This window comes from Schistocerca americana, chromosome 5, assembly GCF_021461395.2.
Source record: "Schistocerca americana isolate TAMUIC-IGC-003095 chromosome 5, iqSchAmer2.1, whole genome shotgun sequence".
Taxonomy (NCBI): domain Eukaryota; kingdom Metazoa; phylum Arthropoda; class Insecta; order Orthoptera; family Acrididae; genus Schistocerca; species Schistocerca americana.
Window position 1 is genome coordinate 108,994,973 of NC_060123.1, and position 72,089 is coordinate 109,067,061.

Consider the following 72,089-nt stretch of genomic DNA (forward strand, 5'->3'; position numbering starts at 1 on the left):
TACCTCACTCCCTTCTCAAACACTGAGTCCCTCTCATGCCCCTGGAGGTGTCTGTTTTATGTATAAGCTCTAAATAGGCTTTCACTCCCTGTATCTTAACCCTTCTGAATTCATAATTTCAAAGACAGTTTTGGAGTCAACATTTTCAAAACTCTGCTCCAAACCTATACATGGTGTATACGTATATTTGCCTTCTGCCAATCTAGCTTCTAACATATGTCGTAGGTTGACTATAGCCTCGCGAGTTCCTACATTTCTCAGGAATCAGAACTGATCTTCCCTGAGATTGAATTGTAACAGTTTTTTCCAGTTTTCTGTGAAGTATTCGTATCAGTATTTCGTAACCATGACTTACTGAACTGGAAGTTCGGTAATATCTACATATGTGTGTACCTACCTCTTTAAAATTGGAATTATTATATTATAATCGAAGGCAGAGAGTATGTCCCCTGCCTCATACATATTGCACACCAAAAGGAAGAGTTTTGCTATCGCTTACCCTCCATAGGCTGTGTTCTGAAGGGGTGATGTCTACTCGCGGGATCTTGATTCAACTTAGGTCTGTCACTGCTCTATCAAATTCTTCTGTCAGTATCATATCTCCCATCACGTCTTTCTCTATGAACTCTTTCTATAATAATGTCTTCAAGCGCCTCTCCCTTGTATAGAATCTCTCTACATTCCTTCCAACATTTAGCTTTCTCTTCTTTGCTCAGGACTTCTAACATACCAGCCTCATTCTGCATAAGCCTTTTCTGTTGCTCTCGGTAGATGGATGGGCTCCAAAACTGACTGAAATATTTTATTTCTACTAATTCTCCCTTCCAGTATTGTGACCGAGACCAGAGGTAGATTTAAAACACTTTAATTACACCCTTGGTGTAAGTTATTCATTGATGTGGCCAGTTTAGGGTCCCATATATAGTTAGAATTAAAGAAATTACTATGTTACCTAATACACTAGTTTATCGCTTGTTAAATTGTTCTAGTACAGTAATCACACAACACAGACGAGTGGCTCAAAGCGCTTCGCATGTGGCAAAACGTTACGTATCGGTTCGCCATATCACTGTCTTCATAACTTTTAAGGAACTTGAAACAATTAAGATAGAGCACAAAGTAAACAATAAGTCTGTCAACACTGCCCTGCAATTAGTCATTGTTCTTAGAAGCCAATACTCATTGTGTTTCTATAGTAAGTTCTCACTTGGAATTAATCAGTAAGTACTGTCAAAGAAGTCATAAATGAAACCCACCAGTGGAGAATCGAAGTGTATGCCTTATTTGAGAATATTTGAGAATGTTAGTTACGGGGCTACAGGACATTGCTCACGACCAGAGACATAGCTGTTGCTAACTTTATTCTCAGCGACAGATAACCTGACCTCATATGTGCTAGAACCATACAAAATGTAATAAATGAATATTTCACATCAGGGTCGATTCCAGAGCAGTTAAAACATGCAAGAGTTATACCTTTGCTTAGGAGAGGTAATGCAGAAGAAACAGAAAATTATTGGTCAATTTCCCTCCTGTTACCATTCTCAAAAGTAATAGAAGCAGTTATGGAAGACAGATTAATGAATTACCTGAATAGATACAATCTTTTAAGCAAATCACAGTTTGCTTTCTGAAGTGGCAAAAATATGGAGTCAGCCATAGTAGAATTCACAAAAGTTGTAATTGCTGCTCTTGATAGAGATGACTGTGTCATGGTCATATTTTTGGACTTTTCTAAGGCCTTTGATACAATCCAAACAAGATTCTATTAAATAAATTAGAAGCATTAGGAATAAGAGGGGTAGCTAATAACTGGTTTCGATCATACCTAGCAGATAGGGTACAAAGAGCAGAGATAACACATAATTCAAATAGATCTAAATATTTAGTAAATCACATAGCAGAACGAAAATACATTAATACAGGGGTTCCACAAGGTAGCATATTTGGACCAATAGTATTCCTGATACACATCAATGACTTTCCCGGTAGTGTTACTCATGGTGAAACTATTCCCTTCACTGATGACAGTGATATTATAGACACTGAGAAAACAAGAGAACTCCTCGCAGAGAAAGCAAACGATACTCTTAAGGAAGTGTACGATTGGTCAATGAGCAACAAAGTGATATTGAACATAAAGAAAACTAAAGATATGAATTTCAGTTTGAAGAGGGAAAATTAAAATGTTAAATTAAATATAGATGGCACCTCTATAGACTGTGTCACAAATGCAAAACTTCTATGAATGAATACTGATTGTCAGTTTAAGTGGTGTGAACGCTCAAAGGTACTTGTAAACAGAATGCCATCAGCATATTATGCTCTTATAATGCTATCATAAGTGTGTAACATTCAGTGTCTTTTAGTGATATACTATTCATACGTACACTTAGTTCTTAGCTATGGCATCCTGATTTGGGGAACAAATGCACAAAATCTGAACACAATTTTCAAACTTAAGTAAAGAGCCATAAGGATAATAACCAAAAACAGTAGTCAAACTCATTGTAAAGATCTGTTCAAAACATTGGAGATATTAACTGCACCATTTGAATAAATTTACAAGTCACTTTTTCACATCAAAAATAACATTGGTAAGTACTGCACAAACAGCTCTGCTCATGACCATGGAGCAAGAGCTAGACTCAGCCTACATTTACCAAGAAAAAATAAACATAAAGCTCAAAACAGCATTCTCTACCAAGGAATAGAACAGTACAACAAAATAGCAAAACAGGTTAAAGAAATAGCAAAAAAGATTTTTCTTAAAAAGACAGTTGAAAAGTACCTGTATGTAATACATTATATACATTGGAAGACTACTTAGACAAAACAAAGTAGGGGTTTGGTAAAAAAAGCTATACAAATGAATAATAATAATGATTATAAAACATCCAACATTCCACATAACACTTTCACAGTATGTTTTTCCCTTACCCCCAAGCTATGCATATCACAACACTAAAACCTCTTCCTCTTTCTGAGCTCAATAACTCACTCATTATAGAGGTATGCTGACTCAGTTTTAATGGGAAGTTGTATTACAGAATGTGGCCCAGAGATCAATTGTGTGTGTTTGTGTGTGTTGTGAGTGAAGTGTTATCAAACAATGTGTGTATAGTGTGTGCAGTGACTGATTGTGAGATATGAGTATGTCATTACATTATTTAATAAGTTATTTGTAAAAACAGTATTGTATTCCGCAAGTAAATCTAATAATTGTCTCTAACTAGAAATTTGTAAATTACTTTAAATTAGTCTAAATTTGTAAATACTTTGACATGTCCTATATACTGGTAAAAAGAGATCTACAGATGAATCAAGTTACTACTACTACTACTACTACCAGTTTCACTTACGAAAAGTATGTTGCATACTGCTCATTATTGACAGGAGCCATCTTAAACCTAATATTTTGAGTGTCATAAAATATTTGATTTTATGACACTCAAAACATTGAACTTTCTAATTAGTGAATTAATTTACAACTGCTACGTGTCAAATAAAACATAAAAAATATCACATAATTTATAACGTTGAAGTTGAGAGTGTAGCAATAATTTTGACATAATTTGAAATAAGTTAGCAATGGTGAAAAGTTTAAATGTTATTGACTCAGATAATAATTAGTTTTGGACAATTGTAGATACCTTAGAGAAGGGACTGAGATAAATACTTTCAAATGACAGGGTTTAATATGCCGACATATAGTTCCTACTGTTCATTAAAAACATAAGGTTAGTTTGTAGGAACCTCTTCAACTAATAACATTTTTTAATTAATAAAATTGCTGAGATAACTAATTCTATTGGTGCTACTGTATTATCAAGTACTACGCAATCAGCAGTGAAATTCAGTGGAACTAAACTTATTTACGAACCTTAAATTACTATGCACTCTCTGGGTACTTTAGAAAAAATATAGAAAATGTTTGGAGGTAGAGATATGTAGCAGATCACACTGCACACTAAACTTGCTTTGTCTAATCACTCCCCATCATTGACTGATCTGAGAGTACTGGAAAATAAATCAACGAGGAATCGAATGGTTCATTAACCAACAGTTAAAGATAATCAAGTGAGATATTGAAAGGATATTACCACCAAAATTTTTTATCAATTACATCCAACAAAAAATTTTAAATACTCTGGCTGGCCACACAGTGATAACGTAATAAAATACATAAAGCACAAAAATTTTTTGAAGACATTTAAGTGTACCTTACAATACCAAATGTCATATTAACTACACTGACGTAAAGCCACAATTTTTTCCAATGTATTACTAAAACATGTAGAAACAGCATCACATCCACAATGAGCGACTCACAGTCCTTCTTATCACTGGTGTTTCTCCAACTTAAACCCACTGTAGCTACCATTTCCACTGAAACACTAACAGACTCAGCTGCCTGTACCAAATCCCACCACTAGTTACATGACTGACTGGCTGTACCAGTATCTATCACCATGCTACTCACTTAAAGCTGTAAGAAAAACGCCATTAATGTCTATTTTGTTTTTTAGACTGTACATGACAGAAAAATTCTGATCAGTACATAATCACAGATTACTGTAACACAAATTTTGTACATGGCAATCAGTTCTAAAATGTACACATTTGTTGTAAAAATGTTCTTGAATAAGAATATTATTGTTGCCCACATTTTCATATTTTAACTTACTACTGACCTAAACCGTAACATATTTATGTCGAATCACTCAAAGAAAGTGGAAATTGTTTCCTAATATTCTGGTCTTTTAGTTAACTACTCATCTTAGTTTAATGAACTTGAAAGTAAAACTTGCCCAGTCAAGTTTTTCAGAGTCCAATCAGCATTTCTAAAAATTAATGTCAAATCTATATCCTTAGTCTTTTTTTATAATCACTGTCCCTTTCATGGCCGAAATCTCTTAAGTTCTTTTTAACAAAAATTATTTGTATCTAAACACATATTCATTATCAACACAGTGCAATACTACTCTCAGCAAGGTATTTTCATTGGTATCAAAATATTGTTCTTACTTCCCTGAAAATTCACTCAATTACTCCAATGTTAGTATTACACAAGCCACATAATTTACTTACATGTTGTTTAGCACACCAGGACACCTACATTACTCTGCTTCTGTTTACAGTTCACCTTTAAAATTTACAAATGTCTATTAGTTCACACCATGTCAATTCATTACATCATATTCCTCATTTCATTGTTACTTTATCACTTTGTTATCTCTTTGTGTAGCACTAACACTTTATTTCATTGTTACCTTACTTAATCAACTAAGGAAGAAACCCTCTGCCTTGCATCTTGCCAAAATACTCCAAAGAATGACACACGACAGCAGCTTCGCATTATTGTATTTAGAAGAACTTCACTCTTCTTCACTTAATAGACATTCAGTAATTACCTCTTCTATAACTGTACTATGTCATATGACGCATCATTGCGACTTAAAGTCATAGAAAACTCTCTGTCTCATTACTTTCCAAACACAATCACAGACACATGCTCTTTAAGAAATTTTTTTCTCTTCACTAAATAAAATCTCTGCATTACGAAGACTCTGACACAAATTAACTTTTATAAACACTTACTCTAAAGATAAACATTGCACTTAAAATTATAAATACACTCTAAATTATATTCCCTCCTTTCAGTACTGTTGTTGTACCAGTTCTTTACAAAATATATGCTCACTGATTATTCCAGATCTCATATTGTATTGTATTGTATGTTTACCAGGGACCCAGAAACGACGGAGAGGCTCCGTCCCCACCACATCCACAGTGGTCCACAACACCACGACGACTACTGCAATCCACTTCACCCCTCCGCCGCCATTCCAGATCCTACCCCACTATCGATGCTCCATAGAGCAAATTGTTGTCACTCATGTTTCCACCAAACTTTCTTAATTGTGTCAAGGTGGATGAATCTTCTATCCACTGCATTTGAAAATGGACTGTACAAAAGTTTATCTCTCTTCCTGAACAAGCAGACGAATCTGGCTATGGAAAACACGTATGACAGTTGCTTCAAGGCAGCAACATGTGAACAAAGTACGACAATTGTTCCAAAAAGGAAAATTTGAGAAAAACAACTTGACATGGTATTCGCCAAACGATAGATTTTGCAACTATGCTACAAGACAGCCATCAGTTGCGGAGCAGAACCCCAACTTTCAGGGAGCAGAGCCTCAATTTTTGAGGAGCAGAAACTTTGGTTTTGGGGAGCAGAACCCCTGATTTTTGGGAGCAGAACACATGTCACTGAAGCTATATGGATCCATAATATCTGGCGTTGAACCCGAGATAGACGACGAACAAAAAAAAAAAGAAAAATACGAAAGCACAAACAAGTTACTGGTAATTTGAGTGTCCTGGAAAAGAAGAATCGAAATACCCACCTAGGCTAGGGCACCGCACGCTGGGTAGTGTGTTTGCAAAAGGTCAGAAGACTCCATATCTAAGATCTCTATTCATGTTTCAGCAAGTATTTAGTCTAACAGCCAAATTAAAGTTTCTTGATTCCAAAAAATATTCTCTCTTTTCCAAATCCAACCTCAAACACACCTCACTACCTAGCCACATTCCATAACTTACTGCCCTTTATTCGTGTCTCTCCCAGTATCATATTTTTCACTTGACCTAAATCGATTAGCATGGTGCATTGATTATCTGTAGACCAATATTCTTTCAAAAATAATAACTTGAATCCGTCCCAAGAACTATAAGATTTAGCCACCTCTGCTGCCCTACCATATGAGTCTTCTTTTAAAAATTCCCTCACAAAAGGCGTTTTTTTCCCTATCTCTCCATACATCGCGTAAGCTGTTAAATTCTCCAATGAAATGAAGACTGTGCCACATGGTTCAAAATCATTAAATTTCTTACAACTCACAGACAAATTTACCCTACACACAGCATACTCACCATGTGAAACACTGTTTACCACAGTGACTTTCTTTCTCATACCCACAAATTTAGAATCGATTTCCTCATTAGCCTTTTCTATTACAAATTGCAGCCACACACTTATCCTCCGATTCCGAAAGCCAGTACTTATATCTGACCCTGCAAATCAATTTCAATTTGGGGTAATTTGACTTTCAAGGTATTCCCTATCGTCAGAACAAAATTTCTTGGATTTCATTAAGTTACTATCACACTTTTGCTCATCAAATTCCACCATCCTTTCACATAATATGATTGGTAGTACAATTATCCTTTACCAATTTACACTTCTAGTTCTCATATTGAGATACCTTGTCAATTCTACCTTCTAACTAAAGTCGTACAACATTACCTTTTTCGTTTAAATTAAAAGTACTAGCACTAATTACACCAATTTCTTACTTTAAAATTCGATTCTAATCTTTATTACAGATACCTCTTTTCATTTCATTTTTTATATAATATTGCTTTCTTATATTTTGGTAGTCAAGTCCGATTTCATCCCATCTCTGTCTTCTTTAATGTCATCAGCCAATAGTCTACATAGTTCACTCAAAGCTTTGAACAACAACTCATTATAACTAGCCCTTGCTGTATATAGTTTCCTGATTGCTCTTTTCTCTCAGCTCTCCCTTACTCATAACTCTTGCTCCCTGCCCACCTTTTTTGTCAACGTCATATTCAATAAGTGAAGTCCTAGACATCTAATCTATTAATGAACTATCGTCCGTTTCGCGGTACAAAGTTAAATGTAGCCAAAATCGAAACCCACAGTCATCTAATGGTTCACTCTTAACTATTGTCATGTTATTATTTATATAATTTAATTCATACTCCTTGTTGTCAAACGCTGGTCTCAACGTTCCTATTTAACGTCCAGCAACTGTTCCACACCACCAAACACTTCGTCTTTTCTCTCTTTTCCATTCGTTTTGACAAAGATAAACTACCACTGGAAAACTAAAACTCTTACCTTAACACTATTTCCGCTACCGCCTCTGGCTCTGCTGCAAATTGCGAAGAACTTGAGCCGATTACCAGCCGGTGTCGTCCGTAACCGTGTCGTCGTCTGTTGATGTTTCATGTTAATCCGCTAGGTGCCGATGAGACGATATTCTTCAGTCGCTTGCTTCTTTGACGACTAGACCCATCCCAACGACCAGTTGTTGTGCAGCGACGTATGACGCCGGCACATAACTCGTAGTCTGATTGGTTGTTGTATCTTAACACATTAACTGCGTCTACTGTTAGAAGTTTCTGTTGTATACCGCCGTAATACTCCTAAAATCAATGTTTATGAACACTGTGCACTGTTAATGTTCAGTGTTCGTTATTCTAAACAATGTCAATTAGAGTAATCATTGTTTATCGGTTATCACTGTAAGGCCCCGTAATCATCTGTCATTTGCAGTTCGTTAACAAGTTAACACGGTGTTTGCAAGTGGAAAGTGGAAAGTGTTCCGGAACCTCACGGTATAAATCGGAACATGCCTGCTTCCTTCTGCGTAAGCCACTTCTGTTCTTCTCGGTAACTGCACTGTTCCTAAACTGGCTGAAAGGCGTTATTTCTACGGATACTCCATAAGAGGTAGATTTAAAGCACTTTAATTGCACTCTTGGTGAGAATTGTTCACTGATATCACCAGTTTCGGGACTCACACATAGTTCGAATTAAAGGAAAGCACATTGTTGTCTACTGCACGTTTCATAGACTACTAAAGTGTACTAGTGCAGAAATCACACAACAGAGACAAGTGGTTCGAAATGATTCACATGTGGCAAAAGTTTTACATATCGGTTCACCATATCACTGTCCTCATATACTATTAGTGAACTCTAAACGATTAAGATACTGCACAAAAATATTCATACAATCCGTCAACAGTGCCCTATTAACCAGTCTCTGTACATAGGAGTCAACAATTATCATGTCCCTCCAATAAGTTCTCACTCACAGAAGTCATGAATTAAATCCAGGAGTGAAAACAACTAACTTTAGGCAATATATGTGAACTTTTCAGATTGTTAGTTATCGAACTACAGAACATTGCTTACGACAAGGGGGTGTTGCTCCCTTTACTCTCAACCATAGACTGTCAGACCGCAGACATTCTAGGTGCACACATAGTTTAACCTATGAAAAATACAATTTCCTACCTTATTATTTATGACAGCCGTCTTAAATAAAATGTTTTACAAATCTCAATATTCTGAACTCTCTAATTGATGAATTAATTAGCAGATGCAGCTTATCAAATAGAACAAAAGAAATCAGCCAAATTGCACTGTGTGGGTTCGGAATGTAAGAATAATGTAGACCTAATTTGTAACTGAAGTTAGCAATGGTTTAAAGTTTAATGTTTATCATTTTAGATACCTTTCGGAAAAGTTGGAGATAATACTCTCAAACGATATGCGTTATTATGCAGAATATGTTTTCTACCGCTCATTAAATGTGTAAGGACGTATTGTATGAACCTTTTAAATTAACATCTTTTAAATTTAACAACATTTCTCAGTTTACTAATTAGTACACTGCAAATATATTAGCAAGTAATATGTAATGAGCAATGAAATTCAGTGCAAACCAGTTTATTTATGAATTTGAAATTACTTTTGACTCACTGGGTATTAGGTACGCTATCATATTGTCATTATCACAGTTTAGAAAAGAAATTTAAAAAAATTGCGAAGCAGGAAAACATAGCTGATGAAGCAGGATACTTAACTTCCTTCGACTCAACTGGTGTCCCATCTGAGCTCTTGTTACTCACACAGTTGCTTCTCTTTTCGGTAAAGTCCTCTTCAGTTTTCTTTTTGGCTGTGTCAATATTTCTCCTAAACCCTTAATTTTGGTATGTGCCAATTCCTACTTAGCCATTTTACGCTTCCTGCCAATACCGTTTGTTCTCGTTCGCCTGTTTCATTTGCTGCATTTTTATATTTTCTCCTTTCATCTGTTAAATTCATTATCTGTAGTGTTACCAAGCGATCTCTACTAGGTCTTGTATTTTTACTTATTCGACCCTCTGCTGCCTTCACTATTTCATCTTTGAAGCTACGTATTCGTCTTCTGCTGTACTGCCTCCCTGTATTATAGTCAACAGTTGCCAAATGCTCTTAGAATCTCAACAACCTTCATTTCTTTCAACTTATCCAGAGCCCATCTATTTAATCACCTACATTTTTATAAATTCTTCAGTTTCAAGCCACCGTTCATATCTGGAAATTCTTATTATTTCAAATGTTGATCCAACGTCGCTGTCCTACCATTACGTAATCAGTCCGAAAGCTTCTGATATCTCCAGGTCTCTTCCACGTATGCTTCCTTCTTTTATGAATCGTAGGCCAAATGTTAGTGGTGATTAAATTACGTTCAGTGACAAAATTCTACCTGGTGGCTTTCTCTTTCATTGTTTGCCCGCTTTCCTTATTTAACCACTATTCTTCCTTTTTTTCCTTTTCATAATATTGAATTCCAGTCGTAATAAAATTTGCGTCTCCCTTAAGTACCTGAATAATTTCTTGTATCTCATCAATACTTTCTTGAATCTCTTCATTATCAGTGGAGCTAGTTGGCATATAAACTTGTATTACTGTGTTGGATGTGGGTTCTGTGTCTGTCTTAGCTACGATAATGCTTTGACTCTGCTGTTCATAGTAGCTTATTCACTACTTCCCATTGTATCTTACTTCAATCCATCCATTTCCTTTTTTGAATTTTGCAACCTATCTGCCCATATGACATCTAACATTCCACTCTCCGATCCGTAGAACGCCAGTGTTATTTTTCCTGATGACGACGGACTCCTGAGTAGCCTTTGTGGGCAGAGGTGAACGAAGAATTATTGTACCTCAGGAATAATTTATCAAAGAGGATGCCATCAACTTTTCACCATATAAGGGAGGTACATGCTCTCGAAAATAACTACGGCTGTGGGTTCCAGCCGGCGGCTGTGGCCGAGCGGTTCTAGGCGCTTCAGTCCGGAACCGCGCGACTGCTACGGTCGCAGGTTCGAATCCTGCCTCGGGCACTGATGTGTACGATATACTTAGGTTAGTTAGGTTTAAGTAGTTCTAATTCTAGGTGACTGATGACCTCAGATGTTAAGTCCCATAGTGCACAGAACCATCTGAACCAGTTTGTGGTTTCCACTTGCTTTTAGCCGTTAGTTGTACGAGCACAATAAGGCCATTTTGGCTGTTGTTACAAGGCCAGTACAGTCATTCATCCAGACTGCTGCCAATGCAACTATTGAAAATGGTGCTTCCCCTCTTCAGAAACCACACGTTGGTCTTTCTACAGAGACCCATCCGTTGTTGTTGCATCTACGATACGGATCTTCGTACCGCTGAGGAGGGCAAGCAAGATTAGGTACTTACAATTTTCACTACTTTTTCGTATTATTCAAGTAATGTCACTCAAATTATGCCACTGCGTAATGTCTCACAGGTTTTCTAACGTGAACTAAAATAATACAACTTCACAATGCGTTGCGGATGTCAAGCCATCGACTTCGTTGCCGTCTACAACTATCGCAGTCCTCCACGTAATATTGCGGACACGTGTTGATTCGCAATGATAAGTTATGGAAAAGGATCTTGATGTTAATGGACCCTTTTACATCTGTTCATCATGCTACTGATGTGTTGACAGTAAAAACTGTTTCTCACAAAGGCCACACAGAGCACGCCATTTGTGTGCGTTATCTCTTACGTGTCGCACCCAAGTACGTCTCCTGAACACTCTGCTGTGACGTCATATTCGAGTGGAGGGAAAGCACTCTTCCACAGGTCTTTACTCCCAGCCAACGATATTGCTTTTCTTAAGTTTCCCTAACAGCATTAACCCAGAATGGATATAAAAGCCGGCCAGGGTGGCCGAGCGGCTCTAGGCGCTACAGTTTGGAACCATGCGAATGCTACGGTCGCAGGTTCGAATCCTGCCTCGGGAATGGATGTGTTTGATGTCCTTAGGTTAGTTAGGTATAAGTAGTTCTAAGTTCTAGGGAACTGATGACCTCAGAAGTTAAGTCCCATAGTGTTCTGAGCCATTTGAACCATTTTTTGGATAAAAAATAATTCATATCCACTCATCCTCATAAATTAAGGATAATTGCAGAATGTGGTGCCACACAACATTACACTACACAAAACTGACGCTAATAGCATAGGTACATAGGGAACACACACGACACAGTCACGGTATTCGAGATAAGTTGAGAAAACCGTCCCGAAATACATGCGCTACAAAACGCCACTGTTTCCTGCGCATGTATCCCTACATCAATATGGGATATGATCACGATCAACACGTACACAATCCCCACAACGGGTTGGCATACTCTGGATCAGATGGTCGAGCAGCTGCTGGGGTAGAGCCTCCCATTTCTGCAGCAGTGCCTGTTGGAGCTCCTGCAGAGTCCTAGGGGTTTGAAGAAGTGCAGCGATACGTCGACCGATAGCATCCCAGACGTGCTCGATGGGGTTTAGGTCTGGAGAATATGAATTCGCCTGATATCTTCTGTTTCAAGGTGCTCCTCCACGACGGAAGCTCGGTGGGGCCGTACGTTACAATTCGTCAGAGGAAGGTGTGACCCACTGCACGCCTGAAAATGCGGACATACTGATGCAAAATGATGTCCCGATAAACCTGACCAGTTACAATTCCTCTGTCAAGGACACGCAGTAGTGTACGTGCACCAATCATAATCTCACCTCACGCCATCAAACCACGACCTCCATAGAGGCCCCTTTCCAGGACATTAAAGGATTGGTATCTAGTTCCTGGTTCACGCCAGATGAAAATCCGGCGATAATCACTGTTCACACTATACGTGGACTAGTCCGCGAACATAACCTGTGACCACTGTTCCAATGACCATGCACTGTGTTCTTTACACCAGGCTTTACGGGCTCTCCTGTGACCAGTAGTCAGTGGAATGCACCTAGTAGGTCTCTGGGTGGATAAACCATGTCTGTTCTTCTGTTCAGTCGTCAGTAGACTTGTGTCTGGAGACAACTGTTGCAGTGGCTGCGGTGAGGTCTCGAGCAAGGCTACCTGCAGTAACCGGTGGCCGTCTATGGCACTGATGGTGAGATATCGGTCTTCTTGTGGTGTTGTACACTGTGGACGTCCTGTACTGTAGCGCCTGGACACGTTTTCTGTCTGCTAGAAGAGTGGCCATAATCTCGAGATCACAATTTGTGGCACACGGAGGGCCCATGCTGTGATCTACTGTGTTTGACCAGTCTCCAGTCGCCCTAGTATTCTATCTCTCATAAAGTCCTGAATATGTCCTTTGAGCCATTTTCAACACTCAGTCACCATTAGCACGTATGAAAACGTCTGCACCCTTACTAGCTGCTCAGTACTGTGACATGCACCAACATACCTCTGCGTATGTGATCTGCTGCCAGCGCCACCGTGCGACGACCGCAGGTCAAATGCACCGCATGGTCATACCCCGAGGTGATTTAAGCCTGCACACCGCCCACCAGAGCGATGTTTCACCATGTATCAGCATCATCCTTAATTTAGAGCAAGAGTGTAGTTTACAGCACATATAACATTACTAACTAAAACACAGTATCAAAAAATTTGCAGAATGGAAGAAGTACATCATATTTACAATAAACGCAAAGCGCGAAAATGTTAGGTAGCACATATGTATTATAGTGTCACACGACTACGGCAGAGCAGAGAGAGGGGAGAAGAGATAATGAACAATGACAACAAGCAGGAGAATATGGATAGAAAGAGAATGAGAGGGGGGGGGGGGGGATGGACAGAGGGAGAAGGAGGAGATGGACAGAGAGCAGAGGAACGATGAGGTGAACAGAGGTAGAAGACTGTTGATTATGGACAGAAAAGTGCTAAGTGGAGATGTGTGTAACGTGTGACATAAGCGTACGTTGCCAAAACCATGTGTAAAAACTAGTCAGGAAATATTAGATTACGTCATTAGAGCAAACACATCTCCACTGCCAGATACTAAAATACTAAAAATTTCACGTTGAGTGCTTGTTTAAAAAAGGGAACATTACATCTGAAATACAAGTAGCCTACATGTAGCCTGTTTGACTCGGCTTACTGATGAGAATTCTGCATCTTTTGATTACTCTGCTTTCGCCACAGATAATACCCACGGATGCTAAAGATCTCTTGTGACGTAGTCGAACGATGGATGAACGTGGAATCCTAATGCAAGATGACACTGATATTTCAAACCTCCATGGGCTAAACGGTGTTTGCTGTCCTGCAGTGTATCAAAATATTTCATCATCGAACACCGTCGTTATTTTGGAAGTCTTCAGTAGAGGAAATTGTTCAATCTGGTACACGTAGAGGACATACAGCTTTTATTACATATACGCAAAGTGCTAGTTTAGATCAAAAGGAAATGAGAAAAATGCTCGAATGTCGTTGAAATAATTTTAAAACGCTAGATGTAAAGAGACTTTGAATTAAATTTTAAATGCCGGGGAGAGCAGAGTGGCGAATATTTCTTGCAACGTCCACTAGAAACCGTCACACAAAATGCACAAGCTGTGCGAATTTCGCCGAAGACGGTATTTATACATTGTGGTAGAACCATCAGGTGCTGTTAGGGTAAGTGTATAACAACTGCGTAAATTATATTAAAGATGTTTAGGCTACGAGGAGTGAGATCACTGAAACACCGAATACAAATCGTCCATAGAAACCACACAGAGAACACACTGGGAACGTGACGTAGAACAGCAACTTCTGACAGGTGTGCTGGCTATCCCGTATACTACAGTAACAGGGAGAGGGTCTATGGACACTCCAATGTACTATCTGTAATCGCTTCTGCTAGAGAATGACAATTACAATGATGACGATCAACGAAGATATACTTGAGAAAGCAATTTACACATACTAAAGCCAAATTATTTTTCTACCATTTGATTAAGAAGAAGATACAGTCCATATTATTCAAAAATATGTTCAAATGCGTGTGAATTCCCAATAGACCAAACTCCTGTGGTCATCGGTCCCTAGACTTCCATACCACTTAAACTAACTTATGCTACAGGGTGTCCAGAAAAGGACTCCCTGATTTCAAAAATAAATATCTCGAAAACAAAGATCGATAGAGAAATGCAGTAAACGGTATGTTTATTGTGAAAGCTGTAAGAAGTTTATACAGCAGTTTGAAATAATAGTTACAAAAGCTGCTAACAGATGGCGCTGTAATCGCCATGCGTAATGCCTAGTATAAATAGTGATCCAAAGCCCAGAGCGATAAGTTTCACTATTGAAACGTGAAAGGAGGTTAGAGTACCGAAGGAAGAGATTAAAACCATGTACTCCGTTGAACAACGCGTTTTTCTGGTGCTACAGTACCACAGGTTAGAAGAGAGTCCTACGGCAACAAGGCGAAGTTTTCAAGCGCGATTTAATGATCCAAAAGGACCCGATTCGAAAACCATTCGTACGCTCTTCGCAAAATTTCAACGAACAGGCAGCGTAACTGATGATCTAGTGGGGCATCTTGGCCGCAAGCAAACCGCAGTTACGCCTGGAAATATCGCCGCAGTTTCTGGAATTATTCAGCGAAATCCAATGTCATCCGTCCGTAGAATTGCTTGTGAGACTGGTTTGAAGCGTTCCAGCACGCAGAAAATACCGAGAAAGAGCCTACACATGTTTGCATTCAAAATTCAAACGCACCAGGCCATACCCGTACGAGATGTGCAACAAAGGGTTGCCTTTGCTAATCAGGTGCTAACAATGATTGATAGTGAAGGATTTGATTTTGGCTGCATCTGGTTTACAGATGAAGCACACTTCCACCTGAATGGATACGTGAATAAGCAGAACTGGCGATTTTGGAGTTACTGTGTGGGCTGCAGTATGCAGCAGAGGCATTATTGGCCCCTTTTTCATTCGAGAAACGGTCACTGGCGCACGTTACGTTGCAATTTTGGAACAATTTGTCGCCACACAGCAAGCGTTAGAGGATCGACCAGGTACTGAATGGTTTATGCAAGATGGAGCCCGACCACATCGGACCGAACAAGTGTTTCGCCTTCCTGAGGAATACTTCGGGAATCGAGTCAATGCTTTGAAATATCCCAAATTTACCGCTGCAGGCATGGATTCGCCTCCATTTTCGCCGGATTTGACTCCCTGTGACTTTCTTTTGTGGGGCACAGCGAAAGACATGGTCTATCCAAAGCATCCCGCCACGCTGGACGAGCTTGAATCGGCGATCTCTGTGGCATGTGAATCCATTTCGGTTGAGACACTACGAAATGTGATGGCGAATTTCATTCTTCGTTTGTGCCACCTCTGTTGTGCCAATGGTGAACATTTTGAAAACATTGTGATGTGATTGTTTGCAAAGATTGTTTTCATACGATTATTTCACTTATGTATGCTGATATGAGATGTACAGCGTACAGCGCCATCTGTTAGCAGATTTTGTAACTATTATTTCAAACTGCTGTATAAACTTCTTACAGCTTTCACAATAAACATACCGTTTGCTGCATCCCTCTATCGATCTTTGTTTTCGAGATATTTAATTTTGAAACCAGGGAGCCCTTTTCTGGACACCCTGTAAGAACAACACACACACCCATGCCCGAGGGAGGACTCGAACTTCGGGCGGGAACGGCAGCGCTTTTTGTAACTTGGTGCCTCAAACCGTACGGCCACTCTACGCGACAGTATTATTCCCTTAAAGAGTACTCCCGTTCTAGGTCTCATTCATCTCGAAACGCAAAAGATAGGAAAAGAACGAAATTCTTCCGCTCTTAACTCACTTCTCCTTCTTTCTCTTTTGCCACTGTCCAGCGTCGGAACAGGGGCGGCGTAACTAATTAAATATTTGACGTGCTATTTCAAGGGGTGGCCGGACACCTTTCCTCTCTTCACCCTGTAAAACTCCGGGATGGGGTAGCTTTACCTCAGCTGTCTACGTGGAGTGTTATTCAGATATTTATGTTTTCTAAATGCCTATAAATAGTGCAACTGAAATGGGACTTGGCCGCCAACCCGGTAATCACGCAGTGGGGTGTGGGAAACTGTCAAAAAGGAGCTGGCCGGCGCACAGACCTCGTCGTTAATCCGCTGATCGGATTCGACACGGGACCGGTGCACCTCCCCGTAACGGAAGCAGCGCTTCAACATCACTGCTGTCCAGGCTGGTTTCGCTTCTTGATACACCTACCATTTAAATTACTAAGTCAAGAAGGAGTTTTCATAGTCTGGTTGATTGCATAACCTGTAATCATTCGAAAAGGCTTGGAGAAGATTCCATTGGTTGATGTGTGGTACATATCAGTCTGTATTCTTAAGTATTTAGGAAAAATGACTGTGGATGTAAGAAGGTCCCAGCATCGATAGGAGTGCGTAAGAGAGTGACAAACAGGTGACACACAAATGTAAACGAAAGCTTTTGATATTAATGCCGAATATATGGTGATCGTCTTTGTTGACCTGATAGAGGACTATCAGTCAGTGAAATGTGAGTGAGGGTATAGAGGGGGTGATGTATAATACTAATCGAAAGAGACCTATTAGATAGGGATGCAACTATACAGGGTGGTCCATTGATAGTGACCGTGCCTAATATCTCACGAAATAAGCAGCAAACGAAAAGACTACAAAGAACGAAACTCGTCTAGCTTGAAGGGGTAAACCAGATGGCGATATTGTTGGCCCGCTAGATGACAATGTCATAGGTCAAATGGATATCAACTTCGTTTTTTCAAAAAGGAACGACCATTTTTATTACATATTTGTGTAGTACGTAAAGAAATATGATTGTTTTAGTTGTACCACTTTTTTCGCTTTGTGATAGATGGCGCTGTAATACTCACAAACGTGTAAGTACATGGTATCACGTAACATTCCACCAGTGGGGACGGTAGTTGCTTCGTGATACATTGCCCGTGTTAAAATCTACCCTTTACCAATTACGGAAAACGTCGATATCGTGTTGATATATGGCTATTGTGATCAAAATGCCCTACGGGCGTGTGCTATGTATGCTGCTCAGTGTCCTGGACGACATCATCCAAGTTTCCGGACCGTTCGCCAGGTAGTTACGTTGTTTAAGGAAACAGGAAGTGTTCAGTCACATGTGAAACATCAACTACGACCTGCAACAAATGATGATGCCTAGTTAGGTGTTTTAGCTGCTGCCGCGGCTAATCCGCACATCTGTAACAGGCAAATTGCGCGAGAATCGGGAATCTCAAAAACGTCGGTGTCGAGAATGCTCCTACATCAACATCGACTACACCCGTACCATATTTCTATGCGCCAGGAATTGCATGGCGGCGACTTTGAACGTCGTGTACAGTTCTGCCACTTGGCACTAAATAAATCAGGGGACGATGACAGACTTTTTGCATGCGTTCTATTTAGTGACGAAGTGTCATTCACCAACAGCGGTAACGTAAATCGGCATAATATGCACTATTGGGCAACAGAAAACCCACGATGGCTGCGACAAGTGGAACATCAGCGGCATTAGCGGGTTAATGTATGGTGCGGTGTTATGAGAGGAATGATACTTGGCTTCCATTTTATCGATGACAGTCCAAATGCCGCAATGTATGCTGATTTCCTACGTAATGTTCTTCCGATGTTCCTACAAGATGTTTCACTGCATGACAGAATGGCGATGTACTTCCAACATGATGGATGTCCGGCACATAGCTCGCGTGCGGTTGAAGCAGAATTGAATAGCATATTTCATGACCGGTGGATTGGTCGTCGAAGCATCACACCATGGCCCGCACGTTCACCGGATCTGACGTCCCCGGATTTCTTTCTGAGGGGAAAGTTTAAGTATGTTTACTATCGTGATCCACCGACAACGCCTGACAACATGTGTCAGCACATTGTCAATGCATGTGCGTACATTACGGAAGGCGAACTGCTCGCTGTAGAGAGTAATGTCGTTATACGCGTTGCCAAATGCATTGAATTTGGTGGACATCATTTTGAGAATTTATTACATTAATGTGGTATTTACTGATAATCACGCTGTAACAGCATGCGTTCTCAGAAATGGTAAGTTCACAAAGGCACATGTATCATATTGAAACAACCGAAATAAAATGTTCAAACGTAGCTACGTTCTGCATTTTAATTTAAAAAACCTACCTGTTACCAACTGTTCGTCTAAAATTGTGATCCATACGTTTGTGACTATTACAGCACCATCTATCACAAAGACAAAAAAGTGGTCCAACTAAAATATTCATATTTCTTTACGTACTACACGAATATGTAATAAAAATGGGGGTTCCTATTTAAAAAAAGCACAGTTGATATCCGTTTGACCTATGGCAGCGCCATCTAGCGGGCCACCCACAGCGCCATCTGGTTTCCCCCTTCAAGCTAGACAAGTTTCGTTGTGTCTAGTTTTTTCGTTTAATGTTTATTTCGTGAGATATTTTGTCCGGTCACGATCAGCGGACCACCCTGCATATGTGCAACGTGTTATGGTCAGATAGTATGTGAATAAAATTTCTACAGTTGAGGACGCTTTTTGCGGGGTGTTCCGTTGGATCCTCTGCAATTTAATTGCAGTATACAGCACAAAGGTGGGGTAGGTTAACTAAGCATACATCCTCTACACCTCCCGCCGTCTTGAACTCCCTCACGCCCTGGTTGCTTCTCTCCTCTCCAATCCCCGCCCCCTGCCCCGTCTTCACTGTTGTGTCCCCCCTACCCTCCATCTCTACACCCTACATCTCCTTTCCCAAGGTGGCTTCCATCAACTCCCCATCCCGGATGATGCCCTCTCCCCCTCCATTTATCCCTCCTATCAACTCTGATCCTCACTCCCCCTCCTTTCCTCTGTCCTTTTCCTGGGCTCCCTCTCCCCCCCTTCCATCCTCTTTCTTCCCCACCTCCCCTCTCTTTGCCCCCTTCTCTCCCCCACGTCCTATTACATTTCCCTCCTCTGCCTCCTCTCATTCCCTCTCGCGACTGCCCTTCTCCCCCTTTATTAGTCCTCTCCCTCCTTGGTTTCCCAACCCCCTTTTCGATTTTTCCTCTCCTACCTCCTTGTTTTCCCCCCTACTCCAGGTCCCCCCCCCCCCCCATCTGCCTTGGATCGGGAGTGCCATCTTTGTGCCGCCTTTTTCGTGCAGTGTTTTACAGTGTGTTTTTCCAGTGCGTGCTCCGTGTTGTGTCTTTTGGGAAGTGCAGCGAACAGCCATCATACTGTCGCTGGGTGTGCTTTTTATTACTTGCGAACAGAAACCAGACTGTCGCCATGTTTTTTAATTGTGTGTCTACTGTGTTACTTGTCTGATTCCTGTGTCTTTTATCTACATTGCCAACCCCCTTTTGCTTTCTGTTTTAACTTTCCACAATTTTACGCCATTTTACGCTTTAACTCGCCATTTTATCGTCTGTTTTTCCTTGTGTCTTTCTTCTTCCTTTATTTAAAAAAAGTCTGTAGGCTGTAGAGCAGCGTAGTAAGCTGCTGCCGGCCCGCCCCCTTCGGGGGAAATTGAAAATCAATTAAAATAAAAAATTAACATATTATACCACTATTAACAAACATGTGGAGTTTTAGCGAAACGAAGGTAATTATTAGCCAATTCTTGAAATTTTGTAAAAATATATCTGTCATGTGAAAAGAGTTTTCGTCGTAAGATCTAAGGCGATCGAGGTTCATAAAGTAATGGATCCATTATTCTCATAATGGTCTGCTGTTAAGATAAGCACGATTACATGACGCCCGTCTTTTAAGAGAACAAGAAGATGTGAACGGGTTATTCTGGAGGTATAGATGCCACCACTAACTGCTTCCATATTGGCTGGAGATAGCGCCTAGTGGAAGTATGAAAAGTAGAGGAATAAAGAACAAGTAGTAGGTTTCTCAGCAATATTTCTACAAAAGTTTTTACAAAAACATGTGGCCGAAGTATATCACAGAGAGCCATGGTAGTCAGTGTCCCGCAAATGCCGTTTACTCCAAGCGTCGAAGCGTTCGATAAGGTCTGGCTCGAGTTCATTGGGCGCTTGGCCGACTTCGCCTTTACGGATAAAGTCGATGACTTCATTGTCTGGCCCTTTGTTATGAAAGTTAACTGAGCTGTTGTTCTTCATGCTCTCGAAGGACAGATACTGTGCCAAAGCCGTCACCTGATCTTCTTTCAGTGTCCGACCGAGGAAGCGTGACATTTTGTTGATGACAGAGCAGATATCCTGTGAATTGAAAAAACATTCAGTAAATAATTATTTAAAATTATCCAACAACAGTAATGCAAATGTCCGCTAGTTACATTCACATTATAGAGAGAAAAGTGTCAGTTATTAGAACTAGAAGTGATTTAAACTTTAGCTCCTTAACGTAGAAGCGTAAACATTCGTTTGCAAAAGACAGTAGTAACTCATCAAGACAGCAGTTTGCGGATGGAAAGGTGTAGAAATAAACGAAGTTAAAACATTTACTTTATGAGTGGCAATCGAATGACGTGACCAACAGTATTGCAAGACAAATTTCTTGTTACTGACGAATTTCAAGCAAAAAGAAAACTATTTTTTCTGTGTCATTAAGTGCTTACCACATGTTGATCAATTTTTATCAAATTTGGAACAGGCACTTTTATGGGATCATTATTTCTGTGGTTTGGACACAAGAACAGTAACTCCGGCGGATATATTCATGCCTTACATAAACTTTGGAATTAGTGAAAACGTGTTTCAGTTGTACTTTACCTTTTTCATACCTTCGAAGGAATTAATTAACACATTAGGCTCATCCCTTAGCTTCCAGAAGTCTAGGACGTGTCTCCAGTATGGACCATAAGCCACTGAAAGAATATTACAGACATGTAAAACTCCTTTGATGGTTATAATAGTTAAAATACATTTAGCTGGTATTTCAAAGTAAATGATAGACTAACGTACGTCCTAATTCAGCAGTGTATTTTTCTGCGAGCTTAAGGCATTACCTAAGCAGTTTACCTCTGATGTTTCGCGAGCTGCAGAAGATATCGACCCAAGATTGTAATGCTATATGCCAGTTTGAGTTTTTGGTAGTATAGTAACCGCTTGTGAAATGTTCGAATATAGAGTACTTATACAAAAAAGAGACAAATAAATAAATAAAAAAACGGAGGAAGAGAGAAAAAGAATGAGCGATTACTGTCTGAGTAAAACCGTTAGAAGGCAAAAACGGCGAATGTCTTCTTCTGTAGGGTAGCAGCTTCTTTCATTGTCACATAAACATTCTCTGACGTCGTGGTACGTACAGTCTGCCACTAATATTATCCTCCTAGCAGCGCAACTTCTGACAGATAATTATCATTGCTCAATATTTTAATTAACATATCAAACGTTTCAACTCTCCGATATCTTGCGAAAATATATATAAATAGTGTACGTTCTAGTCCTCCTTGCACGATAGACGTTTTCCACCATTCTCTACTTTTAGCACGTTTGTGTTGCTATATAACAATTGTGCAATTTTGCCTTACCTCTAGTCTTACAGCTTACAATTTATTCTCATATTATTCCATTTACTAGTTCTATGAATTTAGTCTTTAATGCATTCTGTTCTTAGACATATCATAACTGTATTTTGTTTCCTTCTTATTAATTTCCTACTATGGTGTGCGCTTCTGTGGGGGCGATACAGAATGTAAAATCAAGAACTAACAATTAAATATCAGAACTAATTATAGCCTTAAATTAATTAGGAAGCTTTATTGTTACTACGTACCAAAACTGAAATTTCATGCGTTCTGTTGGTGACTACGATTTGGCTGGACTACAGGCGCTTTCACCATCAGCACAGCCACCGCACCACACGGATTAACTCTTTACGTCCCATTTTGCTACTATTATCTGAATGCTGAAACTTCAAAAGCATATGGAAGACTATCGGACCAAAGAGTAGAAGTATCAATCCAGCACTTACTCGTTGAATCACGATAATCGTTGACCAATTCAACGATGGTACATCGAATGTCTGACAGTGTCCGAAGCCTGAGCTCGTACATTCTGCCACTCAGGCCATTAATTGACGACATCACTTCCCCGCTCACTTTACTACTTAATGCTTTTATCTACTGCTGACTTTGTATCAGACCATTATGTACCAGATTTATTCTTGCATACAAGTTAAGTGAAGTAAGAGCTCTATGCCACCTATTTCACTTGATTAAAGTGTTCGACCCCTTGTACTTCCTGTGTATACGGCTAAAATATCATATTAGTTTTATCCCAATGCAAGTACAACTGTAATTTGAGTAGTGTTGCAAGCTTCCAGCCTGTTCCGTAATTGTAATAGTAGATTAAACCACATCAAAACACGTTGGCTTTAGCTTCACCTTTGCAGTAGGAAGTAAAATCTGATTCTTGGGTTACTGTCAGGGCAGGATTCATACACGCAGGTTTCCACCTCCGAGAAGAACTTAGTTATGCCTGTGGGAGATAACTGCGGCTATTGTACCAAAGCTGAGACTTTCGTTTCACATCCTGTGGTTTATCTATATATATAAAACATTGTTATTACTTCCACATTCTAATCTCTTTCTATGCATCCTGTCCTTTTCAATATCCTCCGTACCCAATGACAAAGTCATATTCTTTCGTTCTCCTTTCTCAGCAACCTCGTGCCTCTTCCACATAAAAAATATATTTCACATGAAACAATTGACTATAATTATATTCAGTGTTCAGTTATCCACAGAACTGTTTCTCTTTCTGTAAAGTGCTTCCTGGACGTTAATATTCTGATACTTCTTTCTCGCTTACATGTGCTGTTCTCCATCAGTAAAGTATCTGGATTTTTGAATCGGTATACTTGCTCCGTTTAGCAGTGCCAGTTATTAAACTTACTGCATGCTTGACTACCTTCTTATTTACTTTGCTTTTACATTCTTGACTTTTTGCATTTACATTCCTATATGGTCAGTTCAACTAAAAAATCACTTTAACAACTTAAGTCCATTCAAACCTTTTATCATCACCATATACTCCTACGTTTCCATGGAAATACTTCAATATCTCTCCTCTGCGTATATCAGGATGCATCAGTTCTTGTTGTTCGTTGACCAACACACTAAAAATCCTGCACGTTTTGAAGAAGAGATGGATAATCTGACTGCTAGTGAAGCATTCACAATGCTACACTGTGCGATGTCACATACTTCGGTAAATACGTCGACACACTTTGAGACACTGCAGGGTGCCTACTACATTGTCAGCTCTATCTCAGTCCATCGTTTGCAGTCCTAAGGATCTTGCCTCGGTTGCACGAAGATATTCAAGTACGAAGAGGTGTTGTACACATTTCTTCTCTTGCCTTACCATACGCGTTGCCTTATATACAGGCGAACTCTTCCTCCTTACGAAATGGATACCCTGTCATGTTTCAACGGAACGTTAGTCTTGAAGATCAAACTATTACACACTTGTAACGTTCACGGTAGTGTAATCGTACTCGTATTAAACACTTGATTTTGTCCGTAGCGTCATGCCACCACCAAAGCTATGTCTTTTATGCATAATGTAACCCGAGCACCTACCATATAGTTGGGAATTATTCGTTAAAACGATCCGTTATTGGTGTTTACACTGAAACGGGGTTTGTTGATGTCAATATCCAGGCGGCAATTTCATGAGGCCCCATCGTGAGACAAACACAACTGTGACGTTTCGTTCTGAGTCTTTTTGTACATTGAAAATCGCCGTCAGTTCTGTTTGTATGAGACTCACATACTTGATCAACATCCTCGACTGGGTCACACGTGTATTCTTTTAGTCTATTAGACTATTGTACAGAAACCAGATGGCAGTTATAAGAATCGAGGGGCACGAAAGGGGAACAGTGGTTGGGAAGGGAGTGAGACAGGGTTGTAGCCTCTCCCTGATGTTATTCGACCTGTATATTGAGCAAGCAGTAAAGGAAACGTAAGAAAAATTCGGGGTAGTTGAACGGAATGGACAGTGTCTTGATAGGAGGATATAAGATGAACACCAACAAAAGCAAAACGAGGATAATGGAATGTAGTCGAGTTAACTCGGGTGATGCTGCGGGAATTAGATTGGGAAACGAGACACTTAAAGTGGTAGAGGAGTTTTGCTATTTGGGGAGCAAAATAACTCATGGTGGTCGAAGTAGAGAGGATATAAAATGTAGACTGGCAATGGCAAGGAAAGCGTCATTGAAGAAGAGAAATTTGTTAACATCGAGTATAGATTCATGTGTCAGGAAGTCGTTTCTGAAAGTATTTGTATGGAGTGTAGCCATGTATGGAAGTGAAACATGGACGATAAATAGTTTGGACAAGAAGAGAATAGAAGCTTTAGAAATGTGGTGCTACAGAAGAATGCTGAAGATTAGGTGAGTACACCAAATATCTAATGAGGAGGTATGGAATAGAATTGGGGAGAAGAGGAGTTTGTGGAACAACTTGACAAGAAGAAGGGATCGGTTGGTAGGACATGTTCTGAGGCATCAAGGGATCACCAATTTAGTATTGGAGGGCAGCGTGGAGGGTAAAAATCGTAGAGGGAGACCAAGAGATGAACACACTAAGCAGATTCAGAAGGATGTAGGTTGCAGTAAGTACTGGGAGATGAAGAGGCTTGCACAGGATAGGGTAGCATGGAGAGCTGCATCAAACCAGTCTCAGGACTGAAGACCACAACAAAACAAAACAACAAGCATTGTTCCATGTAGCTCTTCGCTTTATGCTAGTATCCTCCCAAAGAACCGAAGACCGCATCCTACATTGCCTGCCAATTACGCCATGTGATCATTCCGTGTTATAACCACATAACTGGAACGCCTGTAAAAGGTGTGAGATTATGATTGACTATGTTTGCCATATCACAATTAACAACAAGAGCAGGAAGAGCCCGATCAGACTTCGCAGGTGCACGTCTGAAGTTACGACAACATCAATCGATGACTGTTTGGACAAGCTCGCTCTGCTCCTCCATGAGATACACAGTGCTGTGGACAACGGCGGTCAGGCTGATGGTGTGCTCCTTCATTACAGTAAGGCATTTGACACCGTCCCGCATTGCCGTTTAATGAAAAAATACGAGATTGCGGAGTATCGGAGCAGACCTGTGACTGGATTCAAGACTTTCTTGCAGACAGAACTGAACAAGTCGTTCTTAACGGAACTAAATCGACAATTTGTAAAGGTAATACCCGGAATACCACAGGGTGTGTGATAGAATCGTTGCTGTTTACAGTGTACATAAATGATCTAGTAGAGTAGTATTAGTGGTTAGTGTTTAACGTCCCGTCGACAACGAGGTCATTAGAGACAGAGCGCAAGCTCGGTTTAGGGAAGGATTGGGAAGGAAATCGGCCGTGGCCTTTCAAAGGAACCATCCCGACATTTGCCTGAAACGATTTAGAGAAATCACGGAAAACCTAAATCAGGATGGCTGGAGATCGGATTGAACCGTCGTCCTCCCGAATGCGAGTCCAGTGTGCTAACCACTGCGCCACCTCGCTCGGTGATCTAGTAGAAAGCACCGGCTACACTTTAAGGCTATTCGCAGATGATGCAGTTTCGTATACCAAAGCAGAAAAGCCAAAAGACAGCAAGAATTTTCAGAACGACGTGCTGAGAATAAATGAATGGTGCAGGCTCTGGCAGTTGACCCTGAGCGTGAATAAATGTATCATATGGTGCATACATAGGAAAAGAAATCCACTACTCTACAGGTACACTATTTATGACACACGGCAGGACACAGCTTCGGCCGTAAAATATCGAGGCGTAACTATCCAGAGCGACCTTAAGTGGAATGACCATATAAAATAGATAGTGGAGTGAGCAGATACCAGACACAGATTTATCGGAAGTATCTTAAGGAACTGTAACTCATCCACGAAAGAACTGGCTTATAAGGCGTTTGTTCGCCCGATTTTTGAGTATTGTTCATCTATCTGGGATCGCTATCGGGTAGGACTGATAGAGGAGATAGAGAAGATCCAACGAAGAGCGGTGCGTTTCGTCACGGGACCGTTAACTGACGAGAGAACGTTACGGAGATTCTAAACAAACTCCACTGGGAGATGTTACAAGAGAGGCGTTGTGCATCACGGAGAGAGTCACTATTGAAATTTCGGGACAGCACTTTTCAGGAGGAGCCGGACAACATATTATTTCCCCCCACATATATCTCCCATATTGACCACGAGGAGAAAAGTCTAGAAATTAGGACCAATACAGAGGCTTACCGACAATCATCCGACTCACGCACTATTCACGAGTGGAACAGGGTTGGAGGGAACAGATAGTGGTACCGAAAGTACCCTCCACCACTCACCATTAGGAGTTTGATGTACATGTAGATGTACATAAAATTTAGCGTTCGCACCACCAAAATATTGTTAATCCATTTACACATTTCGTCTGAAACAGAATACGAACGCATTTTAATTTATAAGTATTGGTGTGAGACCCAGTCAAATGTTTTTGGAAGAACTACTGGATCCATTTGAGAGGCATAATCCATGACTTTCAGGATGTTACGTGATAAAAGTAGTTTTGCTTCAGATTCCACGTTATGTTAGAGCTCAGATGATATTCTAAGGTTGTACATCAGGTGGATGTCAACGATACTGGATGGTACTGTTGTGAATCACTTCAGTTGTCCTTGACGACGGGTGTGAGGTATGCTTTCTCTCAAGCACCGGGCACACGCCGCTTTTGTCCTAGATATTAAAAGATATATTATGGTTAAAAGAGTGGCTATCTAAATTGGAAATTATTTATAGAGGATGTCAGGAATTACATCTGACCCTAGGGCCACATTCGAGCTTAACCAGGCCAACAGATTCCGAAAGGCACTGAAATAAATATCCGTGTCACTCATCGTGTGTGAATTAAACAGGAGCAGTACGTTACCTAGGAGTAATGAAATGTTAGGTAATGGAATCAGAAATTTAGCATTTGCTTTGGTAATCACAATTTCGGTGTTGTGCCGTTCATGACAACCTCTATACAGAGCGATTAACGTTAGACATATCACCCCTTTTATTTACTGAACCTTTCCAGGTATCGAAACTATGCTTGTTTTCTGTGGATAAAGCTCTGAACTCTGGTATTAACTGACAATTGAACACGTAGGGTTTTTAATGGGCGCGTGTATTTCTCATAACAGCGTTCAACAGCTATTGCAAAAACATTTACAGTGGTACTGCGCTCGTTAGTATTGGCGTTGAAACCTCTCGCGAAAGAATCTGGGAAATCCGCTGATATTGGAAAACAATGTGGCCAGATCCATCCACTGCAGTGTAAACTCCTCCACGTGGAGCTCACATTCCACACCTCGTCGTTAGATGCAGGAAGACAGGTCTACGCCGCTAACAAGGGAAACTCCTCATCGGATCCCCCTCACAATTAATGGCAAGACAGCCCAGTGGATAGCCTGTCAAAAATTAAACACATCTCAAGCATGAAAACAGGAAGAAGGTGTACTGAATTGTGAGGAAGGTAGGAGAACAGAAACAGCGAAAGGTCCAAGCTCAAGACGTGCAACATTAAGGAAATTGCAAAAAAATCACCCAGTCGTAGTTGTCATGGCGTTGGACAACAAAGCAGGAGATCCTTATTAAAATCCCTGTATTTTTTTGGTTACAAAATTATGAACCTACCGTCCGGTCATTGACGTGTCTGTTATTCTTCTGTTGTTCCAAGTGTCACACAATGCATTGATAAGAGTATGTGACCCGTGTAGTCAGGATATATTAACGTCGCAAGTGAACGTGGTAATGTGATGAACACAGAGCAGGTGAGGTGCCGCATAGAATCTCACAGAAGCGAAAACAACAAATAAACGGGTGTGAACTATGTTACAACAAAGGAATTTAAAACTTCCAAAACGGAACGCAAGAGTCGTAAGATGTGGTACTTGTGCAGAACAACTAGGAGGTACACACGTCTAATGGTCCCATTCTTAAAATGGCTTTGAGCACTATGGGATTTAACATCTGTGGTCATCAGTCCCCTAGAACATAGAACTACTTAAACCTAACTAACCTAAGGACATCACACACATCCATGCCCGAGGCAGGATTCGAACCTGCGACCGTAGCAGTCGCGCGGTTCCGGACTGCGCGCCTAGAACCGCTAGACCACCGCGGCCGGCGTCCCTTTCTTACACCTCGCCGTTGCAGACGGACGTTACACCACGACACAGGCACAAATTTGAATACAACGAACAGAAACGTCACAATTATGTCTAACAAGAAGGAGGTGGGCGAGATTTGAAAACGTATCTCCAGCCACGCAATCCAACATGGTGACCACATAACCACAACACCATGGCTACATAAATTAGCACCATGTTGCACTTTTTGACTTTGGACCGTTCACTGTTTCTTTTTCGGTTCTTTTTTCACAGTTCAGTACACCTTTCTCCTGTTTTCCTGCTTTAGATGTGTTCAGTTTTTGACAGGCCTCGTGATGACTGGGTATTGTGTGACTTCCTTAGGTTAGTTAGGTTTAAGTAGTTCTACGTTGTAGGGGACTGATGACCATAGATGTTAAGTCCCATAGTGTTCAGAGCCATTTGAACCATCTTTTTTTACGGGCCACTGGGATATCTTACCGCTAAATGTGAGGAGGGTGCGATAGGTATATTCTCTTGTGCGGTAAGACCGAATTTCCTATACGAAATAGATACAGGACTAGTTACGAGTTTTTTTATATGGAACTACTACATGTGCTAGCTACTCGGACATCAGAACCCTGTGAAAAATTTGCATACGTTCCCAGGTTTTCGTCAGGCAGTATCCGGCTACAAATTTTGTTTGATAAAGTATGAAAGTATATATCTCTAACTCCTCTTCATTGGTGTATACGTTTTCATTCATGGAATGTTGAAGCAGAAATGACATGGTGATAGATGAGGAAATTCTTGTTAATTCTACAGCATATGTAAATTGATGGGGATTACTGCTGTCAGCTGCAGTGGAACATTAAGCGAATCAGCGACGACCCGTGGAAATGGGTACCGGCCCAGGTTTCGAGCCAGGGATCTCTTGCTTCCTAGGCAGATGCGTTAACCACCGTGCCGTGCGCAATACAGCTTTACCTTAACTGCGCGGACTGTCTCGACGCGCCTCACAGCCTATGCACATTCACACCGAATGCCACCTGTCCGCATTCTCTCTACATTGACTCCATGTTTGCTACTCTGAGATTCCCACAGGAGATCGGACGTATTTGATCATCCACACTGAAGAAGGTGGATCCACTGCCCAGGTAGATGTATCAGTTACATGAATGCTTGGTGTCTGTTCTTTCGAGATTGTTCAATTCTTTTGCGAAGAGTTTGATCTTCAAAATTAACAAGCCTTTTATCATTGTACTCGAATTTTCAAGCGCTTTCGTATGCCGTTAGAAAAGTATATCATTCTGTTTACAAAATCATACTTGCTTCTCGACTGATAACGAGTTAAGATTCCTTAGCACGTACCAAAATACGTACCCCTTAGCCAACTGTCATTTGCCGAAAACCTCGTTCACGAAACAATAGGGATGAAGCGTCTTGTGTGACTTATACTTTGATGCTTCCATCTGCACATCATGAGAAATATTTCATTAAGATATTGGTACGATAACTATTCATTGATTCACTAGCGGACCTTAGTTCCGCATCATGAACACTTCTACTACATACATGATGCCCCTTACTTCGACAACCATTTCCCTCGACTTGAACCACAATTTTTCTACATAGTCATGTTCAGAGCTGAAAGTCCGAAGTTACACTTTCATGTATGACTCAACTGAAGCTGTATGCACTCGTAGTTTATTCTATATGTAAATTCTGATACTTTAAGTTGTCCTTTGTTCTTCGAAAATCATTTTTTGCTCATTGTCACTGTCACCAGCGCCAATATTAATACCCTCAGAGGGGTCAGTTTATTATGTTTCCATCAGATAAAATACACTTCGACATGAGTGGACTTTCCAACTACAGGGTGGCGCATTTAGAACTAGCCCCCTCCCCTCTGAATGCGAATGCAATACTTAGACTCTGAAATCAACAGCTGCAGCAATGGACAGTTTTTTATACAATAACCGATTGTTAGCATTCTTCTGTCAGCATTTCAATTTATTTCATCAGTGTGGTTAGACGTTTTTCTTTGAACTCTGCAAAATGACTGCCTCGATAGGGGAAAGAATTGAGGTTGTGGAAGGATATGTGAAAACAAGTTCGATGAAGGAAACTAGCGATATTTTTTAGGTCAAGGGTCCAGATGGAGGAATATCAGCATATAGATCAATACAGAGTCTGGATAAAAACTGCCCGTAATTTGGCCCAGCAGGCGCATGTAAGTAGGGGGAGTTCCCGGTGGATATCGAAAAGTCTTAATTTCAAGCCATATCATATGACGGATGTGAAGCAATTACTGGGTTATGACAATCAGAAAGGTGCAGAGTACTGAAAGTGGTTTCTGAAGAATATTGACGGTGGTTTGTTAGACCCTTTTGATTATATCATGACCGATGAAGCACAGTTTCGCCGTTCAGCTCATGTGGATTGAATAACACGAGGTACTGGGTAATGGAGAACCCCAAAACTGTGTGTCAGCACCCTCTCCATGATGAAAAAAGTAGGTGCTTCGTACGATGGAACAGGAACGCACGTCACTGTCCTAAACGTGGATGGATATAGGGGTATTTTTGATACATTTTGTGCTCAGCGCATTGGATAAGAAAGACAGTGCTGCTTCTTCCAGCAAGATGGTGCAATATGCTACACCTCTAAGGTATCACTGGGAAGAGCCCATGATGTATTCACTGTGGAACGAACTGTGAGCAAATGTTTATGGCCACCACGATTGCCGGATCTAACAAGAAGTCTTTTTTTATTGTAGGAACACTTGAAGAGCGACGTCTGTGAAACAGATTCACACATAGTATGGAAACGTTAAGGCACCTTGAAACGTGAAGTTACCTCCATCGTTTTCCGAACCTTACGCCGGGTGTATATGAATATGTCCAGCTGCGTATTGATATTGTAGCGAGTTACTTTCAACATTTTGTATAAAGGTATTTTTCACTGTAGTTTTCATTGTAAATAATTAGAAGTCCATTTCCGCTCTTCGTTTCTGTAATTTCACAGCATTTCTCTTAGACTTACCTAGGCAACTTTTATCTGCGTCACACTGTATTTATTGTATTTAGTTTTCAGATACAGCACTTAGTATGGTTTCGCTGGAAGTCCTACATCGTTGCAACTAACGAAACTGTAATCATGGTTGCTGCATATGTGGGTGGTCAATGGCATGAGGATGAGGAAGGCAATGGAAACCAAAGCCATAAAGACATATGTATCTACAGGACATGTGACCTGTACTTTAAAAAGGGTCATGATGGTCTCTCCATTGGGAAAAAGATTCCAAAATAGTACCCCATTCGCATCCACGGGGGGGGGGGGGGGGGGGGGGACTGCCAAGGGAGAGGTAATCTTGAGAAAAAAATTCAATAACCAACCGAAGGATAACGTTCTAAGAAACGGGGCGTGGAAAGTCACAAGCTTGAACGTGGTAAGGAAGCTATAAATTAAATGTCAGCAGCAGCAGAAAATAGTATAACGGTAGTAGTATTCGTCACGAATAGAAAAATAGTGCTGAGAGTGTGTTACTGTGAAGAGTTCAGTAATAGGGTTCTTCTTTTCACAATCAATGGCAAACCAACACCGGCAAAGAATGTTCAGGTGTACATGCCGACGTCGCAAGCCGACAATGAAGACAAGCAAGTATATGCGCATACTGAAAGTGTAATACAGAATGTAAAGTGCGATGAAAATCTAATAGTCATGGGGGGACTGGAATGAGGTTATAAGCAAAGGAACAGAAGGAAGAGTGACTGGAGAATATGAGCTTTGGACAAGGAATGAGAGGGGAGAAAGTCTGATTGAGTTCTGTAATAAATTTCAGCATGTAATAGCGAATACTCTGTTCAAGATTCACAAGAGGAGGAGGTATTCTAGGAAAAGGCAGTGTGATGCAGGAAGATTTCAGTTAGATTACCTCGTGGTCAGACAGAACTTCCGAAATCACAGATTGTAAGGTCTACCCAGGAGCATATCACAATGTAGTGATGAAGAAGTAGGCTGAAGTTTAAGACATTAGTCAGGAAGGACCAGTAGGTGAAGAAGTGGGATATGGAACTACTAAGGAATGAAGAGTTACCTTGAAGTTCTCTAAGGCTATAGGCACAGCAATAAGATATAGCTCAATAGACAACGAAGTTCACGAGGAATGGAAATCTCTAAAAAAATCAATCACAAAATTTATAAAGGAAAACGTAGGTGCAGAGGAGCTAACTGCGAAGAAAATATGGGTAGCAGAAGAAATACTTCAGTTGATCGATGGAAGAAGGAAGTACAAAAATGTTAAGGGAAATTCAGGAATTCTGAAACACAAGTTCGGTAGGAATGAAATAAATGGGAAGTGCAGGGAGGCTTAGACGAGATGGCTGCATGAAAATGAGAAGAAACCAAAAAAGAAATGATTGTCGGAAGGATTGACTCAGCATATACGAAATTCACTACAATCTTCGGTGAAATTAAAAGCAAGGATAGTAACAATTAAAATGCAACGTGGATTCCATTGTTACACACAGAGGAGAGAGTGGGCAAATGGAAAGAGCACACTGACGGTCTCGAAGAGAAGGAAGGCAATGGAAACCAAAGCTTTAAAGACACATATATCTACAGGACATGTGACCTGTACTTTAAAAAGGAACAAGAGTCAGTTTAGAAGAGATAGGGGATCCAGTATTGGAAAAAGAATTTAAACGAAGATTGGAGGACTTAATGTCAACTAAGACATTCTATCAGAATTTCTAAACTCATTCGGGTAGTGGCAACAAAAAGACTATTATCGTTGGTCTGTAGAATGTATGAGTATGGAGACTTAGCATCTCACTGTCAGAAAAATGTAATCCACACAGTTCCGAAGATGGCAAGAGCTGATAAGTGCGAGAATTATAGCGCAATAAGTTTAACACATCATGCATCCAAGTAGTAGCCAAGAATAAAATACAGAAGAATGAAAAAGGAAATTGAGGATGTCTTGGATGATGATTAGTTTGGCCTTAGGAAAAGTAAAAACACCAGTTGTGACGTAGCCGCTGATAATGGAACCAAGACTAAAGAAAAATCAAGATACTTTCATTGGATTTGTCGACCTGGAAAAAGCGTTCGACATTGTAAAATAATGGAGGGTGTTCGACATTCTAAGAAAGCTAGGGATAAGCTTTAGGGAGAGCGTACGATGTGGAATAATAAGAGTGGATGAAGTAGACCAAAGTGCTCGGATTAAAAGCAGTTTAATATGAAAGGGTTTATCACAGGGACATAGTCTTTCAACCGAACTGTACAATCTTTACATCGAAAAAGCAATTATGGATACAAATGAAAGGATTAGAAGTGGGAATAAAATTCGTGTTGACAGGATGTTAATGATACGATTCGCTGGTAACATTGCTATCCTGAGTGAAAGTGAAGAGGAGTTGCATAATCAGCTGAACGGAATGAACAGTCTAATGAGTATAGAATATGGATTGAGAGTAAATTGAAGAAAGATGAAAGTAGTGAGAAGTAGCAGAAAAGAGAACTGCGGGAAAGTTAACATCAGCATTGATGGTCATGAAGTAGATGAAGTGAAGGAATTGTGCTATCTAGGCAGCAAAATTACCATTGACGAACGGGGTGAGGAGGACATTAAAACAAGACTAGCACTGGCAAAAAGTACATTCCTGGCCAAGAGAGGTCTATTAGCACTAAATAGAGGCCTTAATTTGAGAAAGATATTTGTGAGAATGTTTATCTGCACACAACATTCTATGGTAGTGAAACATGGACTGTGGGAAAACCAGAGCAGAAAAGAGTCGAAACATTTGAGATGTGGTACGACAGATGAATGTTGAAAATTAGTTGGACTGATAAGGTAAGGAATGAGAAGGCACTGCTGAAAATAAGAGAGGAAAGGAATATGTGGAAGACACTGACAAGGAGAAGAGACAGGAAGGTAAGATATCTGCAGAGACATAATAGGATAATCATGGAACTAGAGGGAGCTGATTCCAAATTCCTAGGCAGTATGTTTCGTACCACGGTGTGGATTCATTAGCGTAGTAGCCAGAACAGCTTCATTGCGTTCTCTGTCAGTTGCAGTCTACTTTCTTGTCCTCTTTTTGAAGACGCTATTGCGTCTTAATAATTCGTGTGTGTGCACGGCGGGTCGGACACTGGCGATCCGTGAATGCAGCTCTATACCGCTGTACTGTTTTTACAGCATTTCTTGTACATTCACCATTTAAAGGTAGTATATACAACCTCTACTCAGTGGCGTACATGTCTGCACGCAACGAATGTTGAAGCACAAATGAGCGGCCTGCAATGCTGACAAGTAAACAGACAAATGAGTAGACTTTCTGACACAGCGTAGCACGAGAACACTGCTGGCGGTGTTTCCACCGCTGATGCCAACTTGGGCCATAGATCTGTCACACTCTGGGACATGTCTCGAATTTTTTAAGACAACTTTCATTCTCAACATCAACAAACGCTATATCAATGTAACTTTCTCCGCAGGTGCTTTCGATGGCAGCTATAAAACGTATACGATTCCACTTTAAAAACTGAAAAGAAAGCCTTCCTGCTTCAGTATTTATGTTAATACCTGTGCTAAGAGTATTAAGCAAACAAACAATCAAAAACAGCCGAAATTCGTTTCAATATGTGTAAATAAAAGTGGTGTTACGTCTCACGTGACTCAGTTCCGTACAGGAGCAGATAAGAAAGTGAAGCACGCAGAAGGGGAGGAGAAACGAAATGACGGTTATTTGTTTGGGAGCGTAAGTGATGTTCTTTCAGTGAGTAAAAATCTAGTCGGATATACAAAGAGAGTGAAATTAAGATTCTATTGAAGAGTACGAAGTTGCACCTCTTCTGGCATATATCTGTTGTAATATCTCCGGAGACAATCTGTCGAACAAATGTTGTAACTAGTCCTGGATACTGGGACTGGAAACGAGGTGACATCTGAGGTGGTGTAACACAGGCTCTGTCGGAGATCTTGATAGGCACCTCAATGTCTCAACATCATGAAAAAATTCACAGAAACACATGCCTTGTGTCGTAGAACATTGTACAGTAGAAGAACGTCCTCAGGTTACTGTCGAATTAGTTAACGTATGACGAAGCACGCTGTCTGCGCCATACCGTTGTGCCATCAGAGTTCTTCAGTCACTACCAGTCGAGACGTGACGTCATACCCGATGCAGCCCAATCCATGACGACTGGAGTAACACTGCTGTGTCTCTCCAAAACACTAAAAGAATGGGACCTCTCCCCAGGTTGACACCATACTCGCTGGATATGGTTTCCAGGGGCAGTGCGAAACAGTCATGCATTACTGAACACAATGCGACGGCATTCAGCAGAATTTCATCCTTCCTGCTCACGACACCAACAGAAATGCAGTCGTTTGCTTTGTGTTAACGGGAAACCACGCATGAGATGGCAATCACCTAGTCCGGGTGGTGGCTGTGTCTGACCAATGGTAGAGGATGACACAGAATTAGCAAGAAGTTCTTACTTCTTAAATAGCAGGCCCAGCTGCAAGGGTTTACGATGTAATTGGCGCCCGATATGGCGATGTTCCCTTTTGCGGCTCATACAGTAATAATGCCTGCCATTACGTTCCCCCGTAGTCCGAAACCACGTCACATTCCAATTCCTCAAAAAAGTGCATGCTTTGATCAGTCGGCCAAATGGAGACTCATAGTCAAGCATTTCCAGCCTGTGTGAACCGCTGATAACGCTTTACCGCTGGAGTACGTCTCTGTGATTGCACAGTGATTGCTCAGCATCCGTTGCTGTCAGCGGCCGTTATACACTACTGACCATTAAAATTGCTACACAACGAAGATGACGTGCTACAGACGCAAAATTTAACCGGCAGGAAGAAAAGGCTCTGATATGCAAATCATTAGCTATTCAGAGCATTCACACAAGATTGGCGCCGGAGGCGACACCTGCAACGTGCTGACATGAGGAAAGTATCCAACCGATTTTTCATATAAAAACAGCAGTTGACCGGCGTTGCCTGGTGAAACGCTGTCGTGAAGCCTCGTGTAAGGAGCAGAAATGCGTACCATTACGTTTCCGACTTTGATAAAGGTCGGATTGTAGCCTATCGCGATTGCGGTCTATCGTATGGCGACATTGCTGCTCGCGTTAGTCGAGATCCAATGACTGTTAGCAGAATATGGAATCGGTGGGTTCAGGAGGGTAATACGGAACGCCGTGATGGATCCCAACGGCCTCGTATCAGTAGCAGTCGAGATGACAGGCATCTTATCCGCATGGCTGTAACGGATCGTGCAGCCACGTCTCGACCCCAGATTCAACAGATGGGGACGTTTGCAAGACAACAACCATCTGCACGAACAGTACGACGACGTTTGCAGCAGCGTGGACTATCAACTCGGAGATCATGGCTGCGGTTACCCATGACGCTGCATCACAGACAGGAGCGCCTGCGATTGTGTATTCAACGACCAACCTGGGTGCACGAATGGCAAAACGTTATTTTTTCGGATGAATCCAGGTTCTGTTAACAACATCATGATGGTCGCATCTGTGTTTGGCGACTTCGTGGTGAACGCACATTGGAAGCGTGTATTCGTCATCGCCATAGTGGCGTATCGCCCGGCGTGATGATATGGGGTGCCATTGGTTACACGTCTCGGTCACCTCTTGTTCGCATTAACGGTACTTTGAACAGTGGACATTTCAGATGTGTTACGACCCGTGGTTCTACCCTTCACTCGATCCCTGCGAAACCCTACATTTCAACAGGATATTGCACGACCGCATGTTGCAGGTCCTGTACGGGCCTTTCTGGATACAGAAAATGTTCGACTGCTGCCCTGGCCAGCACATTCTCCACATCTCTCACCAACTGAAAACGTCTGGTCAATGGTGGCCGAGTAACTCGTCACAATACGCCAGTCGCTACTTTTGATGAACTGTTGTATCGTGTTGAAGCTGCATGGGCAGCTGTACCTGTACACGCCATCCAAGTTCTGTTTGTCTCAATGCCCTGGCGTACCAAGGCCTTTATTACGGCCTGAGTTGGTTGTTCTGGGTACTGATTTCTCAGGATCTTTAGCACCCAAATTGCGTAAAAATATAACCACATGTTAGTTCTGGTATAATATATTTGTCCAATGAATACCCGTTTATCATCTGCATTTCTTCTTCGTGTAGCAATTTTAATGGCCATTACTGTATATCCTACTTGGCCGGATAATAATACCAAACAGAGGAAATCTAACGAACTCTTGTGGCCATTCTAGTTATCAGAGAGAATTACAACTCTAATCATTCCCATACCCGCTGATGATCTTTACGTGTACGAAGTTACATTGACATCCGATCACGTTTCCTACAAGCCTCATTTTTTGTTCAGTCAGATTACTATAATTTATTGCGAGATAAAATTATAGATCTACAGGATAAACTAGAGCACAGAGAGTCGGAAGACTCTCTGTTGCCCGAATGAGTAAGATAAGTGATTACATGTAAATCTACGTTATTGAGCTGATACGAGTATTAGGCAACATGTTGATTACTTACCATTGCCTGAAAGAAAAATTTCAACAAAGGTTTTGATGTTTCCTCTGTAGCCGTGCATCAGCCTATGATGATAGTAGTAAGAAATTGCTACATCCTTTGGATTACGGACAACGTAAATTATCTGGAAGAAAGAGGAAAAGTGTTAGATTACACCGTTAAGGTACACCTCACAGCAGAAATACACACTGTCCAGGCACAATAACGTGACCACCTGTGAGTGGAAAGAATGATGACCTTTTTCAGCGTGAGACGTGCAGAAAGAGGGTCAGTGAGGTCCTGAAATGTACAGACAGGATTGCGGAGGCCTGTCGACTATGTTAGCATGGCCAGCTGCTCTAGGTTACTCGTTTGAGGGTCTATGACTCTGACAATCCTAACGACATGGTCCATAGATTATCGTTTGTCTTTAAATCGAAGGAATCTCGTGGCCATGGAGTACGATAAACTCATCCCAGTGCTCCAAGAACCACTCATTGACCGGTTTCATTGTCCTCCGGGTAGGCGCCATCTTTCCAAGTAAAACCAAAATGCATATAGAAGTTGACCTGGTGCCCAAGGATAGATGTGTTGATTCATCGTGCCTTCCAGAATTATGGGGTCCCCACAGAATGCCTCACACCGTAACACTCCATCCCGCTTGCAGGCTGTTTGCTTTAAGACGTCTGACAACGTACACGCCCATGGCCATCTGTCTGGTGGAGCACGGAACGTGATTCATCTCAAAAAACAACGTGTTGCCACCCAGTAGACTTCCAGCTGTCGTATTGGCTGTAAGTTCCAGCAGCACCAATGAACAGCAGTTCAACATGGGTGCATGAGCCATGCGCCTGTACAGAGAGCCACACGTAGCGAAGTTCGCTGAACTTTCATTGAGGAGACACTGTTGGTAGTCCGTCAGTTCAGATGGGCAGTAGTTGCTCGTCTATTCGCCTGTACATATCTGTACGGCCGTCGTTCAGTGCTGTCATCAACGGCACGTGTTTCGCCGTAGTTGACCACAGTTGCCTCATCGCCAGTTTTGGATAGCGCCATTTTGCTGCGCAAGATATACTTTAACCAAGGCGGCACGTGAGCGGCTTACAAACTTACCAGTTTCGGAACTGCTTCCACACTTATCCTGAACGTCCAGAAAGATCATGCCGGTTTGGACGTCAGATAAATTGCCCGATTTTCACTTGACCATAAAGACTGCATTCTCTTCCATGTCCCCTGACTCGCTTTATAGACCCTCCACATATTGCACAGTCCTTCTGTTTCTGAGTGGTTATTGCACATTGACTTCAAGTCTAGTCTGCAGTCACATTATGTGACTAGACCGTGTGTTTGCGCAAGTGATACAATAAGCTATAAAATCGCTGGCAGAGAAACATTTTTTTAGCTTTAGATCTCATTCTAGAGAAATATTATACTATGGCATTTTAAAACATCGTTGAAATGTGTGCATAGCTACTGAAGAGTAGTAATCCATCAATCTAAGCGGGGTTCGAACACAACAGTCGTTTATCTTACTTATTTTTTTCTCTACGATGTGTCATTTCAATTGGAAATGCTCCTGTGCTGCAGTCACAGTTGATTAGTTTGCAGTACTTCCTGTGCTTCACCGCTCCATATAATATGCTTGTGGCAAGAGCGATCACGTAAAAACCAGTTTGTAGTTCTCTTATTTACAATTTTTTTTCATGTGTACCTAAATTCAATGTGTATCTTGTGAATTAACGAACATTTCGCCCTCATTTAAGTATATGACCGAAAGAGTCAGCTTTCAGGAACTGTGAAACGAACTCTGTCGTCCAGGACAGCGTGCCACAAAGAGTGCAGATTCTCCACGAGATGGGGAAACTCACAAGCGTCTATTGTCTATTGAGGCCTAAACACTGTAGTGTGCGAGTAAGACAGATGAGAACCTACGTGCTAGGGAAAAGCAGTAGAAGCCGTGTGTGGCCGAGGAAACATAGCATTGGTAAATATGGCGGACTTAACATCGGCCATAAAGGGCAACATTTATGGAAATTATTTAATTCTGTAGTAATCCAGGGAATGAGGTCACAGTAATTTTAATGCTCCACGCTTCATAAATTCTCGTGGTGATCCCAATAAAACTTGAATATTATCATATCTATAATAGTTTAAAATTTACTGTTAAAGTGCAATTTTGTAACAAAGACTTCAGTGCTAAGATCCGAACGCTTTGGTCGATCTCAACGATCTATATTTCATCTAGAAGCGGATCATTAAAATGACAAATATTGTAAATATCAGCACCGTAACTTTATTTGTTTAAAAAGGTAGAGTAAATTTTAACTATCATTATTTTCACCTAAGCATGAGATCATCATTTCCTCCACATAAAACGCATTGAACGATGGCAGTATGACACCATATTGAATCATTAGGTAGTAGAATATTTGTTGTTATATGTAGTGCTTAATGGTTACTTTCATTCTTTATTTATTTATCAGAAAACACATTGGTGCAAGGCAACTGGCCGTGGCATTCAAATCTAAGAGGAAGCTGTAATGGTTTAATGTAAAAGAATTTAACGTTTATAATGTAATGGGTATTGTTGTTAATTTATGGCGCACGGGATTACCCGAGCGGTCAGGGGGGCTCTGCCATCATGGACTGTGCGGCTGGTCCCGCGCGGCGGTTCGAGTCCTCCCTCGGGTATGGGTGTGTGTGTTTGTCCCTAGGATAATTTAGGTTAAGTAGTGTGTAAGCTTAGGGATTGATAACCTTAGCAGTTCAGTCCCATAAGATTTGACACACATTTTTTTTGTTACATTATTTAGAAAGTGACAATGGTCAAGTCTTGATTATTTAAATATGTTAAAATGTATAATGATGTAGAATAATCTGCACCCAATCAGATGGACGGCTTCAGGAAAGGAAACTGCCCTAGTCAGTTGAGCGAGGATATTCGGCGGGCGGGAAATGCGGCCGGGAACGGGCAGAGGGACAGTGCTGGAGGAGACGCGAAATCGGACAGTTCGGCTGGACACACCAAAGGAGATGCGAAAGCAGACGGTCGGTCTTTAGGCAGCTAGGAAGTGAAACGACTTAGAAAATTTCACGTCGTGTTGCATCGCGGGGCTTAGTTTTTGAGTGGTGAGCAGCGCCCGCCTGGTGTGAACTCTTAACTTTACACGTAGATAACTTGTATATCGAGATTAGATTGTTAATGATCGAACAGTGTCAAATGGATATGTGCTCATCTGTAACAGTAACTCTAAATACGACCACCTTCGCTATTAGTTTGCTTCCTGAATAAACATTATTCTAATCAAATCGCAACTGTGTGGCCAACATCATTTGTGAGTCGTTAATTTAGTTCCCGACGTTATTATTACTGTTATTATATGTTACTTTAACTTGGTATTTCGCAAACGTGCCGTCAGCCAGACAATTTAACCAAAGCGTCACAAGTGTCTAATTAATGCGTGTAATGCGACATGTGCGGTTCAACCCCTAGACGAATTTCAACCAAGAAATTTCCACAAAGAGGAACCGCATGTGAGCCCGAACATCTTTGGAATGTTAGCTCGCAATCTGCAATATATGGCCTTCAGATGACCAGCGTCGTGAAGGAACGCTCTACCTTCGGCTTCACAGTCCACAGCTGAGCAGGCAGCAGATCCACAGGCAGGTGACTCTTGATGAACCGTGGTCGCTTCAGACAGTCGATCATTTGCAGAGGATGTGACGTCTTCTGATCCCTCAGCAAGGCGCATTTAACCCTGTGCATTTGAAGGGCATTCCCTGTTTTCAAATTCACATGACCGTGGACAGTTATCTTAAACCAAACATTCAATGCAAAATTCGTTTAGCAACAGCAAAAGAGATAGGGTACAATACCTTATTTTAAAAACGAAAGTAATTGCGCCAATGATATGCATTGGTGGTTCAGTTCTGTTAAAATTCATTACCTGGAGACAAATCCTTGTTTGTGCTATAGAGAAATAAAGCCTCAGATCACAAAAAGTCATTGATTTATTTCATTAGTTACTGAGTCTAACTAAACTGGAACATAGGTTGATAACAAGTTTCTCTTGTACGTTGTTGTGAAGGACATGGCTAGCAACTACTATTGGCACATAGAGAACTCAAAATCGAAAGAGCTAGCAGAAAAAGAATGCTCACTTTACACCCACGAGCATGACACAACCAGAGATCCTTTTTTTATCAATGTTTTTTCTATTTGTTCTGAGCTGCCCATTTTAAACGACGTATGCAGAGTGAATATTATTTGCAGTGTTATGCTACTATTTGTGAAACTGAAGGACCTAAAGAGAACATAATCTGAAACTCTTAGGTTGCACATAGTGAAAATCGTTTGAGTTAGTGCCTTGATTCAATATAATCCTGCAAAATCGTTCATGCGTATACAGGAACCCACAAAAAGTTTAACAGTTGCATTCCAAAAGCTTCTTTATAAATGTTACAAATTTCACACAAAAAGTGTCGCAGTGACACGTTTAAAATATGTTTACACTGTCGCTAGTGTTTGGAAGAGCAATTCGCCAAGTTGCCTCTTTCTGGATTAATGGCTAGAAATGACTAGAACTGAAAATTTTTATTCTACCGAGCATGTACGGAGCAAATATCACAGCCGCCACACATAGTTTCACATCTTACCTGTGGTAAACTTTGGGCGAATCCCTCGAAATCAAGAAATATCTTTCTCGTGGTCCTTATTTGAATTTTGACTGTTAGATTAAATTTGAAACTTTTCACTATTTTATACAATACATCCTCATTTGTAATACAGAATGGTATGGAATTCATTAGCCATTACTTTTACTTACTGCCTTTTTCAACACGCATTTCGGCTTAATGTCCATTCCAATGTTAATCACCAAATACTCATTTGTTACAGTTATTTTCATGCGGGGAAGTACCCGTGGTCTAGGGGTAGCGTCTTTGATTCATAATCGAAACGTCTTCGGTCCCGGGTTCGATCCCCGCCACTGCCTAAATTTTGATAAATAATCAGCATTGGCGGCCTAAGACTTCCGGCATAAGAAGTCAGCCTCATTCTGGCAACGGCCTTGTCAAAGAGGGCGGAGGAGCGGATAGAGGTTTAGGGCACTCTCTTGTCCTAGGGGTGGGAAACTGCCCCTAAAGGCGGAAGAATCAGCAATGATCAACGACATGAGGATGCAGAAGGCAATGGAAACCACTGCATTAAAGACACGTAACGTGTATCCACAAGACATGTGGCCTGTAATTGAAGAAATGACATGATGATATCTCCATTGGCAAAAGATTCCAGAATAGTCCCCCATTCGGATCTCCGGGAGGGGACTGCCAAGGGGGAGGTTACCACGAGAGAAAGATTGAATAATCTACGAAAGGATAACGTTCTACTAGTCGGGGCGTGGAATGGCAGAAGCTTGAACATGGTAGGGAAACTAGAAAATCTGAAAAGGGAAATGCAAAGGCCCAATCTAGATATAGTAGGGGTCAGTGAAGTGAAGTGGAAGGAAGACAAGGATTTCTGGTCAGATGAGTATCGGGTAATATCAACACCAGCAGAAAATGGTATAACAGGTGTAAGATTCGTTATGAATAGGAAGGTAGGGCAGAGGGTCTGTTACTGTGAACAGTTCAATGACCAGGTTGTTCTAATCAGAATCGACAACAGACCAACACCGACAACGATAGTTCAGGTATACATGCTGACGTCGCAAGCTGAAGATGAACAGATAGAGATAGTGTATGAGGATATTGAAAGGGTAATGCAGTATGTAAAGGGGGACGAAAATCTAACAGTCATGGGCGACTGGAATGCAGTTGTAGGGGAAGGAGTAGAAGAAAAGGTTACAGGAGAATATGGGCTTGGGACAAGGAATGAAAGAGGACAAAGGCTAATTGAGTTCTGTAACAAGTTTCAGCTAGTAATAGCGAATACTCTGTTCCAGAATCACAAGAGAAGGACGTATACTTGGAAAAGGCCAGGAGATACGGGAAGATTTCAATTAGATTACATCATGGTCAGACAGAGGTTCCGAAATCAGATACTGGATTGTAAGGCGTACCCAGGAGCAGATATAGACTCAGATCACAATATAGTAGTGATGAAGAGTAGGCTAAAGTTCGAGACATTAGTCAGGAAGAATCAATACGCAAAGAAGTGGAATACGGAAGTACTAACGAATGACGAGATACGTTTGAAGTTCTCTAACGCTATAGATACAGCAATAAGGAATAGCGCAGCAGGCAGTACAGTTGAAGAGGAATGGACATCTCCAAAAAGGGCCATCACAGAAGTTGGGAAGGAAGACATAGGTACAAAGAAGGTAGCTGCGAAAAACGATGGGTAACAGAAGAAATACTTCAGTTGATTGATGAAAGGAGGAAGTACAAACATGCTCCGGGAAAATCAGGAATACAGAAATACAAGTCGCTGAGGAATGAATTAAATAGGAAGTGCAGGGAAGCTAAGACGAAGTGGCTGCAGGAAAAATGTGAAGACATCGAAAAAGATATGACTGTCGGAATGACAGACTCAGCATACGGGAAAGTCAAAACAACTTTTGGTGACATTAAAAGCAACGGTGGTAACATTAAGAGTGCAAAGGGAATTCCACTGTTAAATGCAGAGGAGGAAGCATATAGGTGGAAAGAATACATTGAAAGCCTCTATGAGGGTGAAGATTTGTCTGATGTGATAGAAGAAAAAACAGGAGTCGATTTAAAAGACATAGGGGATACAGTATTAGAATCGGAATTTAAAGGAGCTTTGGAGGACTTACGGTCAAATAAGGCAGAAGGGATAGATAACATTCCATCAGAATTTCTAAAATCATTGGGGGAAGTGGCAAAAAAACGGCTATTCACGTTGGTGTGTAGAGTCTGGCGACATACCATCTGACTTTCGGAAAAGCATCATCCACACAATTCCGAAGACGGCAGGAGCTGACATGTGCGAGAATTATCTCACAATCAGCTTAACAGCTCATGCATTGCAGCTGCTTACAAGAATAATATACAGAAGAATGGAAAAGAAAATTGAGAATGCGCTAGGTGACGATCAGTTTGCCTTTAGGAAAAGTAAAGGGACGAGAGAGGCAAATCTGACGTTATGGCTAATAATGAAAGCAAGGCTAAAGAAAAATCAAGACACTTTCATAGGATTTGTCGACATGGAAAAAGGGTTCGACAATATAAAATGGTGCAAGCTGTTCGAGATTCTGAAAAACGTAGGGGTAAGCTATAGGGAGAGACGGGTTATATACAATATGTACAACAACCAAGAGGGAATAATAAGAGTGGACGATCAAGAACGAAGTGCTCGTATTAAGAAGGGTGTACGACTAGGCTGTAGCCTTTCGCCCCTACTCTTCAATCTGTACATCGAGGAAGCAATGATGGAAATAAATGAAAGGTTCAGGAGTGGAATTAAAATACAAGGTGAAAGGATATCAATGATACGATTCGCTGATGACATTGCTATCCTGAGTGAAAGTGAAGAAGAATTAAACGATCTGCTGAACGGAATGAACAGTCTAATGAGTACACAGTATGGTTTGAGAGTAAATCGGAGAAAGACGAAGGTAATGAAAAGTAGTAGAAATGAGAACAGCAAGAAACTTAACATCAGGACTGATGGTCACGAAGTCCATGAAGTTAAGGAATTCTGCTACCTAGGCAGTAAAATAACCAATGACGGACGGAGCAAGGAGGACATCAAAAGCAGACTAGCTATGGCAAAAAAGGCATTTCTGACCAAGAGAAGTCTACTAATATCAAATACCTGCCTTAATTTGAGGAAGAAATTTCTGAGGAGGTACGTCTGGAGTACAGCATTGTATGGTCGTAAAACATGGACTGTGGGAAAACCGGAACAGAAGAGAATCGAAGCATTTGAGATGTGGTGCTATAGACGAATGTTGAAAATTAGGTGGATTGATAAGGTAAGAAATGAGGAGGTTCTTCGCAGAATCGGAGAGGATAGGAATATGTGGAAAATACTGATAAGGAGATGGGACAGGATGGTAGGACATCTGCTAAGACATGAGGGAATGACTTCCATGGTACTAGAGGGAGCTGTTGAAGGCAAAAACTGTAGAGGAAGACAGAGATTGGAATACGTCAAGCAAATAATTGAGGACGTAGGTTGCAAGTGCTACTCTGAGATGAAGAGGTTAGCACAGGAAAGGAATTCGTGGCGGGCCGCATCAAACCAGTCAGTAGACTGATGAGCAAAAAAAAAATTTTTGTGTGGTGGTTTTCTGTGACCAGTTTTATGTAGCAAAAGAAGTAATCACGGTATAAAATTCTGAGGTGGTGTTTTCTATCTAATGTTTGTTATTGTTTCTTAAATTAGTAATTTCAGATGCACATGACGCTGAGGTCACATTCAACTATCACGAGACTAATGTTTGAAGAATGCTGCTGAATATCATGGTAGTTCTGTGAATCCAAATACATTTAGAAAGTTCATCGAATACTGAATTTCAGTTAATATAGTTTTCTTAATGACATCCGTCCTGAATCTCCAATTAAATTGTATCTGTTGAAAGACATATATTGCATTCTCAATATTACTTTCCTACAGGTACCAAAAACCTTCTGTTTCTAAATGATCTATGCGAAGCCTAAATATATACAATGGTTCTTACACAGGCAATTAGTTCAGAATACATTGCGACTGCCAATGAACAGTGAGTTTAAAACTGCTATGAGCATCCGATTACAGATGAAAGTAAGTGTGAATAAATGCAGTGATACGGCCAAGTCCTGACCGAACCTTAAGTGCTGGTCATACATGACATATTTCATGAATGAGGGGTATCCATGTAGAAGTATGAGAGTAGTCTCCCGTAATATGTACACCCATGATATTGAGAGAGTTGTTATTGTAGACTTTAAAATCATATTATTCTGTTCCAGAGATCTGTCTATCAAATTATGAAGATTGCTACTGATTCTTGTGTTTATGTACAGATATATAAAATTACCCAAAATCACACACGCACACAGAAACACATACACAAAGACACACACACACACACACACACACACACACACACACACACAAGGGAGGCCATTCTAAATTTCCTAAAACGTAATGCGAGCAAAACAAGTTTTTCAATTTTCCTTGATGGATCATTATTTCGGAAATGCCCATGTGGAAAGACACTTAAATAAACTTGAATTTTAACAAATATCTCCCTTCCAATCCCATCATAATATTCAGAATCAACTGATAACTGTCAGACACACAATGCAAAACGCAGAAAGTAATTACTTAAACAAAAATAAATTTTAAATATAAGACGTTTTTAAATTAAACTTTATTAAGTGAAGTGTCCTAGAACCATGCATATTCCTAACCCAATAGAGATATTTATGAAAATTAGTGATTGTAAATTTTTAACAAAACTGAAAATACCTGTAAGACCTACAACATAATAAACGTAGATTATTCAGTTCATAGCTGATGCAAGAATAGTTCACCTCCCGATTATTTTCTATTGCATGCACTCCACGTTTTTCGATATAAATATTATGGGTATTTTCATAAGTATTAAAGCTTTGCAATCAGAGCTTTTTAGAACTTCCTGTAATGGAGTCGGAATCTGTACGGGTCTAGGAGAAATTGTTTTACACTTTTTAGTCAGATTTAAACACGTGTTATATAAGAAATTAATTTTTGTTTAAATAATTCTTATTAATCGTTACAATGTACCTTGTTCTTATTTCCCATACACATTTGTTCAAAGAAGTACTGCATTTTTAATGCAGAACTTTCAACATCTAAAAAATACAGTATTCTCTCGCTTGTTTGACACTCGTTTTATTTACGAGAGAAATAGGTGTTACCTTCGTTTCATGAGAGTGTTAACACGTTATAGGCATGCGTTTGGAGCATTAGCACTAGAACAAAAATGTTGTACCCAAGATTTAATTCTTGTTTCACTGTCTTGTAAATGTATCGTAAGTCCTATAATATGAATCTTGAAATTTTGGTAGGTTTTTTGAATTTAGATGTGATAAGTGTCATAGATAAGTCAAATACAGATGTCCTGAGTCCGGTTTAGCTCTTTCTGGTGTACACTGTTAATTATAATCTTATTAAATAACTAAAGACCTAACTATTCAACCATGACTGAACGCCAGTCTATATGTTCTTCATCGCTACAATATTTTTGTAGACTACGTGATAAGGGAAGACGGTTTTCTCTGTATTCTTAAACTCTGTTATATTTCCGGAACCCCATGAACTAGTGACTGGGGTTAACGTTAGGCATATTCTTACTATTATCAGTACTGTAACTCCATAAAAGAATACGGTAAACATCGAATGGCATTTCGAGTTACTTATCATGGAAAATTCGTGGAGAACGCGATCTCAGTAACGTAAGAACCTCTTAATATTAATACTTACAGTGATACATTTTCTTTATTTGTACCGTCTGGTTACGACCGCACTTAGCGTTCATGTTCACGCCTTACAGCCGTTATTGCGTTAACTGGTCAGCTCACTGAACCACAAGTTATCCTAACATAATCTGGAGCTGACTGAATGGCGTAGTGGAACCCGGTTGCCTTATACAACGAAAGCGAGACATTACAACCAAACGTTTGGTACAGAAAGTTGAAATTAATCAAATGGAAAAGCTATTTCATATTTACGCGTTTATACCAAACTTAACCGATTTTCAAAAGAAAAGTCGCTATCTTTTGCCTGCAATGCTTCGGAATACACACACTGTTGTTACGCTCTGGTTTTAATGTTCGCTAAACAATCTCTTCCAAGACGCGAAAGAGAAAACGATTGTTCCACTTATTTTTTAAAAAATATCGTAGAGTGTAAAAGATGTGGCAGCTTCCTTCGCTTATTAGTTTGTAGTCTGTACAGCAACATGCTAGGATGAATGTTAGATGGCTAATACTATTAATCTTCCTTAGGCGCCTACAACCAGAGAATGAACCTACTTCTGAAGGGGCAAAGTAATGTGAAGTCTATTTTTGTTTCCGCAAGTGCATTAAAAGTCTTGAGTTGGTAGAATATGATCTCATAAAGTAAACCACTTCCACAACTTCATCAAGAGCCATTTTTAATTCAGCACTCAGAGCGCGAGAAGAGGGGCTAGCCCGTTGAAGTGGCGAGGGGTCCAGGTTATGTACGGCGCTGCCCTCATATGGTAAATTCAGGAAAGGCGCTAAAGAGCTTAACAAAAATATTGCTCCAGCAACTCAAAATACGCACAACGAATGAATAGCCACGTCGAGATAATTAACTTGCTGCATAATACGTAAACTCACTTCCCTTCCACAGAAATTTAAAAGCCAAGTGATTCATTACCTTCTGTACTGCTTTATAATATTGCGCATACGTATAAGCGCACGTGTTAATCATATCAGTATTATTTACGCCCCCGGCAGCGTATCGCTACAGTAACAGTAGAGCTGCTTAGACTACAGGTCGTCGTGAAAGAGCTTCCATTTCAGTTTTCGGGAATTCTTCGGTTGGACGATTTCAAAGTAACATCAATGAAAAAAAGAAGCAAGAGTTTCATCTACATCCACGCACTTATTCTGCGAGCCACTATATGGTGTGTGGTGGAGGTAAACCTGCACTATTGCTAGTCATTTCCTTTCCCGTTCCACTCGCAAATACTGAGAGGGAAATCGAATGTCTACATGCCTCCGTAGGAGTCCTAATTTCTCGTAACTTATTTTCGTGGTCCTTGCACAAAATCCATGTCGTCTGTTTCAGAACTGTGTTGCAGTCAGCTTCGAAACCGATTCTCTAAATTTTGTCAACAGTGTACCCGTAAAAGAATGTCGCCTTTCGTCTAGGGACTCTCGTTTAATTTCCCGAAGTACCTCCGTAATACTTAAATGTTTTTCGAAACTGCCGGTAACAAATGTAACAGAAAGCCTCTGAATTGCTTCGACATCTTCCTTTAGACCAACATATGACAACCCCAATCAATCAGTCAGTACTTAAGAATAGGTCGCACTAACGTCGTATCTGCGGTCTCCTTCACAGATCGACCACACTTCCCCAAAAATCTTCCAATAAACAGGAATCGATCACTCGCTTCCCCTGCCACAGTTGTTATTAGATCGTTCCGTTTCATATCTCTTTGTAGCAATATGCTTAGATATTTAAAACAAAGTCACTTTGTCAAGCAGGACGCTACTATCAGAGTTTTCGAGCGTCTTGGGTTTATTTTTGTCACTCATAGTTATTAACTCACATCTTTCTACATTTAAAGCTCTGTCATGTTCTCAGAACAAATGAGAAGTGAAATACATTTTCTCAGCCTACATCATTCTCCTCCTCACACCAGAATAAGAGATAACAAGAGAAAGCGTGTTGTAACGCACAATGCACGTGCAGTTCCCATTTCCGATACTCACTCGATATGTTCCCAGTCCGGTGCGGTGCTGTGTGTCTCAATTAAGCGTCATCAGAGAAGCATGTTGTGATTTATAATAAAGGGAAGTAGCTTCACGTTTCAATTACAATGAAAGTTTTAAACTGAAGTACTATTTACACCCCCTCCTTTTCAGATGATCCATCAAAATGAACGGCGTTCCAACAATGAGAACTGCGTAAAGCTTATAATTTCATAACAAGAGTTTCGAAAGGCACAGCTATAACTTTGTCACAATCAGAAAGCTCAGCAGCAGCACACTTCAGAATGTACAATACTTACTCAAAAAATGGGAAACGGTCGCGCTGCAAGGTTCTCCTAGCTGTCACAAAATCCAAATTGTTCTCTATGAGCCATACCATCTCCTGCGTCCACGTCGTTCCTGAAACATTTGTGGACCTTACAAGTGCAATGAAAAACATAAATTCTCGGGAGTTATAAATATAGTAATTCTTCTAAAGTAGTGGTTAAAACTTATTCTTGTGACTGACCTGATTTGGGATAAGAAATTACCCATATATCATCCGGGTACACTTTAAAATTTTTTATTTCCATTGCATATTGTTTAAAATGTTTCTGTAGAATGCATCCAGAAGGATAAACACGAACTGAACCCTTTTCGTAACAAGAGTCACAGTTTTCGATTAAGTGATAAAAACTGACGTCCTTCACCGTCTCGAAGCGAAAAGTCATCCTACAGACAAAGGAAAACTATGTTAACTTGGTTTTAATATTGAAGCCTCAAATTCTAGAAAAGAGATATTCCTTTAATTGAATAAATTATGTAAGTATTTTTATAATAAAACGAAATATTTTTAATGAATATTGCATGTTTTTCCCAGGGATTATATATAACTGAACTCCAAGAGTGAACAGCAAGGTTTAACGTAACAAAAAACGTTGTTTTGCCGCTTACTGAATCAATAGACTACTTTGAATAGTTTATGGGAAAATACTGTGCAATTTAACTAAGTATATGTATTAAAAACGAAACAGCTTAAGGATACCATTACTTGAGCATGTAACACTTGTGACCACTGCTGTCGAACATTCTATACAAATTACGTATGATTCTGCCGTAATGGAAGGGGAGGATAATGGTAAAGGTTGGTGGAATTAATTTTTATTGCCACTTTGGATAGCTAATTACTTTTGTCTTCTTCACACAAGCTCACACACACACACACACACACACACACACACACACACACACACACACACACAATGTGTGAGACACACATCGGAAAGATTTAAAAATCCCATCCAGAACACATTCAAATTTTCAGCAGTCCACAATCTTCTGTTTGTAGTTGTGAAAACACTGACTGTTGTTTTCGTCGTTTTGTATATAATGACAGTGAAGAAAATGGGAAACCAGAAACCTAAGTGCAACAGTTTGAGTACACAGACCTAAACATAAACACACACAGAATACTCCAGATAGAATTAATTAATTTTTGGCCGAAACGTAACGCTCCCAGTACAAACTTTCGATGTAAATAACTGTTCTATATTTTCTATTACACGACTGCAGATGACTAACTGTGTAAGGCAAATAACTGCAATTCAAAACACAAGAAACACAGCACGTGGTGGCAATTCTATATACTAAATTTTGTCTGTGTTTGAAATTTGTGACAACCTATTTCAACAAACTGGGTAGTGATGAATATATTTGTTGCTTTTTAGTACAAAGAATATAAAAACCCATGGAAGAATCTGTAAATTGAGAGAAACATGTCTGGTTAAAGGAACGAGCTGGGATCCTATGCAAAGTCAAAAGTCTATTTAATGCAAATGAAGAACGTGAGCTGCACATATAAATTTGAAATGTCGACTTAAGCAAGAAAGTTAATGATATTGTCCTGTTCCTCAGACCTTACCTTGGCGTATGTTATCAGCAGTTCCTCCAACTTACACTCCCACACTCGAAATAATGAGAATTGTATGTCAAGAGCATGTTGTTATATAACGTCCGGTGATAAGAACACCACAAGACCTGAACACTGCATCAGACAATAAAAGACGTATTTGCTGCTGCAAGAAGGCAGCGCTTTTATGACCAACACCAATCCTGCGTTCAGATTACTAATCAGGCGTGTTACGCAATGTAGTCGTACAAAATCTGTCCCATGCGGGACTACATGAATACGGTCACAGCGCACGAAACCGTAAATCACTGAAACCATTTTCATTTGTGCTGTACGTCTAAGAACTAGAAGCATTTACTTACACTTCCTCCGATCGCCAGTTTTTCACACGGGGGAAGATGAGAAAATGAATTTGACTATTTGACTTTTGCTGCTCAGACATTTGACTCAAACGCCTTGACTAAATTCTGGTAATTCTCTTAATTAGGTCGTGTTCTTTCATCGTTATCGTAGCTAACGTCTTGTGTAACGAAAACACTCTCGGGAATTCCGTGTAAAAATCATCAACACATGTATTAATTAGGGAAATAAATTTCTGAAAAGGTACTTCTGGAGAACAGCATTCTATAGAAGTAACTCACGTACTGTGGGAAAACCGTATAAAATGGTAATAGAAGCGTATGAGATGTCGTGTTACAGAAACGTGCTGAAACGTGTGTTCACTTATAAGGAAAGATGAAGTTGTCCGGGAAATATTTAAGGAAAGCCAAGTACAGATATAGTGAGAAAAAGCCACATTAATATGCCGACCACGTCGAGCCATGAGATAAGGCCAGGAAGGAAATGAAAACTATTGTCTAGGATTTTAAAGTTACCGTGGACGATTATTCCATTTACTCACATCTTCACTAAAAAAATGAATGGAGATCAAAGAAATTTTTTTGGTTGTAGTACACTTCAAACATGGGAAAGTAATTTAAAAATTTCGTAAAACTACATTGATAATTTCTATCTTCAGTAATAATAGGGCAACTGAACTACAATGAAGAGATAAAGAAATTGGTACACCTGCCTAATATCGCGTAGGGGCCCCGCGAACAAGCAATAGCACCGCAACACGACATGGCACTGACTCGACTAGTCTGAAGTACTGCTGGAGGGAACTGATACCATGAAACCTGCAGGGCGGTCCATAAATCCGTAACAGGACGAGGGGTTGGAGATCTCTTGCAACAGCAGGTTGCGAGGCATCCATGATATCCTCAAAAATAATGTTAATGTAAGGGGAGTTAGGTGGCCAGATGAAGTATTTTAACTCACAAGAGTGTTCCTAGAGCCACTCTGTAGCTATTCTGGGCGTGTGGAATGCACATTGTCCTGCTGGAATTGCCCAAATATGTCGGAATGCACAATGGACATGAGTGGATGTAGGTGATCAGACACGATGGTTACGTACGTGTCAACTGTCAGAGTCGTATCTAGACAAGTCAGGGGTCTCATTTCACTCCAACTGCACACGCCTCAACTATGACTGAGCTCCACCAGTTTTAACAGTCCCCTCTGACATGCAGGATTTATGGAGTCATGAGATGTCTCCATACCCATACACGTCCATCTACTGGATACTACTCGAAACTAAGCTCGTCCGACCAGGCAACGTGTTTACAGTCATCAACAGTCCAATGTCGGTGTTGACAGGCCCAACCGAGGTGTAAAGCTTTGTTTCGTACAGTCGTCAAGGTTACACGAGTGGACCTTCGACTCCGAAAGTCTGCATCGATGACGTTTCATTGAATGGTTCGCACGCTGACACCTGTTGATGGCCAGCACTGAAATCTGCAGCACTTTGCGGAAGCGTTGCACTTTTGTCACGTTGAACGGTTCTCTATAGTCGTCGCTTGTCCAATTTTTTCTGGATGTTTTTCGGCCGCAGTGATATCGGAAACTGTGTTTTATCGGATTCGTGATATTCACGGTACACACATGAAATAGTCGTACGGAAAAATCCTCACTTCATCGCTACCCCTGAGATGCTGTGTCCCATCGCTCGTCCGCCGCCTATAACGCCACGTTCAAACTCACTTAAATCTTGATAACCTGCGTTTGTGGCGGCAGTAGCCGATCTATCAAAAATAAAAATAAAAATAAAAAAGGTTCAAATGGCTCTGAGCACTAAGGGTTTTAACATCTATGGTCATCAGTCCACTAGAACTTAGAACTACTTAAACCTACCTAACCTAAGGACATCACACACATCCATGCTCGAGGCAGGATTCGAACCTGCGACCGTAGCGGTCACGCGGTTCCAGACTGAAGCGCATAGAACCGCACGGCCACACGGGCCGGCGCGATCTACCAACTGCAGCAGACGCTTGTTGTGTTATACAGGCGTTGCCCACCGCAGTGCCGTGTTTTGCCTGTTTACGAATCTCTGTACTCGAGTACGCATGCCTGTAGCAGTTTCTCTGTCGCTTCAGTGTATAATCGAGCAACGAATCACGTAACAAATTAATGAACAGTTAGTCAAATTTCACACATATTTACAGCCGCAGCTATTCATTTTCTTATCATTGATATTGGTACTATCCGTCCGAACAGGCCTTGGAAGGTCCAACGTCACCCACCAGCCGCCATGTCTTCCTCAGCACACAGGCGTCACTGGATGGGGATATGAACGGCCATGTGGTCAGCACACCTCTCTCCCGGCCGTACGTCAGTTTACGAGACCGGAGCCGCTACTTCGCTATCAAGTAGCTCCTCAGTTTGCCTCACAAGGGCTGAGTGCAACCCCCTGGCCAACAGGGCTCAGCAGGCCCATCCAAGTGCCAGCCCAGCCTGACAGCACTTAACTTCGGTGATCTGACGGGAACCGGTGTTACCACTGCGGCAAGTACGTTGGCACAGATGTAGGAAACAAAAATTTTGTCACATAGTACTCTGTTAACGTTCTTAGCTATGTCTCTCATCTACCTGGTCCATTTGAACGCTGCTACACAGTTCTTCGTCAGTGCGGTGCGCAGTGAACTAACAAATGCAGGAAGACAATCTAGAAAACGCAAATTCCAGCAGTATTCTCTCAGACATAAGCGCCCGGAATTCATCCTCTTCGCTTGCAGCTCGTGATATGCAGTCATAAACTGAGTTCATGTCGAGTGGTGTAAAGTAGAGGAGAATAAAATATATCCACGAGCACTTTAGCTTTTTACCCTTGGCTTGCCATGTTGGTCATTCTGGAGGATGTCGTGCCCTTGGGGCACCGCAGGGAACTCCCGTTAAGCCTTCAGTCAGAGTCATCGGAGGGCGGAAATACGACGATTTCGCTTCCCCTCTCCCAGGTTTTGTAGCTCTGCTGCCTTTATCTCTCGACGGGTGCAATTTAGCAGCCGATGTGCGGCCTCGTTAGCTGCCATTCAAGGAGAACGCTTGGCACTCCGTAACGCCAGTGCAACTGTGCACGGGCAGACGGAGCAACTTGTGCAGGGTCACGGGCGCGGGAGATCGCGTCTAGCGGCGACTTGGCGATGTCCCCTGCTGCTGCAGTCGGTACAGTGACACTGAGTTTGTTGTTCCAGCAAGCTAACCTGCCTTGCACTAATGCTCTGACCTTGATGAGTAAGAATGGTGACAGGCATGGAGAGGAGACGGAGCTGACGTCAGTGCGTCGAGATCTGAGGAGTCGTTGTAAGACGTATGGCGAGTTAACTACGCTCCAAGATGTTGCTCTACGTGTTGTGCATGTATAAAGTTACACGAAACGTTGTCGCGTTCTCCTAGATTGTAACGTCCGGTAGCTGCCTTTGAGAATGGATGAGTTCTTTGATTCTGACAGACGTATTTGAAATTCTTATAGCTTTTATACGTATCAGTCCATTTCCAAACGTCTTTAGCCTTTCCTCTCAAACAGTCACCTTGTAACAGCTAATACAAACACCTACCCCCACCACACCTTTGTAAAACATTTTCCACTTGTAACGCCGGAAATGCGTATCCTCCTATCTCCATCTATTGTACTATTATTTTTTTCCTTGTTTTGTTACCTCAAGATATGACATTTCTGTCTCTTTATATATTGTAATTGCTTTACTGTTTGGATATATATATATTTATGCACTTATGTCGATGTATAATTGGTTTGTTTCGTAAATATTATTTGTATTTTTACGCTGGGTCTTGCCTAGGGAAAACTGCTATCGAACGATTACGTCGATAGGTCGTATGAAGAATCAAAGTGTGTAGGATCTTTGGTAGTGTTAACTCTGCCGCGTGGAGCGCGGGCAGAGCAGTGAGAGTCTGGCGGGAGTAGCGAGTGGAGCAGGTGTTGTGTGACGCTCCCGCGAGTTGCCGCGCTTTCGGGGTTTGGCAGCATGTAATTGCGCTCGACTCGCGATGATAGTTTCTGACATGGTGTCGCGGACGGGAAGCATTAGCTGGCGCACATCAAGAGCCCATTTCGCCTAGTGACCGTGTCGAGAAGAAGGCGCGCCAACATCCAGCTTCTGCAACAGCGACGGCCGACAATGAGTGACTGTCGCCACCTCCTCGATCGACGGCTTCAAACCTTCAATCAACCAACAAGGAAGACTAAAAGCACGTAGAGTTTCAGAACTGTATGGCAGACCTCAGCTTTTCAAATTGTTCCATTTGCCTCGCAAAATTACAGCAACTTAGCATGAACCTTTGTTGCTCATTGTCCCAATTGCATTGCCAAGCAGGGTCCCTTCCTTTTCCGAAATGAACCCGAGTGTCGTTGAAATTCAAACGCCAGCATTAAAATAATATAATTAGATTTCACTGCTTTAATTTCAAAGTTCAGTAGCTGGCTACAATATTTAGGTTACACGAGCACAAATTTAGAGTGCGAGTTTTGTTAGCATATTTTAGCTTACCTGTGACTGCAGCTCAGCTTGGTACGTACTAAATTTTACTATTGTTAATAGTTCAGAATCATTTAATTCAAGTTCAAAGTTAAATCTCTTGTTTCTAAATTGCGTAGAGTCAAGTTGCTTTTGAAATGATTGTTGAGATAGTCCAAGACTAACCGTATTTTACTGGATTTCGATGTGCTTCAGAAAGAAAGCTCACTATTAACTTCAGTCACTAAATTAACTTTCGATTTTCCGGTTTTATTAATTCTTTTGCTAAATTAAGTCAGAGTGTAGCGAAATTTATTACTTCTGACAAACTTTCAGTTTTCACACTACACGTGTCAACCTTCAGTTGCCACGCTTCTAGTGTTAATTATATGTGTAATAACCTTTCTTTTTCAGTTACTATAGTAATTGTCCTTAGGACTGGCGACCGTGATTTCCCCAAATCTCAAATATCTAATTACCGCTAGTTAATTGTTAACGTAACGGCCGCACATTTACTTTCTTTATTAACTTTACCCCTTTTCAAAATTAATTTCCACCAGTTTCATTTGCATTTTTCCTTTCATTAAGATGTAACCCTTTCCTCCCTCTTTACCGATAGATTAACTTCGGTGACGATTGCTTTTCCCAAATTTCCATTAGGTACACGCGGTTTAATTTTTCACTGTCATTAAGGTCGATAAGTGAGGGGGGAGGTTACACGTGGCGACCTGGTGACAGGACAATCTTCAGATTTGAGGTTGTTCTGGACACGAATTTTGCATTGTGCAAATCTCGTAACAAAGTACTGGTTACGAAATGGTCGATACGTCGGCGAGAATATTAGTGTGAGGAATCCTAATTAGATTTGAGATTTGGCATTTATATTGAAAAATATTAAAATGAGTGAAGGCAACAATTGCCAAAATTTGGTAGACTGGGATACGGAACAATCGGTCGAACAGTGGGAAACGCGCACCACGGTACCCATTGTTCAGGGGCAGGCGGCTAGCATGAAAGACGCGACCGCCGAAACGCAACAAAGAGCAGAAATGGAATTCCAAACTTTAGAAATTGTTTCGGAATCGGAAGTGAAAATCGAATCTGAATCCCTTGATGAAGAATACGGGGGGACAATTAAAGAGGAAGCCGCTGCGGAAGTAACACCGGTAGTTTCCGGGAATTTAACTGATTTATTGAATGTTTTGATTAACGAAATCAAGAGTCAATCGGCCAAGCAAGAAGATCAGGCTGCCAAACAAGAAGCTCAGGCTGCCAAGCAAGAAGCTCAGTCTGAAAAATTTGAACGGATGCTAGACAATCAGAACAAAGCTATTAACGTTGTTATCAACAATGTTGGAGTTGTTAACACAAAAGTTGATAAAATCAAAGAAGATATTGTTGTAATTAATACCGAAATCGGTAATCTTAAACAGGAAATGATAGGCGTTCAGGCGGAAATTGCGAGCATAAATACTCGTTTTGATTCCGAAATTAGCAGAATCGAGAAAAGTTTAGGAGACGCAGTTGCTCCGATCATCGAGAATAAGGTGACGGCACAAATTCAATTAGTGAGAAAAGAGGATCAACAGAAGGTGGAAACTTTAAAGGCTTTAGTATCCGAAGTAGATACCAAAGTGACGAAGCAGGCTAACACCTGCGAAGAGAAAAAGAGGGAAGTGGAAACGCTTGCGACAACCACTTGCCAAGTGATTACGAGGGTGTCGGAATTAGAAAGGAAACTTGACGAAAAACAGAGCTATGTGCCAATCTGTGCACATAGTTCGGAGTTGTTGACGAAAGAGGAGCGGTTCGACCCCTTGAAAAAAGGCGGTATACACCCGACGGATTTCATTAAAAATTGTGAAAGAGTTTTACCCAGATCATGGACTAATGAGAGAAAAATTAATGCGATTATTGATGTGTTGGCTGGTGATGCCAAGCGTTGGGGCTTAAACCTCAACATTACGAACCTGACTTTTGACGAGTTTAAAAATTGGTTTCTGGCTGAATACTGGTCAGAGCAGAAACAGCAAGGTGTCTGGCGCGAATTTGTCGTATCGAGGCCTTTCGATGCGAATTCGCGCGGTTCGATGAAGGAGTTTTGTGAGGGCTGGATCCGCAAGTTGGAATATTTGCGTGACCGCCGCTCGGAATCCGAAATAGTCTGGGAACTCTACAAGAAGCTTCCAGATGATACAAAACGATACGTAGGAAGCAATTACAGGACAATCAGTGATTTCCTGGAAAGAGTTGAGGACGAGGACAACTGGCGCGATAATCGCGACAGTGGTAGAGGCCGTGGTAACAACAACGGGTACCACAGCAACCACAACAACGATAACCATAGGGAATAATGCATACCGCAACTTTGGCAGCAATAACAATAGTGGTTCGGACCGTAATAACAATCGGTACAATGCAAATAATAACAGGAATGACGGAAACCAGTATCATACTAGCGTGATACGGGCTGCGCAGAATAGTAATAACGCCAGAGGGTGTGATCAGCCGCCTCAGCAGTATCCGGGGAGCGTATCTGCTGGGACGAGACAGGGAAACCATTAGCCGCGCCGGTGAGGGGCCGACCGGGCGTGGAAAAATTTTGGCGGCCCAATAACAGGAGAAAACTCAGGTGTCGTCGTTATGAAAATTCCGTATGGAATAATCAACGGCGGGAGAGTGTGCCAGTATTAGGAGAAAGGAGTGCGCCCACAAGTAGTAGATCAGCTGTAGACACGGCAGTAGAAAATACATTCACTGTCAGTGAGAACAATTTAAGTAGTGTTCCGGAAATCGACTATAAAGTGGCAGCTGTAATACCCACAGCGGAACTGGAGATTGAGTTTAAGAATGATTCGCAAGTGTTGAAACAAGATCAGATGTCGGATAAAACGTCCGTCATCGAGCGAGGGGATGCAGAGAGGGATGAGGTCTGGTTAAGGCAGTTCGGTCGCTTATACGACGAACTAAGAGATTATAGGGGCCTGTACGGGAGAAGTGTTTATGGGGAGCGCGGGCAGGATTTGCCGCGTCTCGTCCCGCAGGAAGATAGTGATTGTGAAGTGATAGAAAGTTCTGGCCCTAACCGGCAGACTTTACTAGAAATAGTTGATGTTAATGGGGAGCACGAGCAAGATGCGTCGTGTTTCGTCCCGCAGGAGTTGAATGTTGAAGTAGTAACGGAAAGTTCTGGCCCTAACCGGCAGACTTTACCGAAAGTTGTAGTGGTAGAAGTAGCCGACCCATCCGACGCGAACATCCAGTTTATACATTGCGAGAGTACTAAGGAGAAAGATTACGAAAATTTTAGTGATAGCCGGAAACGATTGGTAGAAAAGCACGTAGATTACAGTGTGTATGAGGTTAGAGCTGACGTTATACGGTCAGACGGTAGCAGTGTGGGTTGCGCAGATCCAGAGGAAGTAATTTCAGATGCTACTGGGCACATTCTTCCAGGTAGATTGGCAGATGAGATCAATCTGACCAAAGAGGAATCAACGAAGGTGACAATTAGTGAAGTGATAGCAAAGCAGCACTCACTAGTTGACGAGTTACAGGAAAAGCTTTCGGTATTGGAGGCGAAGCTACAGACTAAGCCTCAGGACAGACGTGTTGAAATTAAAACTGTATGTGAACAGAGGCTGAAAAAGCCGCCAGATAAACCGGATTTAGGATCAAAGCCGGATGGTTTTTTCTGGAATGACCTGGATATAGACGAGGATTTACTGCGGGAAAATAAAGAAACAGTCGAGGACAAGTGTAGACAGATAGTAGTGTCTGTTAATATGCACGACCAACAACTAAACGTGTTGATTGACACCGGTGCAGAACTGAGTGCTGTATCTGGGAAAATATTTGAGTTACTGAAAGACAGACCCGGCATCGTAGTTATGCCAGTAACAGGAGTGGAAATTATCGGTGCCACTGGGAAGGCCAGTAAACCGGTCTCAAAACAGATTTTTGTAAACTTCGAGATATGTGGGGCACGATTTGAACAAGAGTTTGTCGTCGTGCCAGATTTAACTGCGGAAGTAATTATCGGGTTAGATTGGCTATTAAAGTACCGTGCAGTGATTAATTGCAAAAGCAAAACTTTGACATGTACGTCCCAAGATAAAACAATAGTAGTTAGTTTTGACGAGGCAGGCGACGGTGTGCATAGGCAATACCAGCCTATACACATTGTTAACTGGCCGGATGGTATTGATGTAGGTATGAATTTGAACTGCCGTAAGGTGAGGAATCTCGGCATTGACAAAAGTGTAGAAAGTTTAGTGGAAGAGATAATCAAATTCCCTCCACGGATTAACATTAGTATTGGTGTGAAAAAAGATCGTTTGCGAGAAGTAATGAAGTTAAAAGCCGATGCTCGCATACGTCGTCATGACGCTAAAGTGCGTTTTGCTAAGTTTGCAATCGGAGACTTAGTACTTGTAAAAGCTCATGAGAAATCGAGAGAGATAGACAATGGAATCTCTAAATTTAAGTTTGTTTATAATGGACCATATAAAGTCATTGGTATACCTCACACAAATGCTTATTGCTTAGAGTATCCAAGCTCTGGAAAGCTATTAGGTATACGAAATATAGTAGACTTGAAATTGTACCAACCTAGGATCGATTAATACCACACAATGGGTAATTTGTACAATATGTAAATATAGAGTGTAAGATTTAAGGTTTGCTAGATTGCCATGCTTTTGACTGACCAAGGTCATTAAAGAAGTTGTAATTAATAAGTAATTAATTTTGATTAATCAATTTAATTTTAATCAATTTAATCATGATCTAATCAACTGAAAAATCCAAGCTGCTAGTTTAAGTTTTCAGCTGAGTCACAGTAGATTAAGGAATGTAAATATGATTTTGTAAATAACTGTAAGATTTCATAAATATGTGATTTACTAGTCATTGCCGATGTACTTAGACGCTGTTTTAAGTTTCAGGCTAGTACATGCGTGTGATGATGGACAGTGTTGAGTTATCCACTGTGATAGTGTTTATGGACTCCTTGAGATTACTCGGGAGTGAGTTTTTCCGAAAGAATTCAGTGAAACGGACGTTCTCGAAACGCCGTCACAAGGGCGAGTGAGATCAAGCGTGCCGCACACGCGGGCGCAACAATACTGGCGATGCGAGCCGCTGTCGGCTCTTGTGCCGCTGTTGGCTCTTGGGCCGCTGTCGGCATTCTTTGTACTTGCGAGTACGGAAGGCGGAATTGTTTTTCTTCCTGGACAGCTGAAAGAATTCTACTGTCAATATTTATGTTTTTTTCGATCTGATGTGTGTTATTTTCTTGTTTAGCGTGTAATGGACTCCCATGACGAGAATGTTAATTATGAAAGGGTTATGTAAAAATGTGTATTCTATGTAATTAATTATAAATTTGCGTATTTTGATCTACCTGTTTTTATGACCATGTACTCTGATTAATTTTGTAAATAGTATTCCATTTCTTGATACTGTTGGGAATTTTGACAATTTTAGAATAGCTAAACCATTTTCTATGTTTTCTATGAATTTTAATATGTTGTCAACCTGTTTTATGTTGTGCAAGATGACAGAGTGGAATAAGATTAGGAGTGTCTCCACTCAATTATTATGGACTAAAAATTGATTTATGCTTAATTAGACGAATGCTAAATTTTGTTGATGTTTTGAGCATATGCATTTCCGCTGTTTCTTTTTTGGGACATTTTCTGAGTCTGTTTACGTTACACGAACATCCTCAGACATTGTGGGGCACGTGTAACGCCGGAAATGCATATCCTCCTATCTCCATCTATTGTACTATTATTTTTTTCCTTGTTTTGTTACCTCAAGATATGACATTTCTGTCTCTTTATATATTGTAATTGCTTTACTGTTTGGATATATATATATTTATGCACTTATGTCGATGTATAATTGGTTTGTTTCGTAAATATTATTTGTATTTTTACGCTGGGTCTTGCCTAGGGAAAACTGCTATCGAACGATTACGTCGATAGGTCGTGTGAAGAATCAAAGTGTGTAGGATCTTTGGTAGTGTTTACTCTGCCGCGTGGAGCGCGGGCAGAGCAGTGAGAGTCTGGCGGGAGTAGCGAGTGGAGCAGGTGTTGTGTGACGCTCCCGCGAGTTGCCGCGCTTTCGGGGTTTGGCAGCATGTAATTGCGCTCGACTCGCGATGATAGTTTCTGACATGGTGTCGCGGACGGGAAGCATTAGCTGGCGCACATCAAGAGCCCATTTCGCCTAGTGACCGTGTCGAGAAGAAGGCGCGCCAACATCCAGCTTCTGCAACAGCGACGGCCGACAATGAGTGACTGTCGCCACCTCCTCGATCGACGGCTTCAAACCTTCAATCAACCAACAAGGAAGACTAAAAGCACGTAGAGTTTCAGAACTGTATGGCAGACCTCAGCTTTTCAAATTGTTCCATTTGCCTCGCAAAATTACAGCAACTTAGCATGAACCTTTGTTGCTCATTGTCCCAATTGCATTGCCAAGCAGGGTCCCTTCCTTTTCCGAAATGAACCCGAGTGTCGTTGAAATTCAAACGCCAGCATTAAAATAATATAATTAGATTTCACTGCTTTAATTTCAAAGTTCAGTAGCTGGCTACAATATTTAGGTTACACGAGCACAAATTTAGAGTGCGAGTTTTGTTAGCATATTTTAGCTTACCTGTGACTGCAGCTCAGCTTGGTACGTACTAAATTTTACTATTGTTAATAGTTCAGAATCATTTAATTCAAGTTCAAAGTTAAATCTCTTGTTTCTAAATTGCGTAGAGTCAAGTTGCTTTTGAAATGATTGTTGAGATAGTCCAAGACTAACCGTATTTTACTGGATTTCGATGTGCTTCAGAAAGAAAGCTCACTATTAACTTCAGTCACTAAATTAACTTTCGATTTTCCGGTTTTATTAATTCTTTTGCTAAATTAAGTCAGAGTGTAGCGAAATTTATTACTTCTGACAAACTTTCAGTTTTCACACTACACGTGTCAACCTTCAGTTGCCACGCTTCTAGTGTTAATTATATGTGTAATAACCTTTCTTTTTCAGTTACTATAGTAATTGTCCTTAGGACTGGCGACCGTGATTTCCCCAAATCTCAAATATCTAATTACCGCTAGTTAATTGTTAACGTAACGGCCGCACATTTACTTTCTTTATTAACTTTACCCCTTTTCAAAATTAATTTCCACCAGTTTCATTTGCATTTTTCCTTTCATTAAGATGTAACCCTTTCCTCCCTCTTTACCGATAGATTAACTTCGGTGACGATTGCTTTTCCCAAATTTCCATTAGGTACACGCGGTTTAATTTTTCACTGTCATTAAGGTCGATAAGTGAGGGGGGAGGTTACACGTGGCGACCTGGTGACAGGACAATCTTCAGATTTGAGGTTGTTCTGGACACGAATTTTGCATTGTGCAAATCTCGTAACAAAGTACTGGTTACGAAATGGTCGATACGTCGGCGAGAATATTAGTGTGAGGAATCCTAATTAGATTTGAGATTTGGCATTTATATTGAAAAATATTAAAATGAGTGAAGGCAACAATTGCCAAAATTTGGTAGACTGGGATACGGAACAATCGGTCGAACAGTGGGAAACGCGCACCACGGTACCCATTGTTCAGGGGCAGGCGGCTAGCATGAAAGACGCGACCGCCGAAACGCAACAAAGAGCAGAAATGGAATTCCAAACTTTAGAAATTGTTTCGGAATCGGAAGTGAAAATCGAATCTGAATCCCTTGATGAAGAATACGGGGGGACAATTAAAGAGGAAGCCGCTGCGGAAGTAACACCGGTAGTTTCCGGGAATTTAACTGATTTATTGAATGTTTTGATTAACGAAATCAAGAGTCAATCGGCCAAGCAAGAAGATCAGGCTGCCAAACAAGAAGCTCAGGCTGCCAAGCAAGAAGCTCAGTCTGAAAAATTTGAACGGATGCTAGACAATCAGAACAAAGCTATTAACGTTGTTATCAACAATGTTGGAGTTGTTAACACAAAAGTTGATAAAATCAAAGAAGATATTGTTGTAATTAATACCGAAATCGGTAATCTTAAACAGGAAATGATAGGCGTTCAGGCGGAAATTGCGAGCATAAATACTCGTTTTGATTCCGAAATTAGCAGAATCGAGAAAAGTTTAGGAGACGCAGTTGCTCCGATCATCGAGAATAAGGTGACGGCACAAATTCAATTAGTGAGAAAAGAGGATCAACAGAAGGTGGAAACTTTAAAGGCTTTAGTATCCGAAGTAGATACCAAAGTGACGAAGCAGGCTAACACCTGCGAAGAGAAAAAGAGGGAAGTGGAAACGCTTGCGACAACCACTTGCCAAGTGATTACGAGGGTGTCGGAATTAGAAAGGAAACTTGACGAAAAACAGAGCTATGTGCCAATCTGTGCACATAGTTCGGAGTTGTTGACGAAAGAGGAGCGGTTCGACCCCTTGAAAAAAGGCGGTATACACCCGACGGATTTCATTAAAAATTGTGAAAGAGTTTTACCCAGATCATGGACTAATGAGAGAAAAATTAATGCGATTATTGATGTGTTGGCTGGTGATGCCAAGCGTTGGGGCTTAAACCTCAACATTACGAACCTGACTTTTGACGAGTTTAAAAATTGGTTTCTGGCTGAATACTGGTCAGAGCAGAAACAGCAAGGTGTCTGGCGCGAATTTGTCGTATCGAGGCCTTTCGATGCGAATTCGCGCGGTTCGATGAAGGAGTTTTGTGAGGGCTGGATCCGCAAGTTGGAATATTTGCGTGACCGCCGCTCGGAATCCGAAATAGTCTGGGAACTCTACAAGAAGCTTCCAGATGATACAAAACGATACGTAGGAAGCAATTACAGGACAATCAGTGATTTCCTGGAAAGAGTTGAGGACGAGGACAACTGGCGCGATAATCGCGACAGTGGTAGAGGCCGTGGTAACAACAACGGGTACCACAGCAACCACAACAACGATAACCATAGGGAATAATGCATACCGCAACTTTGGCAGCAATAACAATAGTGGTTCGGACCGTAATAACAATCGGTACAATGCAAATAATAACAGGAATGACGGAAACCAGTATCATACTAGCGTGATACGGGCTGCGCAGAATAGTAATAACGCCAGAGGGTGTGATCAGCCGCCTCAGCAGTATCCGGGGAGCGTATCTGCTGGGACGAGACAGGGAAACCATTAGCCGCGCCGGTGAGGGGCCGACCGGGCGTGGAAAAATTTTGGCGGCCCAATAACAGGAGAAAACTCAGGTGTCGTCGTTATGAAAATTCCGTATGGAATAATCAACGGCGGGAGAGTGTGCCAGTATTAGGAGAAAGGAGTGCGCCCACAAGTAGTAGATCAGCTGTAGACACGGCAGTAGAAAATACATTCACTGTCAGTGAGAACAATTTAAGTAGTGTTCCGGAAATCGACTATAAAGTGGCAGCTGTAATACCCACAGCGGAACTGGAGATTGAGTTTAAGAATGATTCGCAAGTGTTGAAACAAGATCAGATGTCGGATAAAACGTCCGTCATCGAGCGAGGGGATGCAGAGAGGGATGAGGTCTGGTTAAGGCAGTTCGGTCGCTTATACGACGAACTAAGAGATTATAGGGGCCTGTACGGGAGAAGTGTTTATGGGGAGCGCGGGCAGGATTTGCCGCGTCTCGTCCCGCAGGAAGATAGTGATTGTGAAGTGATAGAAAGTTCTGGCCCTAACCGGCAGACTTTACTAGAAATAGTTGATGTTAATGGGGAGCACGAGCAAGATGCGTCGTGTTTCGTCCCGCAGGAGTTGAATGTTGAAGTAGTAACGGAAAGTTCTGGCCCTAACCGGCAGACTTTACCGAAAGTTGTAGTGGTAGAAGTAGCCGACCCATCCGACGCGAACATCCAGTTTATACATTGCGAGAGTACTAAGGAGAAAGATTACGAAAATTTTAGTGATAGCCGGAAACGATTGGTAGAAAAGCACGTAGATTACAGTGTGTATGAGGTTAGAGCTGACGTTATACGGTCAGACGGTAGCAGTGTGGGTTGCGCAGATCCAGAGGAAGTAATTTCAGATGCTACTGGGCACATTCTTCCAGGTAGATTGGCAGATGAGATCAATCTGACCAAAGAGGAATCAACGAAGGTGACAATTAGTGAAGTGATAGCAAAGCAGCACTCACTAGTTGACGAGTTACAGGAAAAGCTTTCGGTATTGGAGGCGAAGCTACAGACTAAGCCTCAGGACAGACGTGTTGAAATTAAAACTGTATGTGAACAGAGGCTGAAAAAGCCGCCAGATAAACCGGATTTAGGATCAAAGCCGGATGGTTTTTTCTGGAATGACCTGGATATAGACGAGGATTTACTGCGGGAAAATAAAGAAACAGTCGAGGACAAGTGTAGACAGATAGTAGTGTCTGTTAATATGCACGACCAACAACTAAACGTGTTGATTGACACCGGTGCAGAACTGAGTGCTGTATCTGGGAAAATATTTGAGTTACTGAAAGACAGACCCGGCATCGTAGTTATGCCAGTAACAGGAGTGGAAATTATCGGTGCCACTGGGAAGGCCAGTAAACCGGTCTCAAAACAGATTTTTGTAAACTTCGAGATATGTGGGGCACGATTTGAACAAGAGTTTGTCGTCGTGCCAGATTTAACTGCGGAAGTAATTATCGGGTTAGATTGGCTATTAAAGTACCGTGCAGTGATTAATTGCAAAAGCAAAACTTTGACATGTACGTCCCAAGATAAAACAATAGTAGTTAGTTTTGACGAGGCAGGCGACGGTGTGCATAGGCAATACCAGCCTATACACATTGTTAACTGGCCGGATGGTATTGATGTAGGTATGAATTTGAACTGCCGTAAGGTGAGGAATCTCGGCATTGACAAAAGTGTAGAAAGTTTAGTGGAAGAGATAATCAAATTCCCTCCACGGATTAACATTAGTATTGGTGTGAAAAAAGATCGTTTGCGAGAAGTAATGAAGTTAAAAGCCGATGCTCGCATACGTCGTCATGACGCTAAAGTGCGTTTTGCTAAGTTTGCAATCGGAGACTTAGTACTTGTAAAAGCTCATGAGAAATCGAGAGAGATAGACAATGGAATCTCTAAATTTAAGTTTGTTTATAATGGACCATATAAAGTCATTGGTATACCTCACACAAATGCTTATTGCTTAGAGTATCCAAGCTCTGGAAAGCTATTAGGTATACGAAATATAGTAGACTTGAAATTGTACCAACCTAGGATCGATTAATACCACACAATGGGTAATTTGTACAATATGTAAATATAGAGTGTAAGATTTAAGGTTTGCTAGATTGCCATGCTTTTGACTGACCAAGGTCATTAAAGAAGTTGTAATTAATAAGTAATTAATTTTGATTAATCAATTTAATTTTAATCAATTTAATCATGATCTAATCAACTGAAAAATCCAAGCTGCTAGTTTAAGTTTTCAGCTGAGTCACAGTAGATTAAGGAATGTAAATATGATTTTGTAAATAACTGTAAGATTTCATAAATATGTGATTTACTAGTCATTGCCGATGTACTTAGACGCTGTTTTAAGTTTCAGGCTAGTACATGCGTGTGATGATGGACAGTGTTGAGTTATCCACTGTGATAGTGTTTATGGACTCCTTGAGATTACTCGGGAGTGAGTTTTTCCGAAAGAATTCAGTGAAACGGACGTTCTCGAAACGCCGTCACAAGGGCGAGTGAGATCAAGCGTGCCGCACACGCGGGCGCAACAATACTGGCGATGCGAGCCGCTGTCGGCTCTTGTGCCGCTGTTGGCTCTTGGGCCGCTGTCGGCATTCTTTGTACTTGCGAGTACGGAAGGCGGAATTGTTTTTCTTCCTGGACAGCTGAAAGAATTCTACTGTCAATATTTATGTTTTTTTCGATCTGATGTGTGTTATTTTCTTGTTTAGCGTGTAATGGACTCCCATGACGAGAATGTTAATTATGAAAGGGTTATGTAAAAATGTGTATTCTATGTAATTAATTATAAATTTGCGTATTTTGATCTACCTGTTTTTATGACCATGTACTCTGATTAATTTTGTAAATAGTATTCCATTTCTTGATACTGTTGGGAATTTTGACAATTTTAGAATAGCTAAACCATTTTCTATGTTTTCTATGAATTTTAATATGTTGTCAACCTGTTTTATGTTGTGCAAGATGACAGAGTGGAATAAGATTAGGAGTGTCTCCACTCAATTATTATGGACTAAAAATTGATTTATGCTTAATTAGACGAATGCTAAATTTTGTTGATGTTTTGAGCATATGCATTTCCGCTGTTTCTTTTTTGGGACATTTTCTGAGTCTGTTTACGTTACACGAACATCCTCAGACATTGTGGGGCACGTGTAACGCCGGAAATGCATATCCTCCTATCTCCATCTATTGTACTATTATTTTTTTCCTTGTTTTGTTACCTCAAGATATGACATTTCTGTCTCTTTATATATTGTAATTGCTTTACTGTTTGGATATATATATATTTATGCACTTATGTCGATGTATAATTGGTTTGTTTCGTAAATATTATTTGTATTTTTACGCTGGGTCTTGCCTAGGGAAAACTGCTATCGAACGATTACGTCGATAGGTCGTGTGAAGAATCAAAGTGTGTAGGATCTTTGGTAGTGTTTACTCTGCCGCGTGGAGCGCGGGCAGAGCAGTGAGAGTCTGGCGGGAGTAGCGAGTGGAGCAGGTGTTGTGTGACGCTCCCGCGAGTTGCCGCGCTTTCGGGGTTTGGCAGCATGTAATTGCGCTCGACTCGCGATGATAGTTTCTGACATGGTGTCGCGGACGGGAAGCATTAGCTGGCGCACATCAAGAGCCCATTTCGCCTAGTGACCGTGTCGAGAAGAAGGCGCGCCAACATCCAGCTTCTGCAACAGCGACGGCCGACAATGAGTGACTGTCGCCACCTCCTCGATCGACGGCTTCAAACCTTCAATCAACCAACAAGGAAGACTAAAAGCACGTAGAGTTTCAGAACTGTATGGCAGACCTCAGCTTTTCAAATTGTTCCATTTGCCTCGCAAAATTACAGCAACTTAGCATGAACCTTTGTTGCTCATTGTCCCAATTGCATTGCCAAGCAGGGTCCCTTCCTTTTCCGAAATGAACCCGAGTGTCGTTGAAATTCAAACGCCAGCATTAAAATAATATAATTAGATTTCACTGCTTTAATTTCAAAGTTCAGTAGCTGGCTACAATATTTAGGTTACACGAGCACAAATTTAGAGTGCGAGTTTTGTTAGCATATTTTAGCTTACCTGTGACTGCAGCTCAGCTTGGTACGTACTAAATTTTACTATTGTTAATAGTTCAGAATCATTTAATTCAAGTTCAAAGTTAAATCTCTTGTTTCTAAATTGCGTAGAGTCAAGTTGCTTTTGAAATGATTGTTGAGATAGTCCAAGACTAACCGTATTTTACTGGATTTCGATGTGCTTCAGAAAGAAAGCTCACTATTAACTTCAGTCACTAAATTAACTTTCGATTTTCCGGTTTTATTAATTCTTTTGCTAAATTAAGTCAGAGTGTAGCGAAATTTATTACTTCTGACAAACTTTCAGTTTTCACACTACACGTGTCAACCTTCAGTTGCCACGCTTCTAGTGTTAATTATATGTGTAATAACCTTTCTTTTTCAGTTACTATAGTAATTGTCCTTAGGACTGGCGACCGTGATTTCCCCAAATCTCAAATATCTAATTACCGCTAGTTAATTGTTAACGTAACGGCCGCACATTTACTTTCTTTATTAACTTTACCCCTTTTCAAAATTAATTTCCACCAGTTTCATTTGCATTTTTCCTTTCATTAAGATGTAACCCTTTCCTCCCTCTTTACCGATAGATTAACTTCGGTGACGATTGCTTTTCCCAAATTTCCATTAGGTACACGCGGTTTAATTTTTCACTGTCATTAAGGTCGATAAGTGAGGGGGGAGGTTACACGTGGCGACCTGGTGACAGGACAATCTTCAGATTTGAGGTTGTTCTGGACACGAATTTTGCATTGTGCAAATCTCGTAACAAAGTACTGGTTACGAAATGGTCGATACGTCGGCGAGAATATTAGTGTGAGGAATCCTAATTAGATTTGAGATTTGGCATTTATATTGAAAAATATTAAAATGAGTGAAGGCAACAATTGCCAAAATTTGGTAGACTGGGATACGGAACAATCGGTCGAACAGTGGGAAACGCGCACCACGGTACCCATTGTTCAGGGGCAGGCGGCTAGCATGAAAGACGCGACCGCCGAAACGCCACAGAGAGCAGAAATGGAATTCCAAACTTTAGAAATTGTTTCGGAATCGGAAGTGAAAAT

General features: G+C 41.0%; 1 protein-coding gene across 1 annotated transcript; it reads right to left on the reverse strand.

Moving 5' to 3' along the window:
- Positions 1-20,890: 20,890 nt before the first annotated feature.
- On the reverse strand, positions 20,891-51,594 carry LOC124616224 (luciferin sulfotransferase-like). Its single transcript, XM_047144527.1, has 6 exons — positions 51,495-51,594; positions 51,286-51,385; positions 42,207-42,345; positions 38,612-38,732; positions 21,683-21,777; positions 20,891-21,169 (listed from the first exon to the last, which is right to left on the reverse strand). The coding sequence occupies exons 1-6, from the start codon at positions 51,556-51,558 to the stop codon at positions 20,891-20,893; spliced, it is 798 nt and encodes a 265-aa protein (XP_047000483.1). The 5' UTR covers positions 51,559-51,594.
- Positions 51,595-72,089: the final 20,495 nt, after the last annotated feature.

Excerpts from the sequence above, each read along its gene's own strand:
- LOC124616224 (XM_047144527.1), bottom strand. The coding sequence starts at position 51,558 with ATGGAAATAAAAAATTTTAAAGTGTACCCGGATGATATATGGGTAATT. Across the intron at positions 21,778-38,611 it reads AATTTTTCTTTCAGGCAATG|TGGCTTATGGTCCATACTGG; the intron begins GTAAGTAATCAA and ends ATATTCTTTCAG. Across the intron at positions 21,170-21,682 it reads CCTTCGAAGGTATGAAAAAG|GATATCTGCTCTGTCATCAA; the intron begins GTAAAGTACAAC and ends TTCAATTCACAG.